Source organism: Pristiophorus japonicus, chromosome 2, assembly GCF_044704955.1.
Source record: "Pristiophorus japonicus isolate sPriJap1 chromosome 2, sPriJap1.hap1, whole genome shotgun sequence".
Classification (NCBI taxonomy): Eukaryota; Metazoa; Chordata; class Chondrichthyes; family Pristiophoridae; genus Pristiophorus; species Pristiophorus japonicus.
The window spans coordinates 315,232,158-315,304,246 of NC_091978.1; the positions used below are offsets into that span (position 1 = coordinate 315,232,158).

Sequence of the window (72,089 nt, forward strand, 5' to 3'; positions counted from 1 at the left end):
ACCCATCATCACAGCCATCCAAACAGATCATCACAGCCATCAAGATTCATCCAGATGCATTAACTGAAAAGCAGCCCAGCAGGAGATGTATTCATAAAATGGATATATATGTAAGAGCTGAGAACAACAGCTCAGGTCGAGAAGGAGAACATCAGATCATCAGATTGTCCAGCAGAACGGGAAGGAGGGAACATCGGAGAGGAACAGCACATCAAAGGAACAAAGACCACGAGCCTACAATCGACAACAGCAGCAGCTGGCTGGACGGGTGGTTGTATGTCTTCGGTCATTTCTTGTTCTGTAATTTTGAGTTGGTTTTTGTGAATAAACTAACAGTTGGGTTTAAGCCTAAACTTTGCGTTACGTGGAGTCCTCCCTGTAATTACCGAGGTCCATGAATCAAAGTAGAGTGGAAAACGAACACCCTACATAAAATGGCAAGCGCGGCACGGCCTTGGAGTTTGGAATAGGATCACGGACACAAATCAAGAGCCAGAAACCCAGGACAGGCTTGGTTAAGTCTCAGGTCTTCGCAGGTAGTCTGCAAAGTGGTCTCAGGGAGACCAAGGTCATCTCAAGGGCGACTAGGGTAGCCGAAGAGCTCAGGCTGACTAGGGTAGCCACCGAGCAAAGTAATCGCGGGTAGTCTGCGAAGGGGTCTAAGGGAGGCCAGAAGTAATCTCACGGACAACCAGAGCAACCGGAGGAGAGAAACAGTCTCGGATAGGCTGGAGTAATCTCGGGTCGACTTGGTTAGCCACAGAGAGAAGCCAGAGTAACAGTAACCACAGGTCACTGCAAGGTGTTCTCAGGGGAGACCAAGGTAATCAGGGATAATTTCTCAGCCAGAGACACTGGAAATGGACTCACTGCAGCAAAACGCGATAGGCCAGTCGTAGGAAGTCCATGGAGGCAAAGGTAGCTGCATATATATGCAACAAATTGGACATTTCAGAGCCATAGACTCTGGGGATCCACAGGAAAAAGCGACAGAGTGGACAGTCGGTAGTAACCACAAATGGTCAAAAGAAAAGGCGGTTTGGCTCATGTGCCTGCAGAAGCAAATGCAACTGTTAAGGGAAAAGGTAGGACAGCTAGAGGATGAGAGTAGGGAATTAAAAAGTGAGATAAGCAACTTGAATAGAGAAAAGCAGGACCGAAGTATTATAGAAGAAATGGCGTGTAATGAATATTTGCAGTGTCATGTGACCGAGTGCAAAAGTCAACAGCAGGTGTACATCGAGCAAAGTGAAGGGCACTTGGAGAGAGCCAAAGAAGCAGAAGAACAGCTAAGAAAGATAAAAATAGCATATCAGGTAGTGCAAAAACATGGTTATGAGAGGGCAGATCATGGACCTTGTAAAGAAAAGATCCGCCAGTTAACAGCAGAGTTAGACGGGGCCAAAGGGATGGTTTGTCTCATGGTAGCAGGGGGAGGCGAGGAAGTTTGGGACTCAGAGGGGAAGGAGTCAGGCGATGGGCCCCAGTATAGTGAGCATCGGTCGGCTCCTGAGGTGTAATATATGTACATAAGGTCTGTCCACCACCAGGGGGCACTACCGTCGGAGGTCCTAGGGTCATAGGTACACTCGTGCTGGGCCCGGTATATAACCTGAACTTCAGCTTTGTATCTTCACTTCTGAAAGCCAGTAAAGATTGACCAGTTTACACCTAGTCACTGGCTCACAGTACAGAGTTCATTGTATCATTTCATACAGTGTTATGTCTTTAGATGCTCTGAAAATGACTCCATGAGGCAAAGTGTTGTACTTGAATTGTAGTGACCTTAGTCCTTTATTGATAACTCCAGAGTGAGGATCACACATGGTGGCCTGCCTTTTATACTAGGCCAGGCACACCTGTCCAAGTCTCCCACTGCAGTCCCCTCTGGTGGTACATCATAAGCAATGGTACCAGCAGTAAACATGTAGGATATATGACATCACTCTCCCCCAAGACCTTGGTGCAAATCGCTTTCCTACATTGACTGCGCTCTGGGCTTAGCTCTATCTGGTTGACCCTTGGAGGGTCGTTTCCATCTTGGGTAAGTGGGTGGTGTTTTGTTGGCAGTAGAGGTGTTGGTGGTTTGATTGTGCGTCCATGGCCACTCCATTCTCTTCCACCCTCCCACCTACCGATTGTGCCGGGGGCTCATTACATTCATCTACATTCAAGTCCCAAAAGGAAAGAGTTGCATTTGCAGCATCACATCCGTGGTGCCGTTGTGAGGCAAGTACCTTTGACTAGTGAGGTACATATTTGATATACACTTGGTGTCAGAGCTGGGATCAGCACTGGTGCGTGAGGACAAACTAGTGCCAGAGCTGTTGGATGGTGTCCAGGTAGTCTGGTGGCGGCGCAATGCCCAGTCCTGGCAGTGGGAACCCGTTTGGCTCGAGTTGCCTGCTCTCGGGGCTTTTGCCATTGCTCCTAGCGTCGGGCAGGTTCACAGATGCCTGTGACCTCCCTGTTCTCTCCTTGCACCCCTGAGGAGCAGTCGTCTAGCAGTGCGCAGGGAACTGCTGACTCGCTTGCCTGGGCGTTATTTGGTTTGGGATCCTGGCTGGTCCCAGTCCCATTTGGGAGAACCGTTGCGGGTGACCCTTCGTTCCCGGCTATGGCCTTGGTGGCGATAGGGTCTGGCGGCTGCGTCTTAGCACAGTTTGCTCTTTCAGGCTTGTGGCGGTTGGTGCCATCGGATGCCTGAGAGGTGGGGCCGATCGGGGCAGGCTATCGATACCAGTGCAGTTGCCCTCCTGAGATTGCTTGCTCTGCAGCTTGTATGTATTGGCTGCTTGTGGCCACACTCCATGGTGCATAACTCTGGTCCCAGGGATGCAGGCTACTACATTGGGTAGCTTGCTGGACCTGTGTGCTCCTGATGGGTGTCTGCCCGCTGCATTGATTGAATACAGTTGAAATCCTTCATCGCGCAACGTTTCATTACTCATGGTAAATAACCTGTAGCTCCGATCGTGATCGCGCGACTTTTCTTTGCTTATTGCATGTACACAACTCTGATCATCAATTACACATTATACATCTAATTCACAGTTGCTCTTACATTGATTGAGAGTGTGGAACTGTCCCTTTAAGTGTGGTGGATTTCAGACCTCCTTTAAGAGAGCCTTGCTATCTTTATCCCAATCGTCTTCTCCGTTTGGTGCCATGTGTTGCTCCATCAGCGCTGCACCTCGTGGTTTGGGCACCATCTTTCCTCCATCCACGATGTCGACTGCGGTGATCTTCTTCTCCCCGGGTTCTGCCACCGAAGCTGAGAAGTCACCTTTGGATCCGATTTTCTTCCTCCGGAGTCCTGCCGCTGGAGCCTGGAAGGTGCGTTCGGGTCGTCTCCCCTGGATCATCTCCACGCAGTCTTGTTGGGCGGTCTGTGCCTCGGGTGCTGTGCTGGTCTGCTCTCTGGTGCCGGATCCACCCTCAGGTGAGGGCTTGCTTTACCTCTGAGTGCGGAGATCGTCGATCGCTGGAGGGATGAAACCTTCCCAATAGATCTTCTCCATCCACCTTCTTCCGAGTAGCGTTGATCCATCACCTGCAACAATCCACAGGGGTAACTTGTGCACCGCGCCATCATGGAGAACCTTTACATCCGCACTACCAATGACTGTGATAAGGTCATTGGTGTAGGCGCACAGCTTTGCCTGAACCGGGACGAGGCCATAGACAGTGGGTCCACAACTGGTTAGCAGGATAGCTCTGCGCTTATCAGCCAGTGTGGCCGGATTGTCGGCTGCCAGGTCATTTGCTCAAGAAATGGTTGAGCATCTCCACAAAGGCGTCCCAATCATCACCATCGACGAACTGCTGCAATGTACCAAGGGTAGACATTTTCGCGTGAAGGTCTGTAATCTCGTCGCCAATTGTTATGTCTTTAGATGCTCTAATAATGGCTCCACGAGGCAAAGTGTTGTACTTGATCTGTAGTGACTTTAGTCCTTTATTGATAACTCCAGAGTGAGGATCACACATGGTGGCCTGCCTTTTATACTAGGTCACGCACACCTGTCCAGGTAACTTACAAGTCTCCCATTGCAGTGTCCTCTGGTGGTACATCATATATAATGGTACCAGCAATAAACATGCAGGATACATGACATACACTACAACTGGCGACGAGGTAAATACAAACCCATGCAAAAATATGGTGAGCACAGCACGATCGAGTACTGTTGGAATTCTCGAGAGTCAATAAGGGAGAGGATTTGGGAGAGTTCACGGATTATCTTGACCAGTATTTCGTGGCAAACGACCTAAAAAAAGACGAGGATGCAGAGAAGCGCAGGGCAGTTCTTCTCCCCATCTGTGGCCCCACGATCTATTCACTCATCAAGAATCTGCTCTCATCCATTCTTCCTACAGAAAAGGATTACAGAGAACTGTGTGCTCCAGTTCGGGAACACCTTAAACCCACAGAAGGAATCCTCATATCCAGATATCGTTTCTATATGCACGTTCGTCCAGAAGGCCAGGATATAGCGGAATTTGTTGCTGACCTGAAACGTCTTGCAGGGCCTTTCAAATTTGGGCCTATGTTGAAAGACATGCTGCGTGACTTTTTCGTGATCGGGGTCAACCACAAGGCGATCTTAAGTAAGCTGCTGGCTGTGGAGATGCCGGACCTTAGCAAGGTCATCACCATCGCCCAGGCTTGCATGTCCACGCAGAAAAGCACGAAGTAGATGTCACGACAAAATAGGAACTCCACAGCAAGTACTGTGCACAAAATTGTATCGACGGCTGGCAGAGCTGCACATGGCAGGGCCTACTCGACTGCGTATGCGAGAACGGGAGCTGCTCAAAGTTTATCATTGAGAGCCTACTCGACTGCGTATGCGAGAATGGGAGCCGCTCAAAGCCCGCCATCGAGCACAAATCCGAGCTCAATGTATTGGCGTTGCGGGGGCAATCACCGACCCCATCAGTGCCGCTTCAGGCAGTATGTATGCAGAGGGTGTGCGAAGTTGTGGCATTTTCAGCGGACATGTCCGCAGCGGAGCAAACGAGCTGCGACACACCACGTGGATAATGATCAATTCAGCATGGATCTGGCAATGCAGCCCGAGGCATTTGAGAACTCCGAGGAGGAAGTGTATAGCGTACGTGCGTTCCTAAGAAAGAGCCAACCGATAATGATTGAGGTAAAATTAACTGGCGTGCCAGTATCTATGAAATTAGATACGGGTGCAAGTCAATCGATTATGAGCCAGAGGACTTTCGAAAAGCTGTGGGAGACCAAGGCAGAGAGATCCAAGCTGAGTCTGATAAATGCGAAGTTGGGTACCTGTACCAAAGAGCTCATACCAGTGATCGGTAGTACAGCAGTAAGAGTGTCTTACGAGGAAGCGGTTCATAGAAACATAGAAACATAGAAAATAGGTGCAGGAGTAGGCCATTCGGCCCTTCGAGCCTGTACCATCATTCAATATGATCATGGCTGATCATGCAACTTCAGTACCCTATTCCTGCTTTCTCTCCATACCCCTTGGTCCCTTTAGCCATTAGGGCCACATCTAACGAACTGGCCTCAACAACTTTCTGTGGTAGAGAATTCCACAGGTTCACAATTCTCTGAGTGAAGAAGTTCCTCCTCATCTCAGTCCTAAATGGCTTACCCCTTATCCTTAGACTGTGACCCCTGATTCTGGAACTTTCCAGCAACGGGAACATTCTTCCTGCATCTAACCTGTCCAATCCCGTCAGAATTTTATATGTTTCTATGAGATCCCCTCTCATTCTTCTAAACTCCAGTGAATACAGGCCCAGTCTATCCAGTCTTTCTTCATATGTCAGTCCTGCCATCCCGGGAATCAGTCTGGTGAACCTTCGCTGCACTCCCTCAATAGCAAGAATGTCCTTCCTCAGATTAGGAGATCAAAACTGTACACAATATTCAAGGTGTGACTTCACCAAGGCCCTGTACAACTGCAATAAGACCTCCTTGCTCCTATACTCAAATCCCCTCGCTATGAAGGCCAACATGCCAATTGCCTTCTTCACCGCCGGCTGGACCTGCATGCCAACTTTCAATGACTGATGTACCATGACACCCAGGTCTCGTTGCACCTCCCCTTTTCCTAATCTGTCATCATTCAGATAATATTCTGTCTTTCTGTTTTTGCTACCAAAGTGGATAACTTCACATTTATCCACATTATACTGCATCTGCCATGCATTTGCCCACTCACCTAACCTGTCCAAGTCACCCTGCAGCCTCTTAGCATCTCCTCACAGCTCACACTGCCACCCAGCTTAGAGTCATCTGTAAACTTAGAGATATTACATTCAATTCCTTCATCTAAACCATTGATGTATATTGTAAATAGCTGGGGTCCCAGCACTGAACCCTGCGGCACCCCACTAGTCACTGCCTGCCATTCTGAAAAGGACCCGTTTATTCCGACTCTCTGCTTCCTATTTGCCAACCAGTTTTCTATCCACATCAATACATTACCCCCAATACCATGTACTTAAATTTTGCACACTAATCTCTTGTGTGGGACCTTGTCAAAAGCCATGATACTAAATGGGACATGAGGCTTGAAACTCAGCTCTGGCTTGAACAGGAACAGATGTGTGTATGACCTGAGTGAGCACCAGAAAGGGGTTTAGTTTATAGATTGTTTGACTGATATACAGGAACTTTTATTTGATCAGCCAATAATGAATTCTGTGTTTGTTATCATTGCCTTTAAGATTGCACAATTTCTTGTATTCAAGCCAATAAATTCTTGCTAAAGCATAATAACTGAGCAGTGAGGAGAGAGGGAGAGAGTCACAGACTGCAGCAGCACAACAGTGAGAGAGTAAAGAACATTGTACAACTAAAGCACAATGAAAGGCAAACTTACTCTCACCGTCCTCGCTTTCTTTGTACTCTATGTGTTATCCGTAAAAGGTAAGAAATGACTCAGAGAATCATGTTGCATCTTTAACTATAATTTATTCATCGTACTAACTTGATTGCCAGGTTCTTCTTTCCTGCTCAGCATGGGGGCCTGGAGGTTGAAATTAGTAAGGTTGCATTTAATGCTGTACGTGTGTGTGCGTATGGCCGTGTGTGTGTGTGTGTGTGCGTATGGCTATGTGTGTATGTGCATATAGCCGTGTGTGTGTGTGTGTGTGTGCATGGCCGTGTGTGTGTGTATGGGCGTGTGTATGGGTGTGTGTGTGTGCGTATGGCCATGTGTGTGTGTACATGGGCGTGTGTATGTGTGCATGGTCGCATGTGTGTTTGTGTGGGAGTGTGTGTATGGCCATGTGTGTGTGTGTGTATGTATGCATGGCCGTGTTTGTGTGTGTGTGTGCATGGCCGTGTGTGTGTGTATGGGCGTGTGTATGGCTGTGTGTGTGTGCGTATGGCCGTGTGTGTGTACATGGGCGTGTGTATGTGTGCATGGTCGCATGTGTGTTTGTGTGGGAGTGTGCGTATGGCCATGTGTGTGTGTGTGTATGTGTGCATGGCTGTGTTTTTGTGTGTGTGTGCATGGGTCTGTGTGTGTGCATGGCCGAGTGTGTGTGTGTGTGTGTGTGTGTGTGTGTGCATTGCTGTGTGTGCATCATTGTGTGTGTGTGCATGGGCATGTGTATGTGCATGTGCATGAGTGTGTGTGGGTGTGCATGGGTATTTGTGTGCGTGTGCTTGTGTGTGCATAGGCGTGTGTGTGTGTGTGTGTGTATGTGCATGGGCATGTGAGTGTGCGTGTATGTGTGTGTATGTGTGAATGTGCATGAGTGTGTATGTGTGTGTATGTCCATGGGCGCATGTGTGTGTAAATCTAGATGCCGCTTTGCTGCTCTCATTGGCGGGGGAGTTTGTGCTATAGCAGGTCTCAATTTATTGCTCCCTGGGGGGCGGGCGCTGGGGAGGCGGGTGGCGGGAACAATACCTGATTCACTGTTTGTGATGAATGGAGGGCAGCGGGATTGGTCCGGGTCCCATTTAATAGCTGATTTAGCTGAGTGAGTGGGGGAGGGGCGTGGTGGCTGTGTGCGAGCTGTGGCAGGAGGAACATTTGTTGCTCAGTGTCGGTGGGGATGGGGGAGGGGGGGGCGGTAACAGCCGGACATTTGAGTGTCAATGAAGGAGAGATAAAAACACAAGTGAAAGAGGGAAACCTTTTTGCGACCCCTCTCACCCCCGCCCCACGGCCCCTTTCCTGACCCTCGATCCTCCCCTCCCCCGGCCTCCTTTCCTGACTCTTGATCCTCCCCTCCCCCGGCCTCCTCTCCTGACCCTTGATCCTTCCCTCTCTCGGCTTCCTCTCCTGACCCCCGATCCTCTCCCCCAGTTGCGTGTCTTTGAAAGAGCGATCCCTCACCCCTGCTCCACTGCCTATCTCCTGAACCCCATTCCTCCCCGCCCCACAGCCCCTTTCCTGACCCTCGATCCTCCCCTCCCCCGGCCTCCTCTCCTGACACCCCTCACCCCTGCTCCACGGCCCTTCTCCTGAACCTCGTTCCTCCCCTCCCCTGGCCTCCTCTCCTGACCCTTGATCCTCCCCTCCCCGGCCTCCTCTCCTGAACCTCGTTCCTCCCCTCCCCTGGCCTCCTCTCCTGACCCCCAATCCACTCCCCCAGTTGTGTGTCTTTGAAAGAGCTATCCAATTAGTTCCACTCCCCTGCTTTTTTCCGATAGCCCTGCCATTTTTTTCCTTTCAAGTATATAGCCAATTCCCTTTTGAAAGTTATTACTGTTTCAACCATCCCTTCAGGCAGTGCATTCCAGATCACAACAACTCGCTGCGTAAATTTATTTACGTCATGTTGCTTCTGGTTCTTTTGCACACCTTAACTGTGTGTCTTCTGGTTAATGATCTTTAGTTGATCATCATCAACAACAACTTGTATTTATATAGCGCCTTTCATGTTAAGACAAAACAATTAATAGATTTGACCTCAACTCCAGCTTCCCACCCAATCCCCATATCCCTTGATTCCTTTAGAGTCCAAAAAAACAATCTTAGTCTTGATTATACTCAATGACTGAGCATCCACAGCAATATTCCCTCTAATTTATTTTTGGGCCGCACAACCCTTTAACGGGCTGTGAGGCCCATTCAAGATTCCTCAAGAGGGTTCCGTCGAGGCCCCCTAGGAACAGCTTAAAGAGAACATTGATCCACAGCTCTCCAGGGTAGAGAAATTGAAAGATTCACAATAGTCTGACTATCGAAATGTCTCCTCAGGTCAGTCCAAAATGGCTGACCCCTTATCCTGAGACGATGACCCCTAGTTCTAGACTCTCCAGCCAGGGGAAACAACCTCTCAGCATCTGCCCTGTCAAGCCCTCTCAGGAACTTCTATGTTTCAATGAGATCACCTCTCATTCTTCTAATCCCCAGAGAATATAGGCCCATTCGACACAATCTCTCATCGTAGGACAACCCTCTCATCCCAGGAATGAATCAGATATAGAGAACAAAACTCTACACCGTATTCCAGGTGTGGTCTCACCAAAGCCACCAAAAGCTGCAGCAGGACTTTCTTACTCTTGTGTTCCAAACCCTTTGCAATAAAAGCCAACATACCATTTGTCTTTCCAATTGCTTGCTGTACCTGCATGTCAATTTCTGTGTTCCATGTACAAGGACACACAAATCCATCTGAATACGAACATTTAATAGGACCTGAACTTGGTCAGAGTTCCGCCCACAGCCGCCGAGTTTCCACCTGAAAATGTTTTTTTCACAGATTCCTCCCGTACCGCCCAACTGCTGCCCAGGTCCCGCCCGGCAGAAGATTCCTTAGTGAAGTACTGCCGGCGCATCTTCCTGCTGCCCGCTCATGCCGGAGGCTCAAAAACAGGACTTTCCTCGTGCACGATCCTCTAAGATCATGCTCCCGCCCTCCGGAAGGACTGTTGGCAAAAAGGTGGACTGAGCTGGCTGTGAATCGGGCGGCAGGGAGAATCACTCAGAGTGGTCCAGTGCTGCACATCCCGGGTAGCGTCCCTATGCTGCACCATTATCAGAGGTTCAGAATTAGTTATCCGATCGACCTTAACCTGCACAGAATGAGTTCAGACATGTAAATGAAAGTACTCCGTTGAAGGGTAGGTGTGGGAGAGGAAATGGCAATGAGATCCGAAAGATGGTAAAGGCTCAATGGAGGTGCCCAACAAGTTTTTCGACCATTGTAGGCAGACCAGTTATTGAGAGAATGTGAGTGCACAGATGGTATGAGCTTCTGTCAGAGTAAATAGGCGAAAATGAGAACACGTAATGCTCTGGCAGGTCGCAGCATGTGATAGTGAGAACAGCATGACCTCAAGTATAGAAGATGGAAAAAGATATGTAATGGACTGCAAGGTCACTGAGGAACATGTCATATCAGGGGTGGCACTCCGCGATGGTGGACCTAAGAAAAAGTGGACTGAAGTGCAAGCCTCAATGTGTGCCCTGCAAGTAGTGCAACTGTCTCTCATTGAATGCCTTCCTGCATCGGTGACCCTTACTTGTCATATCGCAATCGCCTGATGACAGGACCCATTACATTGTCACATCGTATCTGGAGGGCAAGAGATTCCTCATACAGCAGTACACCTGAAGGAGATTTGTCTTTTTCTCAGAATGCATCCCAGATAATGTAAAAATGGGACACTGATGAAGATTTGGTGAACAATGTGACTGTATTGAATAGTGCAACATGCCAAAGTGACAGAACATGCAAACAATTGAATCCAACATATCTACAGTTGTTCCGAGACCAGTCAAATGACATTGACCGACCCATGTGAAACAACAGCCACAACTTATTGAGGAGTAAAAAACACATTCACCACCAACACCCAACCCTTTACCCACTACCACCACCTCTCTTACCCCGCCTCGATGTGAGGTCCATTGTCCTCTTCATAGCTCCGCCTTCATCACGGCGAGCCGCACCCCTGCCCCTCACCGCCTCTGCTCCATCACGTTATGCTGCTGACGTGTTCATCTTGGAGAGAAGGTAGGGGCCGTGATTGAAGGCGCTGGCATCTCCGGCTCCTCGGGATCTGGCGGCTTCGATGGTGTGGGCTCGGGGGGTTGCATGACCTGGCCAAAAGCCATCGCTTGCCTCATCGCCTCAACAGAATCGGTTTTGCGCTCCACCGCACTAATGAGCCGTTCCATACTGGCAGTGTGCTGCTGAGCAAAGGTGGCGATGCTGGCAGCTATCCCAGCCATGGCCTGCAGCACATTTCGACCGAGTTCCACGCTCACCCTCGATAGCTGGACCATTTCTTGAATTGCTGCGAGCCGTCCTCCATCCTCATCGAATTGTTGCATCATCCTGGGTTCTTGCGGCTTGGTGGATTTTCCGGCACGGCCTCTGCTCCTCCCAGCACTTGTTCCTGCTTTGTCCGACTCGAATCCTAAGAAGTTGGACCCAGACATCGATGTTGGCCGGACAGGTGGCACACATGTCAGGAGGCTGGAGTCCTCCTCTTCCACCTCATCCACCTCAAGTAGTTCGAAGACTGGCACTTCTCCCTCCTCTCCCTCCTGATCTTTGTAACTCTGGGTGGCAGAGGTGAGTGCAGTAGATATGGGTGATCTTGAGGGGTGGGTGGGGGGGAGTGGAGGAAGGAGCTGGTGTGTTGGGCTGCTGACAACATTGGGGTGGGAGACATTGATGTCACACTTGGCCTTTGTGTGCCAGTGGTGGATGGGAAGCATTATTACTTTCCTTGATGGATGGTTGATGATAAATTTGTATCTCTCTCTCCAAAACTGATCCCTCTCCAACTGGCAGGTGCAAGTGAGTGCACAGCTTTTATGAGCATGTGCAGCTGTGCTATCAGCCCCAATTGCGGCAAAAGTAATGTCATCGCCCAGAGGAACCTACATGAAAACCAAGTCTGGCGCATGCGCGGTACATGGCCTCCGATGTTTGCCAAGTTGCGAGGCCTGCACCTAGCGCTCACTGCTGCCGCCGCCCGCTGACGCGAGCTCCAGCCTGCCAACTCCCGCTGCCTGTTGCTGCCGCCGACACAACCGCAGCGAAACTCGCTCCCGACTGGCCCCAGTGGCAGCGGGTGCCAGAAAGGTACATTCTCCCCAGGGACCGCCAAGAAATGGGCGGGCCTTAGCGTTGATCAAGTTCGGGGCCGCAGTTTTTCACGATGGTTTCTCTACGCAAACTGAATAACCTCACATTTCCCCACATTATAGTCCATCTGCCACCTTCTTGCCCACTCATTAATCTGTCTATATCCCTTTTGCAGAATCATTGCGTCCTCCTCACAGCTTACTTTCCCACCTAGCTTTGTGTCATCAGCAAACTTGGATACATTGTACTTGGTCCTTTTTTCTGAGTCATTAATATAGATTGTAAGTAGCTGAGGCTCCAGCACTGATCGAAGATCTCCATAACCGAGACTCTGTCTTTGACGTGTGTGTCCTCGACTCCATCCTGCAGCATGCTACCCGCCACCGTCTCAGCACAACCCCAGCCCCGGGAGTGAGGTAGAAAAGGCCATCCAACAACTGAAGAACAACTAGGCCTCGGGAACAGATGGAATCCCCGTCGGAGCACTAAAACATGGTGGAGAAGCACTATTGGCATGAATACATGATCTCATTTCTCTTATCTGGAAGGAGGAGAGCATGCCAGGGAATCTCAGCGATGCCGTAATCGCGACCATCTTCAAGAAAGGCGACAAGTCCAATTGCGATAATTACAGAGGAGTCTCCCTGCTATCTGCCACGGGGAAAGTCATCACAAGAATCCTCCTCAATCGCCTTCTCCCTGTGGCTAAAGAGCTGCTCCCAGAGTGGCAATGCTGATTCCGTCCAATAAGGGGCACAATGGACATGATCTTCACTGCGCGGCAAATCCAAGAGAAAGACAGCACCAACCCCTGTGCATGGTCTTCTTTGTCCTCACAAAGGCCTTCGACACTGTCAACTATGAGAAATTATGGAGTGTCCTCATCAAATTTTGTCACCATCTATCGCCTGCTTCATGATGACATGCAAGCCGTGATCCTGACCCAATGGATCCACCACAGACCCAATTGATGATCGGACTGGGGTGAAGCAAGGCTATGTCATTGCAGCAACACTTTTCTCGATCTTCCTTGCTGCAATGCTCCATCTCACCGTCAGCAAGCTCCCCGCTGGAGTGGAGCGAATTTACAGAACAAATGGGAATCTGTTCAACCTCTGTCGTCTCCAGGCCAGATCAAAGGTTGTCCCATCCTCTGTCATTGAATTACAGTATGCAGACGATGCTTGCGTCTGCACACACTCGGAGGCCAAACTCCAAGCCATCGTCAACAGCTTCACCGAAGCGTACAAGGTCATGGGCCTTACACTAAATATCCGTAAGACAAAGGTCTTCTACCAACCTGACCCCGCCACACAGCACTGCCCCCCGATTATAAAAATCCACGACAAGGCCTTGAACAACCATTTTCCATACATCAGGAGCCTACTGTCAACAAGGGCAGACATCGATGATAACGTCCAACACCACGTTCAGTGTGCCAGTGCAGCCTTCGGTCACCTGAGGAAGAGAATGTTTGAAGACCAGGTTCGCAAACCATGCACCAAGCTCATGGTCTACAGTGCAGTCGTGATACCTGCCCTCCTGTATGGTTCAGAGACATGGACTATGTACAGCAGGCACTGGAGAAGTACCACCAACGCTGCCTCCGCAAGATCCTGCAAATCCATTGGCACAATAGGCGCACCAACGTCAGTGTTTTTACTCAGGCCAACATCCCCAGCATCGAAGCATTGACCACGCTCGATCAACTCCATTGGATGGGCCACATCGTCCGCATGCCCGACACGAGACTCCCAAAACAAGCGCATTACTCTGAGCTTCGACACGGCAAGCGAGCCCAGGTGAGCAAAGGAAACGCTTCAAGGACACCTCAGAGCCTCCTTGAAAAAGTGCAACATCCCCACCGACACCTGGGAATCCCTGGCCCAAGTCCAGTCAAAGTGGAGGAAAAGCATCCGGGAAGGCGCCGAACACCTCGAGTCTCTTCGCCGGGTGCAAGCTGAAGCCAAGCGTAGACAGTGGAAGGAGCGCATGGCAAACCAAGCACCCCACCCACAGGTTCCTTCAACCACCGTCTGCCCCACATGTGACAGAAACTGTAGGTCCCACATTGGACTCATCAGTCACCTGAGAACTCATTTTTAGTGTGGAAGGAAGTCATCCTCGACTCCGAGAGACTGCCTAAGAAGAGAAGTAGAAGAGAAGATCCTTGGGATACCCCACTAGTATTAGCCTGCCAACCCAAAAATAACCCACTTATTCTGACTCTCATTTTCTGTCCTTTAACCAATCCTCTATCCATACTAATATATTAATCCCCAACTCTAGGAGCCCTTATCTTGTGTAACAACCTTTCATGTGGCACCTTATTGAATGCATTTTGAAAATCCAAATATACTAAATCCATTGCTTCTCCTTTAACTGCTCTGCTAGTTACTCGAAAAAAAACTCAAATAAATTTGTCAAACATGATTTCCCTTTTATAAAACCATGTGACCTGCCTAATCATATCATGGTTTTCTAAGTGCCTGTTATCACTTCCTGATGTCAGGCTAGCTGGCCTGTAGTTCCCTGTTTTCTCTCTCCCTCCTTTCTTGAATAGCGGGGTTACTTTTGCTACCTTCCAATCCACTGGGACCATTCTAGAATCTGGGGAATTTTGGAAGATCACAAACAATGCATCCACTATCTCTGCAACCAACTCTTTTAGAACCCAAGGATGTAGCCCATCAGGTCCAGGGGATTTGTCGGCTTTTAATCCCATTAATTTCCCCAGTACATTTTCTTTACTAATATGATTTTACTTTAAGTTCCTCGCTCTCATTCGACCCTTGGTTCCCCACTATTTCTGGTATTTTTTTTGTCTTCTACTGTGAAGACAGATACAAAATATGTGGCATTTCTTTCTTCCCTAATATAATTTCTACTCTCTCAGCATCTAAGGGACCCACATTTACTTTTGCTTCTCACTTCCTTTTACATACTTGTCGAAGCTCCTACAATCTGTTTTTATTTTTCTTGCTAGTTTACTCTCATATTTTATTTTCTCCATCTAGAGTGGGATTAGCTGAAGTACTCTTTCGGAGAGCCGGTACAGGCTCGATGGGCTGAATGGCCCCCTCTGTGCTGTAACCATTCTATGATTCTATGATTCTTTAACAATTTTTTGTCATCATTTGCTGGTTTCTAAAGCTCTCCCACTCCTCAGGCTTACTACTCTTCTTGACAACATTATAAACCTCTTCCTTTAATCTAATACTATCCATAACTTCTTCAGTTAGTCACGGATGGATCACTTTTCCCGTGGAGTTTTTGTTTCTCAATGGAATGTGTATTTGTGGAGACTTAGGAAATATTTAAATGTTTGCCATTGCTTACCTACAGTCATACATTTTAATTTATTTTCCAAATCTACCTTAGCCAACTCACCCCTCATGCCTATGTAATTGGCTTTATTTAAGCATAATTATTCTAGTGTCAGATTTAAGTATGTCACTTTCAAACTCAATGTGAAATTCTATCATATTTAAGGAAGGATATACTAGCTTTGGAGGGGGTACAGAGACGATTCACTAGGCTGATTCCGGAGATGAGGGGATTACCTTATGATGATAGATTGAGTAGACTGGGTCTTGACTCGTTGGAGTTCAGAAGGATGAGGGGTGATCTTATAGAAACATTTAAAATAATGAAAGGGATAGACAAGATAGAGGCAGAGAGGTTGTTTCCACTGGTCGGGGAGTCTAGAACTAGAGGGCACAGCCTCAAAATATGTGGGAGCCAATTTAAAACCGAGTTGAGAAGGAATTTCTTCTCCCAGAGGGTTGTGAATCTGTGGAATTCTCTGCCCAAGGAAGCAGTTGAGGCTAACTCATTGAATGTATTCAAGTCACAGATAGAGAGATTTTTAACCAATAAGGGAATTAAGGGTTATGGGGAGCAGGCGGGTAAGTGGAGCTGAGTCCACGGCCAGATCAGCCATGATCTTGTTGAATGGCGGAGCAGGCTCGAGGGGCTAGATGGCCTACTCCTGTTCCTAATTCTTATGTTCTTATGTTATGATCACTCTGCCCCAGAGGATTCCTTACTAATTAACTAATTACTAATTAATCCTGTCCCATTACACAATTCAAGATCTAATATAGCCTCTTCCCTGGTTGGTTCTAGGAAACTGTCTCGAATGGATTTCAGGAACTCATCCTTCAAATTACTTTCACCACTTTGATTTGTCTAGTCGATATGAAGATTGAAGTCCCCATGATTATTGTATTATCCTTGTTACAATCTCCGATTACTTGTTGATTAACACTCTGTCCAACAGTATAGCTACTGTTAGGGGTGACCTATAAACTACCCCAGCAGTATTTTCTGCCACTTGATATTTCTTATGTCCAACTAATTCTACATCCTACTCTCTTCCAAGCTAAGATCTTTCCTCACTACTGTCCTATGTCATCCTTTATTAACAGGGCTACCCACCCCCCTCCTTTTCTAGTTGGTCTGTCCTTTCAAAACATCAAGTACACTGGAATATTTAGTTCCCGACCTTGGTCAACATGCAACCATGACTCTGCAATGGCTATTAGATCAAACCCATTTATCTCTATTTGTACCATTAATTCATCTATCTTTTTGTGAATGTTTCATGCATTCAGATATAACTCCAGTAGTTTTAACTTCTTAATATTTTTCCCCGACCTGCTGTCAAAAATAACAACTTTGCCACTCGACCTGCCGCCGATCGTGCCCGCTAACACCCAGGAAAATTCCGGCCTATATCTTTAGTCATCCAGGAAACTCTAACTTTCGATGCCCTTCCTTTTCCCCTTGTGGGAATGTGTCAAGTCTGAACCCAAACCACCTCCTCTTTGAAGGCCTCCCATTGCTCATTTACTGTTTTATCTGCTAATCTTTAATTCCAATCCACCTTACAACTAATTTAAGTTAGTCCTCCTCCAGTTGAATATTTTCACGTTTGATTTTTTCTTGTCCTTTTCTCTAACTGTTCAAGAATGATCACTGTTTTCCAAATGCTCCACCACTGAAACATGCTGCACTTGTCCCTCTTCATTCCCCAGAATTAGATCCAACACTGCTTCCTTCCTCATTGGGCTGCAAACATACTGATCAAGAAAGTTCTGTTGAACACATTTCAAGAATTCAGTCTCCTCTTTGTTCTTTACACTGCTATTTTCCCAATCTTTATTAGGATAATTGAAGTTCCCCATTATCACTACTCTAAATTTCTTGCATCTTTCTGTAATCTGCCTGCAAATTTGCTCCTCTATCGCCTACCCACTGTTTGGGGGCCTGAAATATATAGCGTAATAGCTCACCCATTGTTCCTTAATTCCAACCAAATAGATTTCTGTCTTTGAACTCCTCCCTTGAACGTTTCCCTTGTACATCATCCCTTTCCAGTGCTGTAACAGTATATTTGTTCAATAGTGCCACCCCTTTTTTTTGTTCCTTCCCTAACTTTCCTGAATATATTGTAGGCTGGAATATTAAGTGCCCATTCATCCCTTTGTTTGAGCTAGGTCTCTGTTATTGCCGCTACATCAAAATCCCATGTGGCTACTTGTGCCTGCAACTCACAAACCTTATTTACCAAGCTCCGAGCATTTGCACACATGATGCACTCCAAACCCATCCCTCTGTTTGATCCCTCCTATTGCTGAACTACTCTTTGTTCACATGCTGTATGTCTCTCCCAGTCCCCCGTACACCTTGTATCTCATGCTAATGCTTCATCCTGGTGCCTTTCCCCTTGCTAAATTAGTTTAAACCCTCCCCTCCAGCCCTAAAGCTCTCTGCGAGACCATTGGTCCTGTTGAGGTGCAACTTGTCCATCTTGTACAGGTTTCTCCTACCCCAGAGCTAGCCCCAATCCTCTTGGAATCTGATACCCTCCCTCTTGCACCATTTCTCCAGCCACACATTAACCTGTCTTATCTTACTGCTCCTATACTCACTAGCACATGGCAGTGGGAGCAATCCAGAGATTACTATCTATGAGATTGTGCTTTTTAACTTCCTCCCTGCCTCCTGAAGTTTTTTTCTGTAGAACCTCGAACCTTTTTCTGCCTACTTCATTGATTCCAACATGGACCATAACCTCTGACTGTTCTCCTTCTCCAGCAAAACGTTCTGCACCCATTCACTTTAGTTCTGTAACCTTGCACCAGGAAACAACACATCATGTGAGACTCAAGTTGGCGGTTGCCTGTCTACGCCCCGACTATCGAATCCCCGGTGATCACTGCATTTCCAAACTTTGCTGTGCACCCCGTGCAGTCATTTTTCTCAAAATGTCATGGATGTGCTCTAGGCTGCACTCCCCCAAGGTGTTGTCACCTTCAGCACTAAAATCGGTTTGAGCGTGTCACACTCCCATGGGATTTCTGTACTTAACTGTCTCTTCCTCCCCTGGTCATCCACTTACTGTCCTCCTGAACTCTCTGTATCTGTGGGGTGATCACCTTCTGAACATGTGGTCCAGGAAATTCTGTCTCCCCTATGCCCTGCAGAGACTCCAGCCGTTCCTTATGTTCAGACCCTGAGATTGAATTTGAGCAACTGGAGGCACTTCCTGCACACGTGCTTATCCAGGGCACATGAAGTGACTTGGAGTTCCTGCATGACAACTATAGGGAAAACAAAGGGATAACAACCCAGTGAAAACTGTGACTGTCAAGCACATATTACTTCAAATATTGTTCAAGAATAAATTCCTCGGGGAGAACTTCGAGAGCGACCCGTTTGGGGTGCTAACTTTTGAAAGCTAGAAAAATTACCGCCAGGTGCTAATGATTCCCAGCTTTCTCTAAATTGGGTGTTTGTGCTCCAGGAAGGAAGTGGGACAGCAAATCAAGCGCTACCACTTCCTTTGGAGTGCTAAACGACGCAGGCAGGGCAGTAACGGTGGAGCACTGCCGGGATCCGAGGCTCCTGTCTGGCGTAAAAATAAAAAAGGGAAGATGGCTCAACCGTGGCTATCTAGGGAAATCAGGGATAGTATTAAAGCCAAGGAAGTGGCATACACATTGGCCAGAAATAGCAGCGAACCTGGGGACTGGGAGAAATTTAGAACTCAGCAGAGGAGGACAAAGGGTTTGATTAGGGCAGGGAAAATGGAGTACGAGAAGAAGCTTGCAGGGAACATTAAGGCGGATTGCAAAAGTTTCTATAGGTATGTAAAGAGAAAAAGGTTAGTAAAGACAAACGTAGGTCCCCTGCAGTCAGAATCAGGGGAAGTCATAACGGGGAACAAAGAAATGGCAGACCAATTGAACAAGTACTTTGGTTCAGTATTCACTAAGGAGGACACAAACAACCTTCTGGATATAAAAGGGGTCAGAGGGTCTAGTAGGGAGGAGGAACTGAGGGAAATCTTTATTAGTCGGGAAATTGAGTTGGGGAAATTGATGGGATTGAAGGCCGATAAATCCCCAGGGCCTGATGGACTGCATCCCAGAGTACTTAAGGAGGTGGCCTTGGAAATAGCGGATGCATTGACAGTCATTTTCCAACATTCCATTGATTCTGGATCAGTTCCTATGGAGTGGAGGGTAGCCAATGTAACCCCACTTTTTAAAAAAGGAGGGAGAGAGAAAACAGGGAATTATAGACCGGTCAGCCTGACCTCAGTAGTGGGTAAAATGATGGAATCAATTATTAAGGATGTCATAGCAGCGCATTTGGAAAATGGTGACATGATAAGTTCAAGTCAGCATGGATTTGTGAAGGAGAAATCATGCTTGACAAGTCTTCTGGAATTTTTTGAGGATGTTTCCAGTAAAGTGGACAAAGGAGAACCAGTTGATGTGGTATATTTGGACTTTCAGAAGGCTTTCGACAAGGTCCCACACAAGAGATTAATGTGCAAAGTTAAAGCACATGGGATTGGGGGTAGTGTGCTGACATGGATTGAGAACTGGTTGTCAGACAGGAAGCAAAGAGTAGGAGTAAATGGGTACTTTTCAGAATAGCAGGCAGTGACTAGTGGGGTACCGCAAGGTTCTGTGCTGGGGCCCCAGTTGTTTACATTGTACATTAATGATTTAGACGAGGGGATTAAATGTAGTATCTCCAAATTTGCGGATGACACTAAGTTGGGTGGCAGTGTGAGCTGCGAGGAGGATGCTATGAGGCTGCAGAGTGACTTGGATAGGTTAGGTGAGTGGGCAAATGCATGGCAGATGAAGCATAATGTGGATAAATGTGAGTTTTTGAGGATGTTTCCAGTAAAGTGGACAAAGGAGAACCAGTTGATGTGGTATATTTGGACTTTCAGAAGGCTTTCGACAAGGTCCCACACAAGAGATTAATGTGCAAAGTTAAAGCACATGGGATTGGGGGTAGTAAAAACAGAGAGACAGTCTATTATCTGAATGGTGACAGATTAGGAAAAGGGAAGGTGCAACGAGACCTGGGTGTCATGGTACATAAGTCATTGAAGGTTGGCATGTAGGTACAGCAGGCGGTTAAGAAAGCAAATGGCATGTTGGCCTTCATAGCGAGGGGATTTGAGTACAGGGGCAGGGAGGTGTTGCTACAGTTGTACAGGGCCTTGGTGAGGCCACACCTGGAGTATTGTGTACAGTTTTGGTCTCCTAACTTGAGGAAGGACATTCTTGCTATTGAGGGAGTACAGCGAAGATTCACCAGACTGATTCCCGGGATGGTGGGACTGACCTATCAAGAAAGACTGGATCAACTGGGCTTGTATTCACTGGAGTTCAGAAGAATGAGAGGGGACCTCATAGAAACGTTTAAAATTCTGACGGGTTTAGACAGGTTAGATGCAGGAAGAATGTTCCCAATGTTGGGGAAGTCCAGAACCAGGGGTCACAGTCTAAGGATAAGGGGTAAGCCATTTAGGACCGAAATGAGGAGAGACTTCTTCACCCAGAGAGTGGTGAACCTGTGGAATTCTCGACCACAGAAAGTGGTTGGGGCCAATTCACTAAATATATTCAAAAGGGAGTTAGATGAAGTCCTTACTACTCGGGGGATCAAGAGTTATGGCGAGAAAGCAGGAAGGGGGTACTGAAGTTTCATGTTCAGCCATGAACTCATTGAATGGCGGTGCAGGCTAGAAGGGCTGAATGGCCTGCTCCTGCACCTATTTTCTATGTTTTTATGTTTCCTTTCCTCCCTTAATTGGAAGGGCCATCACTGCATCGCAACGAGTTAGCTCGTCACCGACGGCAGCCTCGATCTGGCCCGATCAGCTCCAAGCACTTAGCAGAGTGCCGGGCTAATCAATTGCGGCCAAGGAAAATTCTGAAAAATTGGCAGTATGCAGTCGCACAATTTTTTTATTTACCGCGCCAAAATCCCCTTTATCTTGCACCCTAAAGCGCCGGCCTCCCGAACAACGCTTCCTTCAGCTGTCGGTGTTGTCACCCGGCGATAGTGCAGGGTGCGGAACCAAAGTTTATGTCCGGGGTGCTACCGGGGCGATGTGTGGGACGATGACGTCACGATCTCCGGGCAGAGGAGATCGTGTGCTGGGTGTTACCGCCGCCGCAAACCTCATGGGGAATTTAGCGGGAGTAGTTTCTTTTGCTGCGCCTGGTCGGTAAGTCATTAGCGCCCCGTTATCGCACCCCCACACCCCCCCCCAACCCCGGATGTGATAACTGGGAGACTAAGAAGGCCAATTTCTAGGCCCTTAAATTTTTCTAAACTGATAGTTTTTGCGTATTTAAGATGTGAATGAATATAAGTTTTAAGTAGCTACAACTGACACAAAATGGCTCTTTGAAGGATTAGGACGGTATAGTGAATTCAGTCCAGACTCATGGCAGATCTTATCTGTCTACTTGCTGTTTGAAATTAGTTTAGTCTGGAGGAAAGTATTAGATAGGGAAAATTGACAGCACAAAACCACTTCTGACAGAACAAAATCAAATAGGAGTTCCCTGGGGCCACTGTTTTATATCAGCTGTTGATCGGCTAACCACACTATTGGCAGAAGCTAGGGACCAAACCATCATATTAGACACAGGAGGAAATGTATGTCCTGGGGAGTATTTCTTAGGGAAAAATTGAGAAAAAAGGGCATACATAGGACATGCTTCCTCAAAAAAAGATAAATTGGTACATATGTGAAACCACAATACCTATTACACTGATTAAGGTTCTGTATTAAAAGAGATGGCGGAAGTTATAGCAGATGCATTCGTTATAATCTACCAAAATTCTCTGGACTCTGGGGAGGTACCAGCAGATTGGAAAGCAGCTAATGTAATGCCTCTGTTTAAAAAAGGGGGCAGACAAAAGGCAGGTAACTATAGGCCGGTTAGTTTAACATCTGTAGTGGGGAAAATGCTTGAAACTATCATTAAGGAAGAAATAGCGGGACATCTAGATAGGAATAGTGCAATCAAGCAGACGCAGCATGGATTCATGAAGGGGAAATCATGTTTAACTAATTTACTGGAATTCTTTGAGGATATAATGAGCATGCTGGATAGAGGTGTACCGATGGATGTGGTGTATTTAGATTTTCAAAAGGCATTCGATAAGGTGCCACACAAAAGGTTACTGCAGAAGATAAAGGTATGCGGAGCCAGAGGAAATGTATTAGCATGGATAGAGAATTAGCTGGCTAACAGAAAGCAGAGAGTCAGGATAAATGGGTCCTTTTCGGGTTGGAAATCGGTGGTTAGTGGTGTGCCACAGGGATCGGTGCTGGGACCACAACTGTTTACAATATACATCGATGACCTGGAAGAGGGGACAGAGTGTAGTGTAACAAAATTTGCAGATGACACAAAGATTAGTGGGAAAGCGGGTTGTGTAGAGGACACAGAGAGGCTGCAAAGAGATTTAGATAGGTTAAGCGAATGGGCTAAGGTTTGGCAGATGGAATACAATGTCGGAAAGTGTGAGGTCACCCACCTTGGGAAAAAAAACAGTAATAGGGAATATTATTTGAATGGGGAGAAATTACAACATGCTGTGGTGCAGAGGGACCTGGGGGTCCTTGTGCGTGAATCCCAAAAAGTTAGTTTGCAGGTGCAGCAGGTAATCAGGAAGGCGAAAGGAATGTTGACCTTCATTGCGAGAGGGATGGAGTACAAAAGCAGGGAGATCCTTCTGCAACTGTATAGGGTATTGGTGAGGCCGCACCTGGAGTACTGCATGCAGTTTTGGTCACCTTACTTAAGGAAGGATATACTAGCTTTGGAGGGGGTACAGAGACGATTCACTAGGCTGATTCCGGAGATGAGGGGGTTACCTTATGATGATAGATTGAGTCGACTGTGTCTTTACTTGTTGGAGTTCCGAAGGATGAGGGGTGATCTTATAGAAACATTTAAAATAATGAAAGGGATAGACAAGATAGATGCAGAGAGGTTGTTTCCACTGGTCGGGAGACTAGAACTAGGGGGCACAGCCTCAAAATATGTGGGAGCCAATTTAAAACCGAGTTGTGAAGGAATTTCTTCTCCCAGAGGGTGTGAATCTGTGGAATTCTCTGCCCAAGGAAGCAGTTGAGGCTAGCTCATTGAATGTATTCAAATCAGGGATAGATAGATTTTTAACCAATAAGGGAATTAAGGGTGACGGGGAGTGGGCGGGTCAGTGGAGCTGAGTCCACGGCCAGATCAGCCATGATCTTGTTGAATGGTGGAGCAGGCTCGAGGGGCTAGATGGCCTACTCCTGTTCCTAATTCTTATGTTCTTATGTTCTTATGTAATATTTTGTTTGTACAGGCACATCTGTCATACTGGACCCAATGGACCCACGCTGCCGGTGCATCAGAAGTACTTCCACTTTCATCCCTGTAAGCCAAATGAAGGATATTGAAATTCTTCCAAGCAGTCCCCATTGTTCACATGTAGAAGTGATGTAAGTCTCATTGATAAACTAACTGTTTGCATTTATTGGTATTAGTATTTATAAATTACTAGTATGTTTATTTTATCATTGTTCATGGTATTTCAAGGCACAGGCAGTACATTGGGTCATTGGGTGGAGAGTGAGATAGGATCCAGAGAAATGAAGCAATCACGAGGGCAAGGGAAAACAGGGCAAGAGAGCATAATAATTTGAAGCTGGAAAGGGGTTGAAGCAGGGCGTGATGTTCTTGTTGGAATCTGTTTGATGCCAACTCTGAACTTGGAATGGTAAAGTCATGAGAACATAAGAACATAAGAATTAGGAGCAGGAGCAGGCCGTTTGGCCTTTGGGCCTGCTCTGCCATTCAATAAGATCATGGCTGATCTTCCAACTCAACTCCACTTTCACGCCCTATTCCCAATGTCTCTTGATTCCCTTAGTATCCCAAAATCTACCTATCTCAGCTTTGAATATACTCAACGATTGAGCATCCTCAGCCTTTTGCGGCAAAGAATTCCAAAGATTCACAACTGCCTGAGTGAAGAAATTCCTCCTCATCGCAGTCTTAAATGGCTGACCCCTTATCCTGACACTATGTCCCCTAGTTCTAGACTCTCCAGCCAGGGGAAACAGCCTCTCAGCATCTACACTGTCAATGCCCCTCAGAATTTTATATGTTTCAATGAGTCATAAGTATGCATTTGACAAGGTGCCACATAAAAGGTTACCAGATAAAAGTTCACGGGGTTGGGGATAATATATTAGCATGGATTGAGGACTGGCTAATTAACAGAGAACAGAGAGTCAGGATAAATGGTTCCTTCTCTGGTTGGCAACCAGTAACTAGTGGAGTGCCGCAGGGATCAGTGCTGGGACCCCAACTATTTACAATCTATATTAACGACTTGGAAGAAGGGACTGAGTGTAACGTTGCCAAGTTTGCTGATGATACAAAGATGGGAGGAAAAGCAATGTGTGAGGAGGACACACAAAATCTGTAAAAGGACATAGACAGGCTAAGTGAGTGGGCAAAAATTTGGCAGATGGAGTAAGTATAATGTTGGAAAGTGTGAGGTCATGCACTTTGGCAGAAAAAAATCAAAGAGCAAGTTATTATTTAAATGGAGAAAAATTGCAAAGTACTGCAGGACAGCGGGACCTGGGGGTACTTGTGCATGAAACACAAAAGGTTAGTATGCAGGTACAGCAAGTGATCAGGAAGGCCAATGGAATCTTGGCCTTTATTGCAAAGGGGATGGAGTATAAAAGCAGTGAAGTCTTACTACAGCTATATAAAGTACTGGTGAGGCCACACCTGGAATAATGCGTGCAGTTTTGGTTTCCATATTTACGAAAGGATGTACTTGCTTTGGAGGTAGTTCAGAGAAGGTTCACCAGGTTGATTCCAGGGATGAGGGAGTTGACTTATGAGGAAAGGTTGAGTAGGTTGGGCCTCTACTCATTGAAATTCAGAAGAATGAGAGGTGATCTTATCGGAACGTATAAGATTGTGAGGGGGCTTGACAAGGTGGATGCAGAGAGGATGTTTGCACTGATAGGGAGACTAGAAGTAGAGGGCATGATCTTAGAACAAGGGGCCGTCCATTTAAAACAGAGATGAGAAATTTCTTCTCTGTGGAATTTGCTGCCTCAGAGAGCTGTGGAAGCTGGGGCACTGAATAAATTTAAGACATAAATCGACAGTTTCTTAAACGATAAGGGGATAAGAGGTTATGGGGAGCAGGTGGGGAAATGGAACTGAGTCTATGATCAGATCAGCTATGATCTTATTGAATGGTGGAGCAGGCTCGAGGGGCCATATGACCTACTCCTGTTCCTATTTCTTATGTTCTTATGTTCTTATGCAATGAGCGACAATGTTAGTGGGTTAAGGCCAAGAATGTAAATCTTTCTCCGGGCTGAGTTAGGTACTGAAAGTGGAGATCGGAACTGGGCAGTGTGGTATGGTTGGTATTGAAACTGGGGTTTTCTGGACTGTTTCTATTACTATACAAAATGAAATGCAGCAAGTTCCCTTCCCCATTTATTGCTAGAAATCTGAAATAAATACAGAAAATGCTAAAAAAAATACTCAGCAGGTCAGGCAGCATCTGTATAGCTAGAAACAGATTTACTGTTTTAGGTTGATGACCAGAACTGGAAAAAGTTTGCTTCTCATTTTAATTTTCTGCCCCACTACAACTCTGACTTCTCTGTCCTCGGCCTCCTATGCTGTTCTAATGAAGTTCAAGGAATGGCACCACATCTTTCAAGTAGGCACTTTGCAGCCTTCTGGATTCAACATTCAGTTGAAAAATTTCAGACCATAACCTCTGCCCCCATTTTTTTGGACAGCAGCTATTGTTGATAATTCTGCTATTCCCATTTACACCTATTCTAGACCCATCTTTTGCTTCTTTATTTGTCCCATTACCATTTCCTTTCACCTTGCACTATCATCTATTTTGTCACTTAATCTCTCTTGTTTTCCACCCTATCACTGACCTTATCTTTTGTTCTTTCCTCCTCTCTCCACTTTCCCTGCCTCTGTACTTACTTAAAACCTGTTTCATCTCAAACTTTTTCCAGTTCTGATGAAAGGTCATTGACCTGAAATGTTCCCTCTGTTCATCTCTCCGCAGATGCTGCCTCACCTGCTCAGTATTTCCAGCATTTTCTGTTTTATTCCCTTCCCCACTTTGGCTGATAGCACAAGCAATCTATTTTTTGTGGCATTTGATTGGTTGATACTTATTCAATCAACACCCACAGAAAAAAATCATACAGACAAGTTGGATGGAAATAAGTTTCTGCATAGATAAGGCTGGATTTTGGGCTTTTTTGATTTTGGGGCGTTAATCGTGGCAGAGTGTTAAAACTAGCGCCGGTAAATAGTTTGCGCTTTCGACTGCAAGTTTTGGCGAAAAAGTAAGTTGGAAGAGTGTTGGGGTTAAGTCAGCTGTTGCACAACAGGCTTTGTACACCTGAGCCGAAACTTATGTCGGTAAAGGAGGCGGCCATTTTGCGCATGCGCAGTTTTAATTTGTTTCCCGATCGCAAACACTAATGCAGGGCGTGGCAGCTTCCTGCGCGCATGCGCATATAAACCCACTTCAGCCACTTCTGCAGAGATGGAGGAGCAGGAGGGAAGACAGCGTGCCAGGCGCTTCACATATGAGGCAAGCAAGGTGTTCGTGAGTGCGGTGGAGAGGAGGTGGCCCTCACTTGTAGGGTGATCCAGACCACTCCCACCTGTTTTTAATGACTGAGGAGGGAGATAGCACAGGAGGTTTCTGCTTCGGACAGTGTGGCCAGAACTACTACACAGTGCCGTAAAAAGTTCAATGACCTTACTGTATTCGTCAGGGTGAGTACCATTTGCATTTATGTATGGCTCCATGATTTCTAACATGAATCTCACACATTATGTGAAGTTTTCAATGCATATGGTCCCTCACAACAGACTTTGTGGTGGGTCTCACAATGCATGACAATGATGAAGGCTTACTTCTGGACCCTTTGGCCTCTAATGATCCATGCACATAAACTCAATCATTTACATCCCTCCTCATGATACACTTCCACTGTTGCTAGGCCTTTTAGAAAGATTACCTGCAGCTCCCATGTTACACCCGTCTGTCTTCCTAACTATTCCTCATGAAGCACATGCACCATCCAAACAAATTAAGTGTAAACCACTACAACATTCACACAGTTTCATCTTATGTACAATGGTAGGCATATGTGACACAACAACAAGGAGACCCTTTCTGAAACCTTCCTATTTTTTAGCCTGGAAGTTGAAACACTCCCATTACAGAAGGGAGCAGCTGCCAACTCTTGCCACTAAATGCTGTGGAGCAATGGGTGTCAGCCCTCATAGGTGTGCCAGCTAGGACGGTTGCCAGGGGCAATGCTGAGCTCCCTTTGGGTAATAAGAACATAAGAAATAGGAGCAGGAATAGGCCATTTGATCCCTCTAGCCTGCTCCACCATTTAATACGAACATGGCTGATCTGATCATGGACTCAGTTCTACTTCCCTGCCTACCTTGCATAATCCTTTATCCCCTTATCACTCAAATATTTGTCTATCTCCATCTTAAATATATTCAATGAACCAGCCTCCACAGCTCTCTGGGGCAGAGAATTCCACAGATTTACAACCCTCTGAGAAGAAATTCCTCCTCAACTCAGTTTTAAATGGGCAGCCCCTTATTCTGAGAAGATGCCCCCTAGTTCTAGTTTCCCCTATGAGTGGAAATATCTCTCTGCACCCATCTTGTCGAGTCCCCTCATTATCTTATATATTTCGATAAGATCAGCTCTCATTCTTCTGAACTCCAATGAGTATAGGCCCAATCTACTCAGCCTATCTTCATACGTCAACCCCCTAATCTCCGGAATCAACTTAGTGAACCCTCTCTGAACAGTCTCCAATGCAAGAATATCCTTTGTTAAATACGGAGACCAAAATTGTACGCAGTAATCTAGATGTGGCCTCACCAATACCCTGTAGCAGGACTTAAATGCTTTTATACGCTAACCCCCTTGCTATAAAGGCCAACATTCCATTCGCCTTCCTGATTACTTGCTATATACCTGCATACTAATTTTTTGTGTTTCATGCATAAGGACCCACAGGTCCCTCTGTACTGCAGCACTTTGCAATTTTTCTCCATTTAAATTATAATTTGCTTCTCTACTTTTTCTGCCAAAGTGGATGACCTCACATTTTCCCACATTGCACTCCATCTGCCAAATTTTTGCCCACTCACTAGCCTGTCTATATCTCTTTGCAGATTTTTTTGTGTCCTTCTCACAATTTGCTTTCTCATCCATCTTTGTATCATCAGCAAACTTGGCTATATTACACTCAGTCCCTTCATCCAAGTCATTAATATAAATTGTAAATAGTTGAGGCCCCAGCACCGATCCCTGCGGCACGCCACTAGTTACAGTTTGCCAGCCTGAAAATTATCCATTTATCCCAACTCTCTATTTTCTGTTAGCCAATTCTCTATCCATGCTAATATATTACCACCAACCCCGTGAGCTTTTATCTTGTGCAGTAACCTCTTATGTGGCAGCTTATCGAATGCCTTCTGGAAATCCAAATACACCACATCCACTGGTTCACCCTTATCCACCCTGCTCATTACATCCTCAAAGAACTGTAGCAAATTTGTCAAACACAATTTCCCTTTCATAAAACCATGCTGACCCTGCTTGACTGTATTATGGTTTTCCAAATGTCCTACTACTGCTTCCTTAATAATGGACTCCAGCATTTACCCAATGACAGATGTTAGGCTAACCGGTTTATAGTTTTCTGCTTTCTCTCTGTCTCTGTTTTTAAATAGGGGCGTTACATTTGCGGTTTTCCAATCCACTGGGACCTATCCAGAATCCAGGGAATTTTGGTAGATTACAACCAAAGCATCCACTATCTCTGCAGCCACTTCTTTTAAGACCCTAGAATGCAAGCCATCAGGTCCAGGAGACTTGTCTGCCTATAATCCCATTATTTTACCAAGTACTACTTCTTTAGTGATAGTGTATTAAATTCCTCCCACCCTATAGCCCCTTGATTATCCGCTATTGGGATGTTTTTAGTGTCTTCTACTTTGAATACAAAATATTTGTTCAACGTCTCTGCCATTTCCCTTTTCCCTATTATCAATATACCAGTCTTGTCCTCTAGGGAACTAACATTTACTTTAGCCACTCTTTTCCTTTTTATGTACCTGTAGAAACTCTTACTATCTGTTTTTATATATCGTGCTAGTTTACTTTCATAATCTATCTTCCCTCTCTTTATTATTTTTTGAGTCATTCTTTGCTGGCTTTTAAAAGTTTCCCAATCCTCTGGCCTCCCACTAGTCTTGGCCACATTGTATGCCTTTGTTTTCAATTTGATAGCATCCCTTATTTCCTTGGTTAGCCACGGATGGTTATACCTTCTCTTATAGTCTTTCCTTCTCATTGGGATATATTTGTGTTGAGAGTTATGAAATATCTCCTTAAATGTCTGCCACTGCTCACCAACCATCCCATACTTTAATTTATTTTCCCTGTCCATTTTAGCCAACTCTGCCTTCATACCCTTGTAGTTCCTTTATTTAAGCTTAGGACCCTGGTTTGAGATCCAACTTTCTCACCTTCCAACTGTTTTTGAAATTTGATGTGGAGTATGACAAAGACACTCAATTCAGGTCTGTTGTGGAGAAAATAATTGTTTAATTACTTGATTAAGGGACACACGGTTTACACCAGTTCCTTAACTGGGTGCCTTCCCAAGCGTTCTCCTTGAACTCTTTAGGAGCTGCTCCTTTATACAGAACGCTTTGCAAAGTCATTATTTACATTATCATTGGTCAGTCTTTTTACCGCGTGATAACTTTTGCTTTGTTACAGCTTGTTAATTTTTAACTTTGTTAATTGTTCCAGTATCTTCCTTGGGTATGAACAGATGCATCCTACATCCTGCCTCCTGCCAATAACAGGAACTTACTTCCTCGACGCAAGACCTTCGTTCTGAATAATAGGATCTTACACCATTGTTCTGCGGTTGCACCTGATAATTTTGCCACATAAGCAGTTTTTGTTTTTGCTTTACTAATATAAAACGTGTTTAATTCTTTAATTCTCCCTTCAAAATTCAACTATATTATGATCACTCATTCCTGGAGGATCATTTACTCGGAGATTGTTTATTCATCCTGTCTCATTACACAGTACCAGATCTAAGCTAGCCTGCTTCCTGGTTGGTTCCGCAACATACTGTTCAAGGAAACTATCCCGGATACACTCTATGAACTCTTCCTCAAGGCTACCCTGGTCAATTTGCTTTGTCCAATCAATATGAAGGTTAAAATCGCCCATGATTATTGCCGTTCCTTTTTTACAAGCCTCCATTATTTCTTGATTTATACTCCATCCAACAGTGTAGCTACTGTTAGGGGGCCTATAGACTACGCCCATCAGTGACTTGTTCCCCTTATTATTCCACCCAAACTGATTTAACATCTTGATCTTCTGAGCCAATATAATTTCTCACTATTGCACTGATCTCATCCTTTATTAACAGAGCTACTCCACCTACTTTTCCTTTCTGTCTGTCCTTCCGAATTGTCAAGTACTCCTGAATATTTAGTTCCCTGCCTTGGTCACCTTGCAACCACATCTCTGTAATGGTTATCAGATCAGACCCATTTGTATCTATTTGTGCCATCAACTCATCTATCTTGTTACGAATGCTGAGGGTATTCAGATAAAGAGCTTTTAAATTTGTTTTTTTTTACCATTTTTTCCTGCTTTGACTCCACTTTCTGTTTCACTTTTACGTTTATACATTCTGTCCCTTGCTATCACGCTCTGGTTTACATTTTCCCCAGTGCTACCCTGCTCTATTGCCTTCTCCTTATTCTTTTACTTTTAACATTTCCGCTCACCTGAATCCTCCCCCCCACTAATTAGTTTAAAGCCCTCTCTACAGCCCTAGTTATTCAATTCGCCAGGACCTTAGTCCAAGCATGGTCTAAGTGGAGCCCGTCCCAATACAACAGCTCCCTTTTACCCCAGTACTGGTGCCAGTGTCCCACAAACCCAAACCCATTTCTCCCACGCCAGTCTTTGAGACATGTATTTAACTTTCTGATCTTATTTATCCGATGCAAATTTGCTCATGGCTCAGGTAGTAATCCAGAGATGATGGTATGTAAATGAGGGTATGAGGTTACGAGGGTATGTAAATGTATAGAGTAAATGACGAGACTTCATTGAGACATATAGGGCTAGAACCTCCACTTTTGTGCTTATCGTCCAAAAAATGGGCGATATTTCCGGCGTGGGCAGTAAAAAAGGGTTTTCAGATCGCCGGCTTCTCGCCCATTCTCAAAGCACCTTGTCTCCATTTTTGAAAATGGGCATTACCGTGAGCGATATGAAATGGGTGTTAGCGTTAAATTGTTTTGAGCTTCTGCCGTAAAGTGCTGCTGTTCTTAGCAACGGCATGGCAACACTTGATTCCCGCGATTCAGGAGATCACGGGTCATCATGACATGCGCAGAAGAGAAGACAGAGAGAGATGGAGCTCAGAGGCACTGAAAGCGTGTGTGGCTGTGGTGTGTGCTTGTCTGGCTGTTGTGGGAGGTACGAGGAAGATTCACCAGCAGCAAAAAGCCTACTAAGCACCAAGAACATAGTTGGCACCAAGATTTTGTCCAACAAATAAGATATAACATGGAAGGGATGGAGGAAGCCCTGGAGCTGGTAGCCAGGAACACTGGTCCCGGAGCGCGGCACTGCACCCCAAGGTGCCGCACTCCCATTGCCAACCACACGAGAGCCAGGAGCAACATCTTACTTCTGGCTCGGAGCACGTTCCCACCTCGGGACCGTCCTCTCCCGTATCCATCCAAGCAGCGTTTCGACCATCACCCCTCACCCCCGCCCCCAAATGAAGCATCGCCTGAGGAGCTCCTTGACCAGGCAGCTTGGTGTCAGGAGGAGAAGGAGTAGAGGTGGGGAGGAGATGCGGGGTTGGGGGTGGGGTGGAGGGGGGGGCGGTGGGGGTGAAGGGTTGGTTTGTACAGAAATACTGATGATTTCAGACTAATTTTCGGTTTAAATGTTTTTTATTTAACAAAACCTTGTAGCGCATTGGCTCAGATAGCTGCACCGTTACACGCTGGTGATTCCTTAACATCAAAGGGTATAATTACACTTAACTTCAATCAACTTAAACTTTAACTGTCATCAAGGTGATGCCCACCATTGATGTATAACCTGCATACCCAACAGTGTGTCAGCCTTGTAAATAACACCAACGTTCTTTCAGGCAAAGCACTCATTGTTTGGCTCTGCAACACAGCAGTCCTCTAGCAGCCTTGCCGTGTATACTGAAGCTTCATTGAGGAAGAGCAGCAGGCGTCGGAGGCAGTTGAAGGAAAGTGGCTCCCAATGTCTGGATAAGAGCCATTAAGGCCTGGCACAAGTTTTTGCTAATGGCTCTATATATCACTATTCAAAATTATTGCAAGTTCTCTGAAATGTTGAACAGTGTTGGTGCAGAAAGCAATTTATTTTACAGTTTGTTCACTGGAGGAAGCAGTTTTTTTATTTTACAGTTTGTTCACTACAGGAAGCAGTTTTGTATTTGTTGCCTTAGTTTAGCCATTGTCTAGTTTGGGGTTTTTTTTGGGCGGGGGGTAAAATTGTTATTTATTCGTCTATATAAAAATGTTTGTTTCACCTTTGATATTTGTATGTTGTATCTCATTGCAGAATTAAGTGTAGATTAGGCAGCACTGTGGCATACAGTAGTGACTCACCGGTGCAACCACACATTCCCCATTCAAGCAAACCGGGAATTGATGAGCTGACTATGTAAGGATCTTGCTGTGGCCACATCTCCACGCAGCCTTCCCTGTGGCTGTGCTCTAACCGCAATGGCTTCCTCGCCAGGCTCCTCTTCCTCATCCTCCTCGTTTTCCTCCTGAGGTGGTCCTGCAATCCCCACTGGCAATGTCTGGCCCCTCATAATGGTTAAGTTGTGTAGCATGCAGTGCACGACAATGAATTCAGAGACCTGTTGAGGGGAGTATTGAAGGCTGCCTCCAGAGCGGTCCAGGCATCAGAATCGCTGCTTGAGCACGCCTATTGTCTGTTCGATGATGTTGCGGGTGGCTGCATGGCTCTCATTATAGCGTTGTTCAGCATCAGTGGCAGGATTCCGGAGGGGCGTCGTGAGCCAGGTGGCCAGGCCATATCCTTTGCCTCTGATCAGCCAGCTCTGGCCCTGTCTTTGTTGCTGAAACATTCGTGAAACACTGCTCTTACGCAAGATGAAAGCATTATGTGTGCTCCATGGATGGCGCGCATTCACTGTGAGGATGTGCTGCATGTGATCACAGACCAGCTTAGCCTTTGGGGAGTGGTATCCCTTTTGGTTTCTGAAGACCTCTGCATTGTGTAATGGTGCTCGCAAGGCGACATGTGTGCAGTCAATGGCACCTTGAACCTTGGGAAAACCTACAAATTGTCCGAACCCTTGAGCCCTCTCATGCTGGCTGCCTCTGGTCATTGGGAACTTTATGAAGTCCATTCTGCATGCGCACAGTGCCCTTGTAACCTGGTGAATGCAGCAATGTGCAATGGAAGGAGCCGGAGGCATAGAAGGCCATCGCGGCAGTCACCTTCACCTCAATGGGTGGTCCTGGCAGGCTGCAGGTCAGCCTGGAGGAGTTAGAATATCTCTGTCAGCACTTCTTTTCTGAAGCGCAGCCTTCAAAAGCACTGCGCCTCTGAGAAATGGAGGTATGAGCGATGTTCCCTTTAAACGGTGGTGGGTAAGGTCTTCTCCTCATACGTCTGCGACCTCTTTGAATCCGTGGCCCAACATTGCCAAGAACGCTTCTTCCAGCTTGAAATATCCTGCCAATAGTAATCATCCTGATATGCTGACAAACTTGTATTTCCCCCATTGAAATCTCTCACTGACCTTGTAAGCAAGGTGTCATGGCAAATAAAAGTGCTGTTTGGAACTCGCAGCCACATGCAGCGTTCTCCGCGCAACCGTAGCAGCCATTGACATCTGCGATATAAGATCCTCCAGCCTCTGTTTAAATATGCCACCAGTAGTGCCTGTGCACCCTGGGACCACCTGTTCTTTTGAGGTGTTTCCTGAGGCAGTCATTAAATGAGGCGTTATGGCCAAAAGTTCCATCTGGGACACTAGCGCAGCCTTGCATGACGATTGACGTCATAATCACAGTGAAAATGGAGGGCGTGGCGGTAAGTTTTTGCGCTGGTGCAAACCAAGAGCCAAATGTTCTGGCTGGAGCTAAATTCTGAACGCCCGGCATCCCGCCTAGAAACTGTATTTAGCGCCCCGCCAAGGTGCTAAACGAGGTGCAAATGAACTGAAAATCCAGCCCATCGATTTTATTTACAGTGTGGGTAGATAACTGAGAATGTGAAATAATTTTACAATTCTTTTTAGAGTCACATTGCATATCGGTCAGAAAGTTTGTCTGGACCCCAAAACCACATGGGTGAAGAAATTGATTGACAGGCTTTTGGTAAGTAATTGACAGAATTTTCTGAGTAAGTTTCCACTTTTGTGTATGGTTAAGGGCCAGGAGGGATAAGGTAACTCTTTCACTTGGGTACATATGGCCCAAGGCAGTGACAATGGATCCAATTTTGGCCATGACTTGCATCAATTTTTTTGGAGTAAGTTTTTTCTGGCGTAAGTTACAAAATGCCATTTCCCCCCCAAAATTTGCTCCAGAGTAAGTCAATTACGTACTTTTTTTTTAGGTCAGTTTTTTTTTTCAAAAGGGGGCGTTCCCAGACACTTACACCTGTTTTGGCCAGTTATGCCACTTTGGCCAGCAAAAACTTACTCCAAATCGACTTAGATCAGCGTATGTGGCCAGCTCTGAAAAACCTTGCGGGCAGTGAAGAAAAAGCAGCGCACATTCGGCAGAGATTAGGGCAGGGATAGGGGAGGGAAGGGAACTGGAGAGGATCTCAACAACCAAGCACCAAACATTGTAAGGAAAAGCTCAACCAATTAAAATACTAATAAAAAAATGAGGTAAATCTTACCTGAGAAATGCGAGCTGCTGGCCGCGATGTCATGGGGGGGTGAAGGGGGCGAGGGCGGGGGGTGGTAGGGGCGGTAGCCGGAGAGAGAGAGAGATGCTGGTATACAAAGCACTCTTTCTCTCCTCCTACCACCCCAAAACACTCTTTCTCCCCCCCCCTCAAACTCTCCTCCTCTCCCCCCCATACATTCTTGTTCTCACCCCCCGCCAATACACACTTTCTCTCCCCCCACCAAATTCTCCTCCTACACTCCCCCCACCAAAACTCTCCTCCTCCCCCCTCCCCCCAATCCAAAGTCTCAAGCACAACCATTAAATAACAAATAAAACCGAAGTCCTTCTTCGCCCGGGAACTCAGCGGGCCGGCCGGCCGGTGCGGGAGGCTACTCGGCCGGGGATAGGGTGCGGTGAGATTGGGTGTCCCTTCGGCCGGGGATAGGGGCTGCGAGCATCGGGTCCTGCTCACAACCCACAGGACGCGCTGGGAGGGCAGGAACATGCGCGCAGCTCTCACTGAGCATGTGCACAGGTGCCGGCAGTGCTTTCTGCACTGGCCTGTTGCTCCGCTCCGCGCCCCCCACCCCCCCTTCAGTCTGCACGCCACACCATGATTCCGGGGACTCTGATGAGCAGCCAGAATGGGACCCATTTTTTTCTGGCGCCCTTTCCAGCGCTTCAAGTCGGCGCGCTTCAAGTCAATACACCGGAAAAATGGCTTGGGCAATGCTGGGCCCATTGTCTCGAAAGGTAGGACCTGCACACACAATGAGAGCTAGCAAAATTGCACTGGTACTGGAGTTACTCTGTTTTCGGAGATTCCCAATCAAGTCACTCGAGTGTCGTCACTCCTTCCAAGGTGCTTTACGGGATCACTACACCTTCTTACATTCTTTTACAGATGTCAGATCAGCAGTCGTGCATATTCTCTGCCATTGCTTGCATTGCTTCGAATAATCTTGAAGGACTGCATTTAGAGCTCCTGGTGATTAATCAGTTCAGCTCAGTACACAGTCCCGTTCAACAACAACAACAACAACTGTAGTGCCTTTGTATTTGAATAGTAAAGCATCCCAAGATGCTTCACAGCAGTGTTATAAGACAAAGCACTTAAATTTGACACCGAGCCACATAAGAAGAAATTACAGCAGATGATCAAAAGCTTGTTAAAAGAGATAGGTTTTAAGGAGCATCTTAAAGGAGAAAAGAGAGGTAGAGAGGAGGAGAGGTTTAGGGAGGGAGTTCCAGAGCTTAAGGCCCAAGCAGCTGAAGGCACGGCTACCGTTGGTTAAGCAGTTATAATCAGGGATGTTCAAGAGGGCAGATTTTGAGGAGCGTTGATATCTCATGGGGTTGTGAGGCTGAAAGAGATTACAGAGATAGGAAGGAGTGAGGCCATGGAGGGATTTGTAAACAAAGATGAGAATTTTCAAATCGAGGCATTGCTTAATCGGGAGCCAATGTAGGTCAGCGAGCACAGGGGTGATGGGTGATCGGGATCTGGTGCGAGTTAGGACACGGGCTGCCTTGTTTTGGATGACCTCAAGTTAACGTAGTGCAGAATGTGGGAGGCCAGTCAGGAGTGGGTGGAGTAGTCAAGTCTAGAGGTAACAAACGCATAGATGAGGGTTTCAGCAGGGATGGAGGCGGGTAATCTTACAGAAGTTTTAGTTTGGATATGGGACCGGAAACTCATTTCAGGTTCAAATATGATGCCTAGGTTGTGAACAGTCTGATTTAGCCTCAGACAGATGCTAGGAAGAGGGATGGAGTCAGTGGCTAGGAAATACAGTTTGTGGCGGGGACCAAAGATAATGGCTTCGGTCTTCCCAATATTTAATAGGTGAAAATTTCTGCTCATCCAGTACTGGATGTCGGACAAGCAATCTGACAATTTAGAGACCATGGAATGATCGAGAGAAGTGGTGAAGAGGTAGAACTGGCTGTTGTCAGCGTACATGTGGAAAATGACTCCATGTTTTCAGATGATGCCCTTTCCATCTCCCTATTCATCTTGTTAATGCTCCGTTGCTACCATCTTGCATTGCTGCTGGTCATCTGTGCATCACCAGGTGCTCCCTCCTGCCTCTCCCTATTTGATCGCCAAGCATTGATGTAACTGCTTGCAGGATCTCGACTGCTTAATAGATAATAGAGTGCTGGGGGAGCTTCTTGCTCCTCCCTAATGTCAGCTTTGTAATCCTGGGAGCCTCACACTGAAAATAAAAGTGATATGTGGAAGGATGGGGAATGTAGCACATGGACAAGGAGTAGCAAGGCCAATGGGGTGCCATATTGCTGATGGGCAGATATACCTCCCTGTTCTTCAGTGATTGAGTTCAAAGGGATAGCAGAAGAAGTTGGGCTACCACCAGTCCACCAAGTTCTCCCTTGTCCATTCCTTTTATAGCTCCTATGGCAATAATTGGCAAGGCCAACCCCTCATGATGAGTGTGCATTGCAGGTTGACTGGTCTGCCATCAGTGTTGATTCTCTTTCTAAAGCAGTGTTACTGTTCGATATGCAGGACAAATCGCATTAGCAAACAACACAAAGGGTATCCCAAAAAGTAGCCTATATTCTAACAGGTGTAAAAGAATGAGAACCGAGCAAGTAAGGTGTTTGAGGAGTCATAGTCAAGCAGTAAGTACACGAGTAACAGTCATATGAGATGAAGGCAGGCTTGGCTTTTGTTGACTACCAAGCTGGAATTTCAACTTCACGGACAGGTATTTATGGGTTGAAGGATGTGAACAGTAGGGCCAGTGGCTTGGACTGCTTTGTTGATGTGGCATACTGTGAGCTGAGTGCTTACTACAGGTGTTCATTTCCTTTGAGTGGATAACTTGGCACTCTTACTCAGTCTTTTCTCCCAAGACCTATACATATTTGTGACTGCCTCAACTCTGTTGGCCATTTTCTGCCATGCTTGCTGCACATCAGCTCTAATTGGAGGACAGCATCAAACAAGAAATTAGGGATGTGTGCAATAAAGGTACAGCAGTTATCATGGGCGACTTTAATCTAATATTGATTGGGCTAACCAAACTGGTAGCAATACAGTGGAGGAGGATTTCCTGGAGTGTATTAGGGATGGTTTTCTAGACCAATATGTCGAGGAACCAACTCGAGGGCTGGCCATTCTAGACTGGGTGATATGTAATGAGAAAGGACTAATTAGCAATCTTGTGCGAGGCCTCTTGGGGAAGAGTGACCATAATATGGTAGAATTCTTTATTAAGCTGGAGAGTGACACAGTTAATTCAGAGACTAGAATCCTGAACTTAAGAAAAGGTAACTTCGATGGTATGAGACGTGAATTGGCTAGAATAGACTGGCGAGTGATATTTAAAGGGCTGATGGTGGATAGGCAATGGCAAACATTTAATGATCACATGGATGAACTTCAACAATTGTACATCCCTGTCTGGAGTAAAAATAAAATGGGGAAGGAGGCTCAACCATGGCTAACAAGGGAAATTAAGGATAGTGTTAAATCCAAGGAAGAGGCAGATAAATTGGCCAGAAAAAGCAGCAAACCTGAGGACTGGAAGAATTTTGTAATACAGCAGAGGAGGACAAAGGGTTTAATTAGAAGGAGGAGAATAGAGTATGAGAGGAAGCTTGCTGGGAACATAAAAACTGACTGCAAAAGCTTCTATAGATATGTGAAAAGAAAAAGATTAGTGAAGACAAACGTAGGTCTCTTGCAGTCAGATTCAGTTGAATTTATAATGAGGAACAACAAAATGGTGGACCAGTTAAACAAATACTCTGGTTCTGTCTTCACGAAGGAAGCCACAAATAACCTTCCGGAAATACTAGGGGACCGAGGGTCTAGTGAGAAGGAGGAACTGAAGGAAATCCTTATTCGGCGGGAAATTCTGTTAGGGAAATTGATGGGATTGAAGGCCGATAAATCCCCGAGGCCTGATAGTCTGCATCCCAGAGTACTTAAGGAAGTAGCCCTAGAAATAATGAATGCGTTGGTGATCATTTTCCAACAGTCTATCGACTCTGGATCGGTTCCTATGGAATGGAGGGTAGCTAATGTAACGCCACTTTTTAAGAAAGGAGGGAGAGAGAAAATGGGTAATTATAGACCGGTTAGCCTGACATCAGTAGTGGGGAAAATGTTGGAATAAATGATTAAAGATGAAATAGCAGCACATTTGGAAAGCAATGACGGGATCGGCCCAAGTCAGCATGGATTTATGAAAGGGAAATCCTGCTTGACAAATCTTCTAGAATTTTTTGAATATGTAACTGGTATAGTGGTCAAGGGAGAACCAGTGGATGTGGTGCATTTGGACTTTCAAAAGGCTTTTGATAAGGTCCCACTCAAGAGATTGGTGTGCAAAATTAAAAACACATGGTATTGGGGGTAATGTACTGACGTGGATAGAGAACTGGTTGGCAGACAGGAAGCAGAGATTCAGGATAAACGGGTCCTTTTCAGAATGACAGGCAGTGACTACTGAGGTACCGCAGGGCTCAGTGCTGGGACCCCAGCTATTTACAATATACATTAATGATTTGGATGAGGGAATTGAGTGTAATATCTCCAAGTTTGCAGATGACAATAAGTGGGTGGCAGTGTGAGCTGTGAGGAGGAGGCTAAAAGGCTGCAGGGTGACTTGGACAGATTAGGTGAGTAGGTAAATGCGTGGCAGATGCAGTATAATGTGGATAAATGTGAGGTTATCCACTTTGGTGGCAAAAACATGAGGGCAGAATATTATCTGAATGGCGGCGGATTCGGAAAAGGGGAGGTGCAGCAAGACATGGGTGTCATGGTACATCAGTCATTGAAAGTTGGCATGCAGGTTCAGCAGGCGGTGAAGAAGGCAAATCGCATGATGGCCTTCATAGCTAGGGGATTTGAGTATAGGAGCAGGGATGTCTTACTGCAGTTGTACAGGGCCTTAGTGAGGCCTCACCTGGAATATTGTGTTCTGTTTTGGTCTCTTAATCTGAGGAAGGACGTTCTTGCTATTGAGGGAGTGCAGCGAGGGTTCACCAGACTGATTCCCGGGATGGCAGGATTGACATATGAGGAGAGACTGGATCGACTGGGTCTGTATTCACTGGAGTTTAGAAGGATGAGAGGTGATCTCATAGAAACATATAAAATACTGATGGGACTGGACAGGTTAGATGCAAGAAGAATGTTCCCGATGTTGGGGAAGTCCAGAACTAGGGGACATCGTCGTAGGATAAGGGGTAAGCCATTTAGGACTGAGATGAGGAGAAACTTCTTCACTCAGAGAGTTGTTAACCTGTGGAATTCCCTACCGCAGAGAGTTGTTGATGCCAGTTCATTGGATATATTCAAGGGGGAGTTAGATATGGCTCTTACGGCTAAAGGGATCAAAGGGTATGGAGAGAAAGCAGGAAAGGGGTACTGAGGTGAATGATCAACCATGATCTTATTGAATGGTGGTGCAGGCTCGAAGGGCCGAATGGCCTACTCCTGCACCTATTTTCTATGTTTCTATGTCTATGTTTCTATTCTCCTCAACCCCGCAAGTAGCCACTTTGCTCTGTGCCACCTTCTCAATGCAGAAGTATAGGCTATCTAGGTTAAAGGGGGCAGACACGTTTACTTCCCCAACAACCAGGATACGTTAAAATAGATGTTGTTTCCCGTTAAGTGCAGCAGCCCTTTAAAAGTTGCTGAATCTGGATTGATAGGAACAGTAGCTAGCCATTCAACCCCTCGAGTCTGTTCCGTCATTCAATTAGATTAAGGCTGATCTATATATTAACGCAATCTACCCGCTTTCGTTCCATAATCCTTAATACTTTTGCCTAACAAAAATCTATCAATCTTAGTTTTGAAATTTTGAATTGACACAGCATCAACAGCTGTATGAGGGAGAGAGTTTCAGATTCCCACTACGCTTTGTGTGAATAATTGCTTCCTGATATTACCCCTGAATGGCCTAGCTCTAATTTTAAGGTGATGCCACCTTGATCTGGACTCTACCACCAGAGGAAATAGTTCTCTCCATCTACCCTATCAAATCCATTAATCATCTTAAACACCACAATCTTCTCTACTCAAAGAAAGACGCACCTAGTCAATGCACCCCCGTCATCATAATTTAATATCGACCAGAGCTTTGTATAACTGTAACATAACATCCGCCCCTTTCTGTTCCAGTCCCCTTAAGATAACGGCCAACATTACATTTGCTTTTTAAATTATTTTTTGTACATGCCCATTTGCTTTTAGTGATTTCTGTAATTGTACCCCATAATCTCTATTTTAGTGGCGAGTTTAATGGCAGCGCTACGGCGTTGCACCCTGATCTTTTGCACCCAGAAATCATGACATCATCGTTGTGCGCATCACCCTGTTTGCACCCCGGCCCCGAAATTCACTTCCGCCCCTGCAGCAGTGCTGGGCGAAAGCACCGACAGCTGTAGGAGGTATGTATCGGCAGACCAGCCGCTACAGGGGTGATGATCAAAAGCGAGGTGGCCGAGGTAAGTAAAAAAACGTGCCTTTCTTGTTGCTTTTTTTTGATGTGGATTCCTTCCTGCGATCGTTCAGCCCGGCACTCTGCTTGACTGCTGGGCTGATCGCACAGGTTCACTACTCCCTTGGTTGTCCAGGTATGGAACGATGCATCGATGGCTCTTCCCTTTTAGGGCCTGTTTCCATTATCGCTCCAAGAAGGAAGTGGAACGCAAGCAGCGAGTTTTTTTTAAGTTTGAAATTGTTAGCGCCTGCCTCTAACTTTTCAAACTGTGAAAAATTAGAACACCAAACGGAGCGATAGTGAATTTCTCCCCGTATGATTCGAGGTGTGCAATGAGTGGTCATACAGGAAAAAGATTGGTTTGAGAATATCCTCCTTGATTAATTTTTTAATGCCAAACACTTCTTTTGCCCTTTATAACTATTAACAGAAACGGAAACATAAGAACATCCGTTCAAGCCTTTTCCACCATTCAATTCATGCCTATGCTTCATGAATTTGAAATTAGATCACGTGGAGCCTGTTTTTCAGGCACTACGCAGCCATCTAAGGACCCAAAATGACATTTAACATTTGCATGTATACTTCCAATGGGAAGTGCACAGTGTGCCATCATGGTGAAAAAGACTTTTAAACAAATCATGCAGGACTTATGGGTTAGTTGCTGGTTTAATACTGCTGGCTGTTGTTTAATTTCTAGCTGTTTTTTTGCAGAGTTCTAGCATGCTTCAGTTCTGTCTGTTTTTGCACTGTTGTTGTATTCTCCTCAGTTTATCTGGCACTAAGATGGGTGGCCTGTAAGGGCTGCCTTTGGCAATACAGCACGATTGGGAGTAAGGAGGAAGATACCACAGAGCAGGACAACCTGTCAGAAGAGGGGGGAGGAAGAACAGGATGAGGAAGAACAGGAGGAGGAAGAGGAGGATGCGAGGCGGTGACCAATAGATACCCTTTCTGTCCGACCTCTAAGAGACCAAATTGAGGAGTTCAACTAAGTCAGAACTCCATTCACCAGCAGTCACGCACTTCTTACCTTTCTTCCTACAGTGACCTTCACATTGTCCTCTTTCATTCCACACTTGTTGGTCTTGCCCTCAATTGACTACAAAGATTAAAAAAAACACCAAATCCAAATCTTAAGCTTCACAGAAAAAACAATATTCACCTTTGTGGATTCCCTGGTGCTCCAAGAACTGCTTCCTCGGTGGCTACAGCTTGGAAGGCTGCTGAGCTTCCATTGATGGCACTTCAGATGGCCTTGGAGGACAACCTCAAACAGCTCTGGGTCAAAGGGCGGTACTAGTGTATTTTATCAATATTGCTACTCCCCCTCCTTTTCCAATTTATATGTTCTTTCTAAAGATCCTACAGCCTGGAATACTGAGGTTGTAGCTACGTCTCTGCAATAACTACTACATCATGCCCTTTAAGCTGAATTTGAGCTTCTAATTCACATTTTATTTCTTATGCTACGTGTATTTATATACAGAACTCTCATCTGGGTAACTGCCCATATGACCTTCTAGTTTATTTCTCACACTTTTTGACGTACAGTGTAGATTTCCCCCTCCCCCACCCCCCAGCCCCTTTAACTAGTTTAAATCTTTCCCAACTGTCCAATTTACCCTTTCAGCAAGTGCACAGGTGCCTCTCTGGTTTAGGTAAATGCCATCCCATTTTCAGCCTTCCCTTGTCCCAAAAGTGGACCCAATGTCCCAGTATTCTGAAATCTTTCCTTTTGCACCACCCTTCCAGCCACGCGTTGACAATGCTAACCTTTCTCTCCCTCTCTGGTCCAGCACGTGGCACTGGGAGTAATCCAAACATCGCTGCAAGAGTTCATCAGGGCAGTGTCCTAGGCCCAACCATCTTCAACTACTTCATCAATTACCTTCCCGCATCATAAATTCAGAAGTGGGGATGTTCACTGGTGATTGTACAGTGTTCAGTTCCATTCGCAACTCCAGTCTGTGTCCACATGCAAGATCTGGACAACATTCAGGTTTGGGCTGTTAATTGACAACCAGCATTCGCATCACACAAGTACCAGGCAAGGACCATTTCCAACAAGAGCGAGTCTAACTACCGACCAGCCACACTGTGGCAACAAGAGCAGGTCAGAGATTGGGTATTCTGCACGAATGTCTCACCTCCTGACTTCCCAAAGCCTTCCCACCATCTACAAGGCACAAGCCAGGAGTGTGATGGAATACTCTCCACTTGCCTGGTTGAGTGCAGTTCCAACAACACTCAAGAAGCTCGACACCATCCAGGACAAAGCAGCCCATGTAATTGGCACCCCATCCATCACCTTCAACATTCTGCAAAACTTCAAACCTACTCATGTCTATGTCATTGGTTTCCACATGAATCTCTGGCTGCTTTCCTTCTATTCCAGAACCTTTTCTATTTTCTTCAAGATGTCCCCAATCTTGACATCTGGGAAGCAACATACCATTCGAGACTCTGGATCATGCTTACAAAAGAAACTATCTGCCTCTCCAACTGTAGAATCCCCCACAATCACCATTCAGCTATTTTTCCAACTATACTGTTTCTCCTCTGGGTAACCACTTGCTCACTTTCGTGTCCACATCATTGTCACATCACATCAGTATTAGATAAATTTAGCTCCAAAGATAATCCCCTGTCTATCATCATCTGCAACTTCCTGTCCTGTCTGCCAATGGTCACCCAGTGTCCCTTACCTATATCAATCAACCCTTTGGTCTTGATGCCCAATTTAGGCCACACTTACTTTGTAAAGTGCTGAATTCCTGTCACTGGTGCTGAATTTGAGCCTGCTGTTTGTGCTTGGAAGAGAGAGGACACTGTGGGGCACACATTCAACATTGCTGTGTGCATTTTATGCAACAGTAACCAATTTAGCAGTGCAGAGACCTCCATTTGATCTGCATGGATGTTTGGGCTGCTGCTAAATTGGTCTTCCTTTAGGCAGTCCTACTGGCCGCCTGAAATAAATATTGAAATGAAACTCCTGCGCCCACTTTCCACCTGGATTTGTAAATTCATTTATGCAAATTGGAGCGCTTCGCAACTCCGACTACTACATCCAGGTCTTGAGTGGCCTAACCAGCAGCCCTTAAAGGGACCTATGGAGACTGCTCAGAAAAAAACCTCAAAATTTCAGAAATTCTGGGCTAGAAATTGGATAGTGCCAGAAAACGGCAATGTGGGGTCTGGGCACAGACTGCCCCACCAGTTACAATCAATGCAGGCAGCATGCAATATCCCCATTCCTGCTCATTATAAAGATTTGTGCTGCAGATGTTATTTATTGGCTCCACGACTTTTGGGGCTGCGGGCGGTGACATCAGGAGGCTAGGAAGCTACTTAAAGGAAGCCAGCACCACTTATAATGGAAGTGCATTCTGGCTGTGAAACCTGTACTGCCACCTCTGCAGCAAATGACTAAAGGAGGGAGAGAGCAGACACCAAGGTTCTCTGATGCTGCACTGGAGATCTTGGTACAGGCAGCGGAGAATAGGAGGGACATCCATTTTCCACCAGAAGGCAAGAAAGCCCTCCAGGCATCTACTGCTGAGGCAGTGCGAGGAGATTACTGCGGAGATCAATGACAGGAGCATTGCCCAAAAGACATGGCTACAGTGCCGAAAAAAATACGCTGAGGGACTGGAATCACTTTTGATAAAAGTGCTAGGCTGGTTATAAGGAACACACATGGCAATTGCAGTTGCAGTCAATAGTACCATGGGGAAGTCTGCCATTTGTGCAAAATCTTATGCTCTCTTATCCTGCTTCTCTCTGTCAACAAGGAAGGAGATGTCAGTGTTTCTCCTGTGTAGAGAGCCTCGGTGACCTCCCTGATACACCGATGCACTGCGAGCTGTTGCAAATATCACCTGTTGGAGCCTGAAAGCAGCCTGTGGCATAAAAGCTCAGTGTTATGGTGACCTTCACAGCCATAGGTAGTGCTGATCATGCCCTGGTTTGAGAGTGGCGTTGTGGCTGGAGCAGGTGATCATCATCATAGGCAGTCCCTCAAAACGAGGATGACTTGCTTCCACGCCAAAAAAAGGATGAGTTCACAGGTGTTTCAACGAAGGACCTAATATTCCAGGTCCTGAACTACATCTTGAAAGGTGGAAGATGCCTTTGCATGGATTTATTTTAAACGTGTGGTGGCCAATGCACACCAGCCATCACACGGGCTTGACAGAGCCAGGTCTTGGTCCAGTGGCAAGGGTTATCCAAGACGATTGGAGACCAGCTCTGCTGCATGAGCAGGTGACATAGCTCAATGACAGCCTCCTTCCTAAAGTGAAGGCATTTCACATTGCTCCTCATTCTAGTTGAGGTAGGAGAAGTGCTCTCTGAGGTTCCTCTGTGGATAAGGCTTTCTGTTAAGTGCCCTCCTCTCCCTCCTCCCTCTTCTGGTAGCTTCTCCTGCGCTGTGGTATTCCCAATGCTGCTCCCCCTCATCCTCTATTCCCAAAGGCAGCCGTACCAGACCACCCATGTCTGGAACCAGACTATTTGTGGGGCAAAGAACAACAACAGTGAAAATGAAGCAAGACCTCCGTGCAGACAAAGTGAACTTCCAAGAATGCTAGATCTTTGCAAAAAACATCTAGAAAGTTAAGCAGTAGCCACAAAAACTAAACTGCAACTAACCTGTAAGTACGGCATGATAGTTTTAAATAGCACTAGCAATTGGGACTGCATGCCGGTTAGCGCCATGGTGTGCTGTACGAGGTCAGCATGTGGTGAACGAGGCGCTGGACCAGTCCAAAATGGAAAACATGTCGGTGAAGAAACACAGGACCCTAATTTATAAATATTAATTTCAACTTAGAATTCTACCAGCGTGTGCTCCTGCACCAGGATGAGCACCTCTACCAATATGGTGGGTGGCGTGCATTTTCTGCCCATTATATAGGGGACTTAGTAAGTCACTTTGCACCTGAAAAATAGCAACAACGCGGCCCAGTTTCTAGACCATTGTTTTATGTGGAGTAGGAAGGTTTAGGAGTGCTGCTCTCGGCTTCACAAAACAATTGCTGGCTGTTGGTGGCCCACCCTCAACTCCCTCCCAATCACAATTATTCCTGACTTACCCATGTGCTTTGGCGCTGGCTGAAATTGGTGAGGCCTCGACCAGCGAGCTGCATCAGCGAGCTGATTGATGCACACATTTTGACAGAACTAGGGTGATAAGGCCCGAGGATGAATTTGGGATGGTGCTTGGGCCTCTCCATTCTGGCGCTGTCGGAATTACACCCAACTTTGAGCATTAACGAATTGAGGCCCCCATCTGATCTGTCAAAGGATGTAACTTGTGCCCCTGTCCTTGTTCCCTAGTGCCCAACAGAAAGAGTAGTTTTCTGGCACAGTGCAAAGAATAAATCAATAAAAGTCAAGCAATATCTGAAGCCTTCCTCAACATATTTTAGTTTCTTGAGGTACCTTGAAGACTTCATTTCCTTTGGTAATGCAATCATCGACCCGAAACGTTAACTCTGCTTTCTCTCCACAGATGCTGCCTGACCTGCTGAGATTTCCAGCATTTTCTGTTTTTATTCCAGATTCCAGCATCCGCAGTATTTTGCTTTTGTATCAGTGATTGATGCATTTGCATAAAGTTCCTTAAGATAATCATTAACGCATTTAAAATAATACATAAAATGGGAAATACGTTAACCTACTCTAGCAGAAGTCATTATACCTTCTTGTTTCTTTGTTGTGAAATATTTCTGAACTGATGTATTCAAAATGTACACTTTGTGATTTTATTAATTCATATATTTTCTACACATCAAATGAAACAAGTCAAGATAACTCAGGAAAAGTACAACATCACAGACTGGCAAGAATCAGAAAATCAGCTAAGCCATCCCCTGACAAGCTCTGGTAGTTGAACTTAGTCCTGCGCTCACAGATCGTTGCTTCTGCTGCTCATTTCTATCAACAAGAGGAAAACAGGTTTATATTAGTCTTCGGCTGAAGTCCACTAATCAGTGAAATCACATTCAAAACTGGGTGGTTTCTTCATTTATACTCAATTAAATTATACCCTGAACAATGGTAACTTGACTATCCAATCTATGTAATTGTATATTAGAATTTCAACTATCAAATCACTGTCATGTACTTGCTACCAGGTTATCTTAATGCATGGTCCACTGACATAGCAGAAATGTCTATTACTTACCATAATAAGTTGTGAGTATTGATTTATCCATTATTATTGAAATATTTTGACTGTACCATATTTCATTGTACGCTTCTACATGTTTGCATGTCGTCATTTCTAATTTTTAAATTCAAATATCTTGATTACAATCACTAAAATGTTCACCTTGGAATGATCTATAATTAGTTGTTTTAAGGAGAGAAACAAGGGTAAAAGAGAAAGCATGAATGACTATCCTGCACCTCTCATCACAGATTAAGTCAGGTCGTATTATTTGATATTCAGCTAACTTGAAAGTAGCCAAGCCCAGGTGAATTCCCATGATTAGATCATTGGCATGAGCTGGTTACTTGCCTAGTGGGAATACCACCTATCAATGGCTGAGTTGTGTACCTTTGCTGGCCTAAAATGCCTGCACTAATGGAAATTACCCACAGGCTCTCTGCTTCTGGTTGTTGTCTGAAACAGCAAGTAAGTGGTTTCCAGCCTTGGTATTCGCTTACTGCCACCCCACAGCCCCTAACATTTACATTACAGTTTAAAGAAATTGCTGGCAGCTCCTTTGCAGATCCTTCAATCTGAAGGGGCTGGCAGTAACCTCAACCATTCACATGCTCTGGTTGTGTCCTTTCTCTAGCAGATGCTGGGCAAAACCTCCAGAAAATGATATCACACCCACATCAGTTACATAAAATGTAAATTCTCCTGCCTGAATCAGACAGAAGCTTCCTGTCTGCACTGGGGATCTGTTATCAAAGGGGGTGTTACATGTGTCCACGTCTCAATATCAGATATTGACACACAGGATGCTGAAGAGAATCTGCCCCAATTGTTATCTATCCATCTTTTATCATTGTGAATCAATGATGCAAAATCAATAAATTGTTAATGAACTTGTGAATGTGAGCAAAGCTGTGTAATTGGTTAATTCCATTGTATATTAGTTTCTGTGCACAACCAATACTTTACAATATTGGAATCAATTTGCAATCAATTACCCAAATTATTCAGAAATTAAAACAGGATACTTCACAAACTGTTTGAATAAATAACATCCCATTGTTATACAGATACAGTAATGTTACAAACTGTCAAAATGATGACAATCAGTTGTACCTATCACACAATCCACTCGATGCCAGACTGATTGAATTCACAAGTCAATTATTTAGTAAATATACTGACTGAAAACATGTTAAATATTTTTACCAGGAAACTACTTGGAGATATGAATTATAATGATGAAAATAGTTGTTTGAAACTATTCATAACTTTATGGCAATCTTTAAATATATTTGAAATCCATCATAACATACAATAGATCTCCAAGAATAAATAATAAATGAAGGAATTATGAATACAAGAGTCCTTGGAATGATTAATGTTCCATCAGTTTCAGGAGACTTCATTATTCAAATGTATATAAATGAAACAGAATAAAGGTGCATTTAATGCAATTATTATCCAGAATCCCTGCTATCACCACGTAAAAAAAACACAATTTATAATTGGAGTCTGGTTGGCAGTATTCTGCCGTGCGTGTGTGTCAATTGATAAAATATGTGTTTTTTATAGAACTTGAATGCAAACAGGCTTGTCAATATCAAACTGCTTTTGGCAAATGATTAAATACAGCACGCAACCCATGAATCTAGCTGCAGTAAATAACCTGCAGACAGTACGAGTATAAAATGACTTGTTCAGGGCCTACTCATAAGTGTAATAAGTTCCACTTATCACTGACTAAATATAAAATATCACAATATGAGAAAATGTTATATGATTGTGTTATTACATCAATTGTATTCAAGTATTAGCCATTGTAAATCGGGAAAGTGCTTTATTATCTCCTGGGGATGATTTGGACTTTTAGTGCAAAATGAGCGATATCGAATCAGCCGCACATTATATATCTCTCCCGATTTTCATTTGCATTTATTACACTCTGTGAAGCTCCTTGGGACATTTTTCTACATTAAAGTAGGGTAACCATATTTTCTAAACCAAATCCGGGGACAAACAGTGTGGGAGCACAGCAATGCAGCCAGGATGGAAATTGTCGGTTGAGCAGTGTAGTGAGGCAATCTTTTTAGCAGCCTATATTTTAACAGTTGCACATAAACACTACAAATACAAAACAAAGGCAGCTGACATCCACCCCACCCCTGCCCCCCACCACAGTGACTGAGGTCATGGCTGATCCCTCCCCGCCATTTCCACAGTGACTGAGTTCATAGAAACATAAAAACATAGCAAATAGGTGCAGGAGTAGGCCATTCGGCCCTTCGAGCCTGCACCGCCATTCAATGAGTTCATGGCTGAACATGCAACTTCAGTACCCCATTCCTGCTTTCTCGCCATACCCCTTGATCTCCCTAGTAGTAAGGACTACATCTAATTCCTTTTTGAATATATTTAGTGAATTGGCCTCAACAGCTTTCTGTGGTAGAGAATTCCACAGGTTCACCACTCTCTGGGTGAAGAAGCTTCTCCTCATCTCGGTCCTAAATGGCTTACCCCTTATCCTTAGACTGTGACCCCTGGTTCTGGACTTCCCCAACATTGGGAACATTCTCCCTGCATCTATTGGGTAACACAGTGTATGGGGGAACACAGTGTATAGGAAAACACAGTGTATATGAAAACACAGTGTATGGGGAACACAGTGTATGGGGAACACAGAGTATAGTATATGGGGAACACAGAGTATGGGGGAACACAGTGTATGGGGGAACACAGTGTATGGGGAACACAGAGTATGGGGGAACACAGAGTATGGGGAACACAGTCTCTGTATGTGGGAACCAAGTATATGGGGAACACACAGTGTATGGGGAACATAATCTGTGTATGGGGAACACAGTGTATGGGGAGCACAGTGTATGTGGAATACAGTGTATGCGGGAACACAGTTTCTGTATGGGGGAACATAGTGTATGGTGAACACAGTGTATGGGAGAACACAGTCTCTGTATGGGAGAACGCAGTGTATGGGGAAGACAGTGTATTGGGGAACACAGTGTATGGGGAACACAGTGTATGGGGGAACACGGTGTATGGGGAACACGGTGTATGGGGGAACACAGTGTATGGGGAACACAGTGTATGGGAGAACACAGCTTGTGGGAGAATACAGTATATGGGGAACATATTATGAGGAACACACTGTATGGGGGAACACAGTGTATGGGGGACACAGTGTATAGGGGAACACAGTGTGTGGGGGAACACATTATGAGGAACACACTGTATGGGGGAACACAGTGTATGGGGGACACAGTGTATAGGGGAACACAGTGTATGGGGGAACACATTATGAGGAACAAAGTGTATGGTGGCCAGTGTGTATGGGGGAACACGGGGAACACAGTGTATGGCGGAACACATTATGGAGGACATAGTGTACATAGGACATAGTGAGGACATAGTTCACACCTAATGACTGAGTTCACACCTAACCCCCCTCCCCCCCACAGTGACTGAGTTCACATCTAACCCTGCTCCCCCCACCCCCCACAGTATCTAGGAATAGTCCGCTGCCCCCTTCCCCCAGTAATTGTGACTGGGCCGTCCCCCACGGCCTCTCCCGCTCTAGTTGATGTGCCCCAGGCACATCCAGCGCCGACATTCCAGCAGCACGAGCCCGGCCAGAAACTCAGAAACAAAGAAAGACTGCCCGGTCATGCATACGCAGTGTGTCACCCTGGCCATTGTACAAGTTGTAGCTTAATTTAGCCTTAGAGCTGCAAGCTGACAGCTCTGGTGGAGGGTGGGGGGGGTGGTTCACTCACTGCCCAGGGGACACTTTGGGGATGAGTTTTGTGAACCGGGGACTCTTCCGGGAACATTGTTTGCCCAGGGACACAGTCCCTCATCTGGAGACTGTCCCCGGAAAACAGGGACTTATGGTCACCTTACATCAAAGGCACTATACAAAACCAAGTTGTTGTTGTTGACGTTGAGTTGCGATATTCTAAGTATCAACAGGAATATAAACAAATGTTCATCATGCTCAGCCTTGCCACTAACCGCCAGTAACAGAGATACACTGCTCATTTCCATTCTTTCCCAAGTCTCCAACTTCTAAATATATTTACATGCACAGTACCACAAAGTCATGAAGATTGAAGATAAACTTCACTGTAATATTTTTGGTTTAGCACCAAAGGGAATGATTCTAGTTGTATATAGGAAACAGGAATATAGGAATTGCTAAACAATAAAAGACAACAAGATCCATCTAGTTCACCTCTGCCATCCCTGAAGTTGCACACTACAACAATAATGAAGTTGTAGAGTAATCATAACAATTAATCTCTATCAATAAATTTACAATGGACCCAGAAAATAGACCTGGTTTTACAGAATGCCAGAAACTGTGGAGAAATATTTTTGTGTACTCTTAAATTAGTCCCATGGAAAGAGAAATTAAGCCAGTAATTTCAGTGAAACAGTTCAGAAGATTTGGGGTCTTTTTAAGAGGCAATGCTACAGACATGCCTGGGTGTCAAACATGTTCAAGTCTGGTCAGGAAGTCACTCCACTGAATTGAACGACATTGGGTGCAGCTCCACTAACAGCAGTAGCCTCGCTCATAAAAAAGGGCGCACCAAGGCTGCAAGCATTGCTTTCTGCTGACCGTGTCTACAACTGGTACAGCTTTCTCTGTTGCTGTGAAGGTAACAGGTACTTTGGTCCTCTGCTGCACAGAATCTTTCCAGGCAATCCACCACACCAGCCAATTTCTAGTTCACAACGGCATCAAGCAAGTCACAATGTCATATTTACCTATCAAAATCAACTCACCTCTTTCCCAGGGGAAATGAGCCAACAAAATGTGAATGCAGCAGTGTAGTGGTTATGTTACTGGAGGCCTAGACAAATAAACCAGAGAATGTGAATTCAAATCCCACCACGGCAGGTTTAAAACTTGATTTCAGTTAAATAAAAATCTGGTTTCGGTAAAAATGACTATGAAGCTATCGGACTGTTGTAAAAACACAACTGATTTACTCATTTCCTTTAGGGAAAGAAACCGGCTGTCCTTACCCAGTTTGGCCCACATGTGATTCCAGTCCTATGTCTATGTGGTTGACGCTTAACTGCCCTCTAAAGTGGCCTAATAAGTGGTTTAGCACCAAAAGCTTAGTTGTATAAAACTATTTAAGGTGGCTTCAGTCAGTCATAGGCTATCCCTCGAAATCGAGGAAGACTTGCTTCCACTCTAAAAGTGAGTTCTTAGGTGACTGAACAGTCCAATACGGGAATTACAGTCTCTGTCACAGGTGGAACAGACAATCATTGAAGGAAAGGGTGGGTGGGACTGGTTTGCCACACGCTACTTCCGCTGCCTGCGCTTGGTTTCTGCATGCTCTCGGCGATGAGACTCGAGGTGCTCAGGCCCTCCCGGATGTGCTTCCTCCACTTAGGGCGGTCTTTGGCCAGGGCCTCCCAGGCGTCGATGGCTTACCGTTACGTTTTTAGGGCAACTCTAGGTAACCTGTATCATACCGCCACCAGAGGGCATACCTGTTGGAGTCCCAAGGGATCCCAGCATCCCTTGGGAGCACTGTATATAAGTAGGCCTCCCATGCTGTATCAAAACTCTGGAGTTTGAATAAAGGAGCTAAGGTCACACTTACTCATGTCTACAGTACTCAGTTACATTACTTTATTATGAACGTAACAACTGACGACGAGATAATGAACAATCACGCGAAACTGCAGAGAACTGATGGTATCCTGGTGAAATTCTCAGAAGGGGATGATTGGGAGGCCTTTGTGGAGCGACTCGACCAATACTTCGTGGCCAACGACTTGGAAGCCGATGAGAACGCTGCCAAACGAAGGGCGGTCCTCCTCACCGTCTGTGGGGCAACAACCTATGGCCTCATGAAAAATCTTCTAGCTCCAGTGAAACCAACAACCAAATCATATGAAGAACTGTGTACGCTGGTCTGGAGCATCTAAATCCTAAGGAAAGCGTCTGATGGCAAGGTATCAATTTTACACATATCAACGGTCTGAAGGCCAGGAAGTGGCGAGCTACATTGCCGAACTAAGACACCTTACAGGACATTGCGAGTTCATTGCGAGTTCTGGACCATGGTCTCTGAATTAACTGTTTCATTCTCCATCCTAATGTAGAATTCCACCATATTATGGTCACTCTTCCCCAAGGGGCCTCGCACAACGAGATTGCTAATTAATCCTCTCTCATTACACAACACCCAGTCTAAGATGGCCTCCCCCCTAGTTGGTTCCTCGACATATTGGTCTAGAAAACCATCCCTTATGCACTCCAGGAAATCCTCCTCCACTGTATTGCTTCCAGTTTGGTTAGCCCAATCTATATGCATATTAAAGTCACCCATTATAACTGCTGCACCTTTATTGCATGCACCCCTAACTTCCTGTTTGATGCCCTCCCCAACATCACTACTACTGTTTGGAGGTCTGTACAAAACTCCCACTAATGTTTTTTGCCCTTTGGTGTTCTGCAGCTCTACCTATATAGATTCCACATCATCCAAGCTAATGTCCTTCCTAACTATTGCATTAATCTCCTCTTTAACCAGTAATGCTACCCCACCTCATTTTCCTTTTATTCTATACTTCCTGAATGTTGAATACATTTGGATGTTGAGTTCCCAGCCCTGATCATCCTGGAGCCACGTCTCTGTAATCCCATTCACATCATATCTGTTAACATCTATTTGCACAGTTAATTCATCCACCTTATTATGGATACTCCTTGCATTAAGACACAAAGCCTTCAGGCTTGTTTTTTTAACACTCTTTGTCCTTTTAGAATTATGATGTAGTGTGGCCCTTTGTGTTTCTTGCCTTTGTTTACTCGGCCTTCCACTATTGCTTTTTACCTTTCTACCATCTATTTCTGAGTCCCTATTACTTCGCCCTATCTCACTACATAGGTTCCCAGCCCCCTGCCATATTAGTTTAATCATCCCGAACTGCATTAGCAAATGTTACCCCTAGGACATCAGTTCCAGTCCTGCCCAAGTGCAGACCGTCCCTTTTGTACAGGCCCCACTTCCTCCAGAACTGGTTCCAATGTCCCAGGAATTTGAATCCTTCCCTCTTGCACCACTGCTCAAGCCATGTATTTATTCTAACTATCCTGCTCCCTCTACTCTGATTAGCATGTGGCACTGGTAGCAATCCAGAGATTACTACCTTTGAGGTCCTACTTTTTAATTTAACTCCTTGCTCCCTAAATTCAGCTTGTAGGACCTCTTTCCGCTTCTTACCTATATCGTTGGTACCTACATGTACCATGACAACTGGCTGTTCACCCTCCCTCTCCAGAATGCTCTGCAGCCTCTCCGAGACATACTTGACCATTGCACCAGGGAGGCAACATACCATCCTGGAGTCTCGGTTGCGGCCGCAGAAATGCCGATCTATTCCCCTTACAATAGAGTCCCCTATCACTATAGCTCTCTCACTCTTTTTCCCATCCTTCTGTGCAGCAGAGCCACCAATGGTGCCATGAACTGCTGGCTGCTGGTGCCTTCCCCTGGTAAGTCATCTCCCCCAACAGTATCCAAAACGGTATATCTGTTTTGGAGGGAGATGACCGCAGGGGACTCCTGCACTACCTTCCTGCTCTTGCCTTGTCTCTTGGTCACCCATTCACTATCTGTCCTAACCCTGATCTGCGGTGTGACCAACTCACTAAATGTCCTATCCACAACATTCTCAGAATCGCGCATGCTCCAGAGTGAGTCCATCCGCAGCTCCAGTGCCGTCATGCGGTCTGTCAGGAGCTGCAGCTGGACACACTTCTTGCACACATAGTAGTCAGGGACACTAATTTCCCACATAGCACAGGAGGAGCATGACATGGGTCCGAGCTCTCCTGCCATGACTTAACCCTTAAATTAATTTACTGACTAAAATTTACTTAAACACCAAACAGCTACTTAGTAGTTCGCTGCCAATTACACCAATCTAAAAGTCAGTCTAAAAGAGAGTTATACTTGCCAGTCGAACAGCCAACCACTTACCAGCTTGGCTGTGACGTCACCTTTCGATTTCGTACCCCTCTATCTTTGTCTGCAGCTGGTTGGGCTGGTCTCTGGGCCTCCGTCTCCTACTCTCGCACTCCTTATCAGCTGCTCTAGTGTCAGCACTGGTAGGAAAAACAAGACAAAACAGCATTTGCCCGAACTCACCCACTTACCAACCTCACGAATGCCACTCTATGCTGCTGCACTCTGTGCTCTGCACAAGCTGTCTCTTTTTAAACTGTATCTAGGTCAGATGACTCACTACTGGTCAGTCGTTTACAGAACTGGTTTTAACTAGCTGCTAATTGCCTCCTACTGGAGAGTTACCTTGTTTTTCTTTGCCTAAATCTGAAAGATTCCCAACTATTTAACTTTTCCCCTTTAAATTAAACTGCTACTTACTTAGAAGCTACTGGCAATTGCCACTAACAATTTACTCCAGCCTCCAAATGGTTTAAAGAGAATAACCCTTAAAACTCACCCACTTACCAAACTCACGAATGCCACTCTATGCTGCTGCACTCCGTGCTCGGCACGAGCTGCCTCTTTTTAAACTGTATCTAGGTCAGATGACTCACTACTGGTCAGTTGTTTACAGAACTGGTTTTTAACTAGCTGCTAATTGCCTCCGACTGGAGAGTTACCTTGTTTTTCTCTGTCTAAACCTGAAAGATTCCCAACTATTTAACTTTTCCCCTTTAAATTAAACTTCTACTTACTTAGAAGCTACTGGCAATTCTTTGAGCAAATGCTAAGAGACTTCTTTGTGCTTGGCATTGGCCATAAGGTTATCTTTCGCAAACTATTGACTGTTGAAACACCGAACCTGAGCAAAGCCACAACGATATCCCAGGCATTTATGTCCACCAGCAATAACACCAAACAAATTTTGCAGCATAAAGAGGTTTCGGCAAGTACTGTACACAAAGTAACATCGTTTTCAGGCAGGAATGCATATGGCAGAACATACTTGCCTGTAGCTGCATGACCTCAGATGACCCAGAGTCCGCCATCAAATGTTAATGCGAGGCAGTTAACACCTTGTTGGCGCTGTGGAGGTGATCATCGAGCCCATCGATGCTGCTTCAAACACTATGTGTGCAAAGGCTGTGGAACAATGTGACTCCCCCAGCGAATGTGCAGATGAGCTGCAAACCCTGCAAACCACCACGTTGCAGAGGAGGATCGATCCATGGCGGATCAGACTAAACTAGAGACTCGAACCAAGGAGGCAGAAGTGTACAGGGTACACACCTTCACCACGAAATGTCCACTGACCACGCTAAAAGTCGAACTGGACGGGTGCGAGTCAGTCTATCATGAGCAAAAAGGCCTTCGACAGGCTGTGGTGCAACAAGGCACACAGGCCCAAGCTTAGCCCCATTCATACCAAGCTGTGAACTTACACTAAAGAGCTGATCCCTGTAATTGGCAGCGCAGCAGTAAACGTCTCCTATGATGGAGCAGTGCACGAACTCCCATCATGGATTGTACCAGGAGATGGCCCCACACTGTTCAGCAGAAGTTGGCTGGGAAAAATCCGCTGGAATTGGGATGACATCCGAGCGCTTTCGTCCGTCGACGATACCTCATTGTGCCCAGGTTCTGAGCAAGTTCCCGTCATTGTTTGAGCCAGGCATCGGAAGTTTCTCGGAGGCAAAGGTGCAGATCCACTTGGTTCCCGGTACACGCCCCGTCCATCACAAGGCACGGGCGCTGCCATATCTGAGGCGAGAGAAAGTGGAAATTGAGCTGGACAGGCTGCAGCGAGAAGACATTATTGCGATGGTGGAGTTCAACGAGTGGGCCAGTCTGATTGTTCCAGTTCCCAAAGGCGATGGCACGGTCAGAATTTGTGGGTACTATAAAGTAACGATTAACCATTTTTCGCTACAGGACCAGTACTCGCTACCCAAGGCAGACGACCTATTTGCGACCCTGGCTGGAGGAAAGACGTTCACCAAGTTGGACTTGACCTCGGACTACATGACGCAGGAGCTGGCGGAATCTTCGAAAGGCCTCACCTGCATCAACATGCACAAAGATCTGATCATCTACAATAGATGCACGTTTGGGATTCGATTGGCCGTGGCAATCTTTCAAAGGAATATGGAGAGCCTGTTAAAGTCGGTTCCGTGCACCGTAGTTTTCCAGGACGACATACTGGCCACAGGTTGGGGCACCATCGAACACTTGCAGAACCTGGAAGAGGTTCTAAGTCGGCTAGATCGCGTGGAACTCAGGTTGAAACGCTCGAAGTGCGTTTTTCCTGGTGCCAAAGGTCGAGTTCTTAGGGAGAAGAATCGCGGCAGATGGCGTCAGACACCAAGACGGAGGCCATCAAGAACGCGCCGAGACCACAGAACATGACGGAGCTGCGGTCGTTCCTGGGAATCCTCAACTATTTTGGTAATTTCCTACCCGGGTTAAGCACCTTGCTAGAACCCCTATGTGTGCTGTTGTGCAAGGGAGATGACTGGGTATGGGGGAAATCACAAGAGGCTGTTTTTGAGAAAGCCAGAAATCTGTTATGTTCCAACAAACTGCTTGTTCTGTATAACCCATGTAAACGTTTAATTCTAGCTTGCGATGCGTCTTCGTACGGGGTTAGGTGTGTGTTACAACAAGCAAACGAATCGGGAACATTGCAACTGGCCGCGTATGCGTCCAGGAGTTTGTCCAAGGCCAAAAGGCCTACAGCATGATTGAAAAAGAAGCTCTGGCATGCGTTTACGGGGTGAAAAAAATGCACCAGTATCTGTTTGGTCTCAAGTTTGAGTTAGAAACTGACCATAAGCCACTCATATCGCTATTCTTAGAGAGCAAAGGGATTAATACCAATTCCTCTGCCCGCATCCAAAGATGGGCGCTGACGCTGTCTGCATATAACTATGTAGTCTGCCACAGACCAGGCATAGAGAACTGTGCTGATGCTCTCAGTCGGCTACCACTGTCCACCACCAGGGTGGAAATGGCAAAGCCTGCAGACTTGCTCTTGGTGATGGATGCATTTGAAAATGAAAAGTCACCCGTTATGGCCCGCCAGATCAGGACCTGGACCAGCCATGATGCTTTACTTTCCCTTGTAAAAAACTGTGTCCTCCATGGGAACTGGTCCAGCATCCCAGCAGAGATGCATAAAGAGATCAAGCCATTCCAGCGGCGCAAAGATGAAATGTCTATGCAAGTGGACTGTCTTTTTTGGGGCAATCATGTGGTTTTGCCTAAGAAAGGCAGGGAAACGTTCATACACGACACACACAGGACCCATCCAGGTATAGTAATGATGAAAGCTATAGCCAGATCCTATGTGTGGTGGCCGGCATCGACTCAGATTTGGAGTCATGCGTGCACCAATGCAACACTTGCTCTCAACTGAGCAATGCACCCAGGGAGGCACTGCTAAGTTTGTGGTCATGGCCCTCCAAACCGTGGTCTAGGATCCACGTTGACTTTGCGGGCACCGTTTCTAGGCAAAATGTTTTTGGTTGTTGTGGACGCTTATTCAAAATGGATTAAGTGTGTAATAATGTCTGTAAGAACGTCCACCACCACCATCGAAAGCCTACGAGCCATGTTCGCCATGCACGGCCTGCCTGATGTCCTTGTCAGCGACAATGGGCCGTGCTTCACCAGTGCTGAATTCAAGGAATTCATGACCCGCAATGGGATCAAGCACATCACATCTGCCCCGTTCAAGCTCGCATCCAATGGCCAGGCAGAATGGGCAGTCCAAACCATCAAGCAAAGCTTGAAACGTGTGTCGGAAGGCTCCCTGCAGACTCGCCTGCTCTGAGTCCTGCTCAGCTACCGCACCAGACCCCACTCGCTCACCGGGGTTCCCCCAGCGGAGCTGCTCAAGAAAAGATGCTCAAAACAAGGCTCTCTCTTGTCCACCCTAATCTCCATGATCACGTCGAGGGCAGGCGGGATCAACAAAGCATGTACCATGATCGCGCAAACTTGTCATGCGATATTGAAGTCAATGACCCTGTATTTGTACTCAACTATGGACATGGTCCTAAATGGCTTGCTGGTACTGTCACAGTCAAAGAAGGGAGTAGGGTGTTTCAGGTCAAATTTGCTAATGGACTAAATTGCAGAAAGCATTTAGACCAAACCAAACTGCGATTCACAGACAGCTACGAGCAACCCGAAGAGGACACCACCAACTTCAACCCTCCAACACACACGCAAGTGGCAACCAACATCACAGTCGACCACGAAGCTGAACTCACCATCCCCAGCAGCCCGGCAAGGCCAGCTAGCTAGCAGCCCAGTGAAGAACCAACCAACTCACCCACACCTGCATTTGTACCGAGACAATCGACAAGGGAGCGAAAAGCGCAAAATGTCTCACCCTGTAAATAAGTGTACTATTGGCTTTGGGAGGGAGTGATGTCATATATGCAACCCTAGGTAACCTGCATCATACCACCACCAGGAGGCATACCTGTTGGAGTCCCAAGGGATCCCAGCATCCCTTGGGAGCATTGTATATAAGCAGGCCTCCCATGCTGTACCAACACTCTGGAGTTTGAATAAAGGAGCTAAGGTCATACTTACTCATGTCTACAGTACTCAGTTACATTACTTTATTATGAATGTAACAACAACCACATCCTGAAAATCAATTGAGAACATTACTGATGGCTTGCATGTTGCCTTCAGGGATTTGCATCATATTCTGAACACACACACATGAATTGGAAAAGTTTCCAATCCTTCATTGTGCAAGGTCTATCCCAACACAAAGATATCATCCTACATGTCAATGCACGCTTTCCAAGGAACACTCATGATTCTTTCCTACTCTACTGCAGCAGTCTACACTCCTCCCTTTGTTTGAAGGAGAGAACGTCATGTCTGGATGATTCTTTGGAAACCAGGCATAATTGTTCCCATGGCTCATTACACCAATTTAAAACTCCCAGACTGCAGCAGAGAGATCTTGCGCCCGAAATTGGTGGACTTCCGTCGGCTGTCGCTGAGTTTTCTCGGTGGTCTCCTTGGTTTCTGAGCGCTCTCCCCGTTGAGCAAGTTTGGTGGAGTCCTCCTGCCGGCGGGGAGAGAAGACCTCTGGGTACTGTCCGCTGATGTGCGCCGGTGTGCAACGCCCACAAGAGTCCTCCCGCCCACTGCATTGCCAGTTTGGTCTGGGTGGTCCTCCGCCGCAGCAGGGGAAAAGACCGCCACATGGAGGCAGATCTTACCTCAACGGTAAGTATGAAGACCTGCAAAAAAAGGTGAGTACACTTCTTTTCTTTATTTCTTTTGCAGGGATTTAGGTTGATAGGGTCCCCTGAAGGATTTCTGGTGGTTACTTTTTTTGGTTTTGAAATGTTTTATTTTATCACTTCCCCCTTCCCTGGGCCTAACTTAATCCTCGGCGGTACTTTGAAGAGGATTGCATTTGCCACCCAGAATGGGAGCTACCGCCTGCTGCTGCCTAGAATCGGCGTGCAAGGCCCATTTTTGCCGCCAGGTGGTAATTCCCACATTTTTTCATGAAACTTCTGCCCAAAGTACCGTCAGGATCTTAGGGGTCCTTTGTACGGTACAGGTTGTACCTCCCTTACCCAGGACACCCTTATCTGGCACCATCTCTCGTCCGGCATGATTCCGGTGGCCGGGGGCACCTGTGCAGAATGCGGCTGACCTCCAACTCGGTTTTGCGGCCGTGCCGACACTCGGCCGGATGGGGCCGTGCCCACACTCGGCTCGCTGGGGCCACAGAATCAAATCCAGCAAGGGGTGAATAACCACAGGAGGAGCAGGTGGGGGGGGGGGGAGGAAGGGGGAGGTGGGTGGGTGGGGCAGAAGAGAACTGTGAAACAAAAGAACTAAAAGAATGGAAAGGTGAGAGAGGGAAACCAGGAAATTATAGACCTGTTAATTTAATATCGATTGTGGAGAAGTTATTGGAGTCTATATTTAAGGATAGAGTGACTGAGCACTTAGAGAAATTTGAGCTAATTAGAGAGAGCCAACATTGATTTGCACATGTCTAACGAATCTAATTGATTTTTTTGGAGGAAGTAACTGAAGTAGTAGACAGGGGAATGTCTATGGATGTAGCTTATATGGACTTCCAGTAGGCACTTGATTAGGTTCCACGTAAGAGACTGTTAGCTAAAATTAAAATGCACGGAATTGATGGCAAATTATTGACCTGGTTAGAAGATTGGTTAGGCAACACAAGACTGAGAGTAGGGCTAGTGGTACTTAAATTGGAAGGAAGTTACTAGTGGTGTCCCACAAGGATATGTGCTCAACTATTCATTATATTTATTAATGACTCAGATAAATCAATAAAGAGCCATGTAGCCAAGTTTGCCGATGACACAGAGATAGGTGATATTGGGCTCAATTTTCCCCAAAGCATTTTTTTGGCGTACTTGAAGAGTTACGTCCGATTTTTTGGGGCCTAAGTATGGCAAAAAAATATACTGTAAGTTTTCCCATTGGATTTCTTCATTTTGGCATGGTGTAGCCCGACCTTTCGTTTTGGTGATGGAGCCTTGATCGGGCTGCCATGGTAACCAGGGACACAATGCGAGCTGAGGCTGCAAAGTAAAACATACAGCCAGCTCCCAACACATTAAAAGAATTGAAAAACACATAGCAGCAACTTACCTTCAACCTGGCCCGAAGGGCTTGCCGGTCCCGTCCCATTCTCAGTCCTCGTATTATTTCTCTCTCTTGCTCTCTCTCTCTCTCTCTCTCTCTCACCTCTGTGGGTGTGAACCGAGGACCGAGAATGGGACCAGACAGCCTTTGGCCAGGGTTGGAGCTAAGTTGCTGCTATGTGTTTTTCAATTCTTTTAGTGTGTCCGGGCATCTGCTGCGCCTATTTCATTACCTGCACCGATTTCCTTAACTCTCCGGAAGGTTTTTCTGCAGAGATCACATACTCTGGCCTTAGCACAACTGGAGTAACTCTCAGCTGGCTAAACTTTCCTAAATGGCCAGAATTGGCGTAGGTGGCTGGTTACGCCCCATTTAGCTGAAAAAAAACTGACCTAAAAAATCGTAACTAACTGAGTTAGGCTGCTGCAAACTGATTGGGGAAACTGTGGTTTTTCAACTTAGGCCAAAAAGAGCAGCCTGCTCCAAAAAAATGTCACAAATCACTGGGAAAAATTGAGCCCATAGTAAATAGTGTAGACTGTGCATAAAATTACAAAGAGACATTGATAGATTTAGTTAGTGGGCAAATCTGTGGTAGATAGATTTCAACACAGGTAAGTGTGAGGTCATTCATTTTGGACCAAAAAAGGATAGATCCGAGTATTATTTAAATGGTGAAAAGCTAGGAAGAGTGGAGGTATAACGAGAGTTAGGGGTCCATACATCCAGATCACTAAAATGTATTGATCAGGTAAAACAAATAATCAAAAAGACTAATAGAATGCTAGCCTTTATATCTAAAGGGCTAGAATATAAAGGGGAGGAAGTTTTGCTATTGCTGTACAAAGCCCTGGATTAATGTGTACAGTTCTGGGCACCGCACCTTTGAGAGGATACATTGACCTATGAAGGAATGCAATGCAGATTCACCAGAATGTTACCAGGTCTCCTAGGGTTAGATTATGTGGAGAGATTACATAAACTAGGCTTGTATTCCCTGAAAAATAGATGGTTATGGGATGATTTGATTGAGGTTTTCAGGATATTGAAAGGAATTGATAGGGCAGATAGAGAGCTAGAGGTGGGAGAGTCAAGAACCAGGGGACATAACTGTAAAATCAGAGTCAGGCCAATCAGGAGAGATGTTAGGAAACATATTTTCATGCAAAGGGTGATAGCAGTGTGGAAGTTTCACACAAAGAAAAGAAAGACTTGCATTTCTATAGCGCCTTTCACGACCACCGGATGTCTCAAAGAGCAGTAGATGCTAGCTCAATTTAATAATTTTAAATCTGAGATCAATAGACTTTTGCTAGGCAAGGGTATAGAAGGATTTGGAGCTAAGGCAGGTAAATGGAGTTAGGATACAGATCAGCCAAGATCTCATTGAATGGTGGAACAGGTTTGAGGGGCTGAATGGCTTATTCCTGTTCCTATCTTCCTATGTAACTGGAAAAAAGAAACAAAATTGTAAACAGGAAGAAATAAAAGGCAAATATTTGAAAGAACAAATTATATCACGAGGAAATGATAAAAGCAGGATGAAAAGAAGCAAACATAACAAAAGTAGGTGAGAATTAATCAAATAGAGCATATTGAAAAGAAAGCAGCATGAATGGAATAATGATAGTAAGTGAAAACAAAAGGAAAGGGCAGTTTAAAGAGAGGCAGGAATAATCTGGTGAATAAAGCAGAAAAACTAAAAAAAATACATAAACATCCCAAAAAGAATTTCAGAAATAGAAATAATCATCATCATCTTAGGCAGTCCCTCGAAATCGAGGAAGACTTGCTTCCACTCTAAAAGTGAGTTCTCAGGTGACTGTATAGTCCAATACGGGAATTGCAATCTCTGTCACAGGTGGGACAGACAGTCATTGAAGGAAAGGGTGGGTGGGAAGTCTGGTTTGCCGCATGTTCCTTCACCTGCCTGCACTTGTTTTCTGCATGCTCTCAGTGACGAGATTCGAGGTGCTCAGCGCCCTCCCGGATGCTTTTCCTCCACTTAGGTCGGTGGGGATGTTGCACTTAATCAAGGAAGCTTTGAGGGTGTCCTTGAAACATTTCCTCTGCCCACCTGGGGCTTGCTCGCCGTGTAGGAGTTCCGAGTAGAGCCCTTGCTTTGGTAGTCTTGTGACGGGCATGCGAGCAATGTGGCCTGCCCAATGGAGCTGGTCGAATGTGGTCAGTGCTTCGATGTTGGCTTGATCGAGAACACTGATGTTGGTGTGTCCGTCCTCCCAGGGGATTTGCAGGATCTTGCGGAGACATCGTTGGTGGTATTTCTCCAGCAATTTGAGGTGTCTAATGTATATGGTCCACGTCTCTGAGCCATATAGGAGGGCATGTATCACTACAGCCCTGTAGACCATAAGCTTGGTGCCAGATTTGAGGGCCTGATCTTCAAACACTCTCTTCTGAAAGCGGCCGAAGGCTGCGCTGGCGCACTGGAGGCGGTGTTGAACCTTGTCGTCGATGTCTGCCCTTGCTGATTGATAATAGGCTCCAGAAGTATGGAAAGTGGTCCACGTTGTCCAGGGCCGCGCCATGGATCTTGATGACTGTGGGGCGATGAACGAAAATGAAAAAAAACAAGTTTTGCATCTGACTGATTAGGAACACTGGAACAGGAGTAAGCTGTTCAGTCCCCTGAGTATGCTCCACCATTCAATTAGATCATGGCTGATCTGTACCTTAACTCTATTTACTTGCCTTTGATTCCATCCCTTTATATAATTTTCAACAAAAATCTGTCCTCATAATTTAACCCTTTAAGCCCTGGTATCATTCTGGTGAATCTGCGCTGCACCTCCAGAAAGACTAATATATTCTTCCTGAGGTGCAGTGCCCAAAACTGAACGCAGTTCTCCAAGGTTCTGTACAAATGAAGCATCTTTTCCTCCCCTTTGTATTCTAGTCCCTGGAGATAAAGGACAACCTTCCAACAACCTTTTGGATCACCTTTTGTACTTGTGCACTAGCTTTTAGTGATTTGTGGTCTGGACACCCAAATCCATTTGCTCCTCCACATATCCTAATCTCTGATTATTAAGATTGTACAATCACTGTTGAAAAACATATGAAAGGTATGGGAAAAGAGCATCAAGTCCATCAGTACTCATCCTTGCCTCTGGATGGGAAGATAGATTATGAAAGTAAATTAGCACAAAATATAAAAACAGATAATAAGAGTTTCAACAGGTACATAAAAAGGAAAAAAGAGTGGCTAAAGTAAATATTCGTTCCATTGAGGATGAGACTGGGGAATTAATAATGGGGAACAGGGAAATGGCAGAGACTTTGAACAGATATTTTGTATCGGTCTTCACAGCAGAAGGCACTAAAAACATCCCAATAGGGGATAATCAAGGAGCTATAGGGAAGGAGGAACTTAATACAATCAACGTTTCAAGGACACCCTCAAAGCCTCTTTGATAAAGTGCAACATCTCCACCGGCACCTGGGAATCCCTGGCACAAGTCCACCCTAAGTGGAGGAAGAGCATCTAGGAGGGCGCTGAGCACCTCGAGTCTTGTCGCCAAGAGCGTGCAGGAATCAAACGCAGACAGCGGAAGGAGCATGCAGAAAACCAGACTACCTACCCACCCTTTCCTTCAACCACTGTCTGTCCCACCTGTGACAGAGACTGTAATTCCTGTATTGGACTGTACAGTCACCTGAGAACTCACTTGTAGACTGGAAGCAAGTCTCGATTTTGAGGGACTGCCTATGATAATAATACAATCACTGTCACTAAAGAATTAGTGCTCGGTTAAATAATGGGACTAAAGGCGGAAAAGTCCCTGGACCTGATGATTTGCATCCTAGGGTCCTAAAAAAAGTGGATGCATTGATTGTAATCTACCAAAATTTGCTGGATTCTGGGGAGGTCCCAGCGAATTGGAAAACCGCAAATGTAATGCCCCTATTTAAAAAAGGAGGCAGACAGAAAACAGGAAACTATAGACCGGTTAACCTAACGTCTGTCATTCGGAAAATGCTTGAGTCCATCATTAGCAGTAGCAGGACATTTGAAAAAGCATAATACAATCAAGCAGAGTTAGCATGGTTTTATGAAAGGGAAATCGTGTTTGACAAATTTGCTGGAGTTCTTTGAGGATGTAATGAGCAAGGTGGATATGGGGGAACCAGTGGATGTGGTGTATTTGGATTTCCCGAAGGCATTCGATAAGGTGCCACATAAAAAATTACTGCACAAGATAAATGTTCATGGGGTTGGGGGTAATATATTAGCATGGATAGCAGATTGGCTAACTAACAGAAAACAGAGAGTCAGGATAAATGGGTCATATTCCAGTTGGCAAACAGTAACTAGTGGGGGTGATGCAGGGATCGGTGCTGGGGCCTCAACTACTTACAATCTATATTAATGACTTGGATGAAGGGATCGAGTGTAATGTAACCAAGTTTGCTGATGATACAAAAATGGGTGGAAAGCAAATTGTGAGGAGGTTACAAAAAATCTGCAAAGGGATATAGACAGGCTAAGTGAATGGACAAAAATTTGGCAGATGGAGTACAATGTGGGAAAATGTGAGGATATCCACTTCAGCACACACAAACCAAAGCAAGGTCACATGGACCTCCATCCATGGCTCCGACAGATAACCCAACTTCACCTACAGCCTCAACCCTCCCAACAGCGGGTTGGGTGCGGGGGGAGTGTTCCCGGTGTTGGGTGGGTCCGGAGCCTGGGGGGGGGGGCACGCTCTTGAGATGGGGGGGTGGGCTGTTTGGGACTGGGATTGGAAGAGACTTCTTCACTCGGGGAGTTGTTGGCCTGTGGGGTTCCCTGCCGCGGAGAGTTGTTGATGTCAGTTCATTGGATGTGTTCGGGAGGGAGTTGGATGTGGTCCTTGCGGCTGGGGGGGTTGGGGGGTGTGGAGGGGGTGTGGGGGGGAGGTGCTGGGGTGGGTGATCAGCCATGATCTTGTTGAATGGCAGTGCAGGCTCGAAAGGCCAAATGGCCTACTCCTGCACCTATTTTCTATGTTTCTAACACTCAGCCCCAATCCAATGTCACCATTGTCCGAGCACTAACAAACTTTGGCCTAGAAAATGGTTATAGCCTGTTTTGAGATGCATAATTAGTACTGAGCAGACAGTGTGCGCCCCAACCAGAAGACCTCAGATTGCCTAAATTTCAGCATTTACGCCTTGTAGTGGCATCGGAGAGTTTGGTGGGGAGGGGGGTGGGAGCACACGATCATGATACCTGTGGAATTGGGTTAGTAGTGATGATAGTCCTGACTCCACAGGAAGGATTTCTTAAAAAACAATAATCCTGAAACTTACTTTTCATTGGTGGCCACGGGGGCTGCTGAAGGATCCAATGCCTTCCCCATTCAGTATTGACTGATTTCAACAAGAGGTCCTTCAGCAGGCATTAGACCTCTAATTAACATATTCAACAGGCCTAACGCCTGTTTAAGGCACCTGCCTGGGACAACTAAAATATGGGCCTGATGAAAGCTCAATGGCCTGAAACATTAACTCTGTTTCTTTCTCCACAGATTCTGCCTGCCTGCTGACTATTTCCAGCATTTTCTGTTTTTATTTCAGATTTGCAGCATGTGCAGTATTTTACTTTTACTCCTTGAAGTTAGAAGTGGGCGAACTCCTGTGCATTTTGGGAGCGAGCCATCCCACTGTTTAATTGGTATGCTTTACCCCCATTTTATGCCTCAAAACAGGCACAATGCATACAAATTTGTATTCAAGGGTTGGCTAAACTCCAAATTTGATCCCACTAAAAATAGTTAATAATAATAACTTTTATTTATAGAGTGCCTTTAACATAGTAAATGTCCCAAGGCACTTCAGAACAGTGTTACAAGACAAAACAGATACATTTGACACAAAGCCACAAAAGAAAAAATTAAGGCAGATGACCAAAAGCTTGTTAAAAGAGGTATCTTTAAGCAGTGTCTTAAAGGAGAAATGAGAGGTAGAGAGGCAGAGAGGTTTAGGAAGGGAGTTCCAGAGCTTAGGGTCCAAAAAGCTGAAGGCACGGCCAACCATGGTTGAGCAGTTATAATGAGGAATGTTTAAGAGGCCAGAATTTGAGGGTTGTAAGGCTGAAAAAGATTACAGAGATAGCGAGGGGCAAGGCCATGGAGTGATATGTAAATAAGGATGAGAATTTTGAAATCGAGTCATTGTTTAACCGGGAGCCAATGTAGGTCAGAAAGCACAGGGGTGATGGGCAATCGTGACTTGGGGCGAGTTAGTACACGGGCTGCTGAGTTTTGGATGACCTCAAGTTTATGGTGTGTAGAATGTGGGAGGCCGGCCAGGAGTGAGTTGTAGTAGTCAAGTCTAGAGGTAACAAAGGCATGAATGAAGCTTTCAGCAGCAGGAGAGCTGAGGCAGGGGCAGAGTCGGGCAACATTACGGAGGTGGGAAAAGGTGGTATTAGATATGCTGCGGATATGTGGCTGGATACTCATTTCAGGGTCAAATATGGCACCTAGGTTGTGAACAATCTTGTTTATCCTCAGATTGATGCTAGGGAGAGGGATGGAGTCAGCGGTTAGGGAACGCAGTTTGTGGGGGGAACCAAAGATAAGGGCTTCGGTCTTCCCAATATTTAATTGGAGAAAATTTCTGCTCATGCAGTACTGGATGTCAAACAAGCAATCTGACAATTTAGATACCAAGCAGGGATCGAAAGAAGTGGTGGAGAGTCAGAGCTGGGTGTCGTCAGCGTATGTGTGGAAACTGACTCTGTGTTTTCGGATGATAAGGAAAATAAGTCCCATAACAAAAACCTCACTAACAGAAACAGTTGATCTAACGGGGGGAATAAAGCCAGTGACTGGTGGAATCATGAATTAAATTGAAGCTCCATTAATATCTTCCTCAGCGCATCTATATAAAAGTTTGTAGGTACTTGATTGGTGATTGGTGATTTCAGGCCTTGATTCAAGATGTTACAGAACAAGACTCACTATGAGTAATGCTGCAGGAAACATAGAAACATAGAAAATAGGTGCAGAGAGTAGGCCATTCGGCCCTTCGAGCCTGCACCACCATTCAATATGATCATGGCTGATCATGCAACTTCGGTACCCCATTCCTGCTTTCTCTCCATACCCCTTGATCCCTTTAGCAGTAAGGGCCACATCTAACTCCCTTTTGAATATAGCTAATGAATTGGCCTCAACAACTTTCTGTGGCAGAGAATTCCAGAGGTTCACAATTCTGAGTGAAGAAGTTTCTCCTCATCTCGGTCCAAAATGGCTTACCCCTTATCCTTAGACTGTGACCCCTGGTTCTGGACTTCCCCAACATCGGGAACATTCTTGCTGCATCTAATCTGTTCAATCCCATCAGAATTTTATATGTTTCTGTGAGATCCCCTCTTATTCTTCTAAATTCCAGTGAAGATAAGCCTAGTCGATCCAGTCTTTCTTCATATGTCATTCTGCCATCTCGGGAATCAATCTGGTGAACCTTCGCTGCACTCTCTCAATAGCAAGAATGTCCTTCCTCAGATTAGGAGACAAAAACTGCACACAATACTCAAGGTGTGGTCTCACCAAGGCTCTGTACAACTGCAGTAAGACATCCCTGCTCCTGTACTCAAATCCCCTTGCTATGAAGGCTAGCATGCCATTTGCTTTCTTTACTGCCTGCTGTACCTGCATGCCTACCTTCAATGACTGATATACCATGACATCCAGGTCTCGTTGCACCTCCCCTTTTACTAATCTGTCATCATTCAGATAATATTCTGCCTTCTTGTTTATGCCACCAAAGTGGATAACCTCACACTTATCCACTCATTTGCCCATTCACCTAACCTGTCCAAGTCTCCCTGCAGCCTCCTAGCATCCTCCTTGCAGCTCGCACTGCCACCCAGCTTAGTGTCGTCTGCAAACTTGGAAATATTACATTCAATTCCTTCGTCTAAATCATTAATGTATATTGTAAATAGCTGGGGTCCCAGTACTGAACCCTGTGGCGCCCCTCTAGTCACTGCCTGCCATTCTGAAATGGACCCGTTTATTCCCACTCTTTGCTTCCTGTTTGCCAACCAGTTCTCTATCCACGTCAATACATTACCCCCAATACCATGAGCCTTAATTTTGCACACTAATCTCTTGTGTGGGACCTTGTCAAAAGCCTTTTGAAAGTCCAAATACACCACATCCACTGGTTCTCCCTTATCCACTCTACTAGTTACATCCTTAAAAAACTCTAGAAGATTTATCAAGCATGATTTCCCTTTCATAAACCCATGCTGACTTGGACCGATCCTGTCACTGCTTTCCAAATGCGTTGCTATTACATCATTAATGATTGATTCCAGCATTTTCCCCACCACCGATGTCAGGCTAACCGGTCTATAATTCCCTGTTTTCTCGCTCCCTCCTTTTTTAAAATTACATTAGCTACCCTCCAATCTATAGGAACTGAACCAGAGTCCATGGAATGTTGGAAAATGACCACCAATGCATCTACTATTTCGAGGGCCACTTCCTTAAGTACTCTGGGATGCAGACTATCAGGCCCTGGGGATTTATTGGTCTTCAGTCCCTTCAATTTCCCTAATACCAGTTCCTGACTAATAAGGATTTCCCTCAGTTCCCCATTCTTGCTAGACCCTCAGTCCCCTAGTATTTTCAGGAGGTTATTCGTGTCTTCCTTAGTGAAGACAGAACCAAAGTAGTTGTTCAATTGGTCTGCCATTTCCTTGTTCCCCATTATGAATTCATCTGATTCTAATTGCAAGGGACCTACATTAGTCTTCACTAATTTTTTTTCTTCACATATCTATAGAAGCTTTTGCAGTCAGTTTTTATGTTCCCTGGAAGCTTACTCTCATACTCAATTTTCCCCCTCCTAATTAAACCCTTAGTCCTCCTCTGCTGAATTCTAAATTTCTCCCAGTCCTCAGGTTTGCTGCTTTTTCTGGTCAATTTATATGCCTCTTCCTTGGATTTAACACTTTCCCTAATTTCCCTTGTTAGCCACAGTTGAGCTACCTTCTCTTTTTTATTCTTATGCCACACAGGGATGTACAATCATTGTAATTCATCCATGTGATATTTAAATGTCTGCCATTGCCTATCCACTGTCAACCCTTTAAGTATCATTCTCCAGTCTATCCGAGCCAATTCACGTCTCATACCGTCGAAGTTTCCTTTCTTTAACTTCAGGACCCTAGTCTCTGAATTAACTGTGTCGCTCTCCATCTTAATGAAGAACTCTACCATATTATGGTCACTCTTCCCCAAGGGCATGACCAGATTGCTAA

At 45.6% G+C, this 72,089-nt stretch overlaps 1 protein-coding gene across 1 annotated transcript; it reads left to right on the forward strand.

Annotated features, from left to right (window-relative positions):
* Positions 1-6,780: 6,780 nt before the first annotated feature.
* LOC139234338 (interleukin-8-like) lies at positions 6,781-47,875 on the forward strand. Its single transcript, XM_070865253.1, has 4 exons — positions 6,781-6,916; positions 23,743-23,878; positions 34,874-34,952; positions 47,780-47,875. The coding sequence occupies exons 1-4, from the start codon at positions 6,853-6,855 to the stop codon at positions 47,786-47,788; spliced, it is 288 nt and encodes a 95-aa protein (XP_070721354.1). The 5' UTR covers positions 6,781-6,852; the 3' UTR covers positions 47,789-47,875.
* The last annotated feature ends 24,214 nt before the right edge of the window (positions 47,876-72,089 follow it).

What these genes read in the sequence shown, in the direction of transcription:
- LOC139234338 (XM_070865253.1), top strand. Translation starts at nt 6,853, where the DNA reads ATGAAAGGCAAACTTACTCTCACCGTCCTCGCTTTCTTTGTACTCTAT. An exon ending in CTATGTGTTATCCGTAAAAG is followed by an intron (nt 6,917 to 23,742) that starts GTAAGAAATGAC and finishes TTGTTTGTACAG; the next exon opens with GCACATCTGTCATACTGGAC. An exon ending in TGTTCACATGTAGAAGTGAT is followed by an intron (nt 23,879 to 34,873) that starts GTAAGTCTCATT and finishes AATTCTTTTTAG; the next exon opens with AGTCACATTGCATATCGGTC.